Consider the following 72,089-nt stretch of genomic DNA (forward strand, 5'->3'; position numbering starts at 1 on the left):
AATAATGTGGCATGGAACATAAGAAATTATCGATACGTCGGAGACGTATCAGCATCCCCAAGCTTAGTTCTGCTCGTCCCGAGCAGGTAAAACGATAACACAGATAATTTCTGGAGTGACATGCCATCATAACCTTGATCATACTATTTGTAAAGCATATGTAGTGAATGCAGCGATCAAAACAATGTATATATCATGAGTAAACAAGTGAATCATATAGCAAAGACTTTTCATGAATAGCACTTCAAGACAAGCATCAATAAGTCTTGCATAAGAGTTAACTCATAAAGCAATAATTCAAAGTAAAAGCATTGAAGCAACACAAAGGAAGATTAAGTTTCAGCGGTTGCTTTCAACTTGTAACATGTATATCTCATGGATGTTGTCAACATAGAGTAATATAATAAGTGCAATAAGCAAGTATGTAGGAATCAATGCACAGTTCACACAAGTGTTTGCTTCTTGAGGTGGAGAGAAATAGGTGAACTGACTCAACAATGAAAGTAAAAGAATTGTCCTCCATAGAGGAAAAGCATCGATTGCTATATTTGTGCTAGAGCTTTGATTTTGAAAACATGAAACAATTTTGTCAACGGTAGTAATAAAGCATATGTATCATGTAAATTATATCTTACAAGTTGCAAGCCTCATGCATAGTATACTAATAGTGCCCGCACCTTGTCCTAATTAGCTTGGACTACCGGATCATCGCAATGCACATGTTTTAACCAAGTGTCACAAAGGGGTACCTCTATGCCGCCTGTACAAAGGTCTAAGGAGAAAGCTCGCATTGGATTTCTCGCTATTGATTATTCTCAACTTAGACATCTATACCGGGACAACATAGACAACAGATAATGGACTCCTCTTTTATGCATAAGCATGTAACAACAATTAATAATTTTCTCATATGAGATTGAGGATATATGTCCAAAACTGAAACTTCCACCATGGATCATGGCTTTAGTTAGCGGCCCAATGTTCTTCTCTAACAATATGCATGCTTAACCATAAGGTGGTAGATCGCTCTTACTTCAGACAAGACGAACATGCATAGCAACTCACATGAAATTCAACAAAGAGTAGTTGATGGCGTCCCCAGTAAACATGGTTATCGCACAACAAGCAACTTAATAAGAGATAAAGTGCATAATTACATATTCAATACCACAATACTTTTTAAGCTATTTGTCCCATGAGCTATATATTGCAAAGGTGAATGATGGAATTTTAAAGGTAGCACTCAAGCAATTTACTTTGGAATGGCGGAAAATACCATGTAGTAGGTAGGTATGGTGGACACAAATGGCATAGTGGTTGGCTCAAGTATTTTGGATGCATGAGAAGTATTCCCTCTCGATACAAGGTTTAGGCTAGCAAGGCTTATTTGAAACAAACACAAGGATGAACCGGTGCAGCAAAACTCACATAAAAGACATATTGTAAACATTATAAGACTCTACACCGTCTTCCTTGTTGTTCAAACTCAATACTAGAAATTATCTAGACCTTAGAGAAACCAAATATGCAAACCAAATTTTAGCATGCTCTATGTATTTCTTCATTAATGGGTGCAAAGCATATGATGCAAGAGCTTAAACATGAGCACAACAATTGCCAAGTATCACATTACCCAAGACATTAATAGCAATTACTACATGTATCATTTTCCAATTCCAACCATATAACAATTTAACGAAGAAGAAACTTCGCCATGAATACTATGAGTAGAAACTAAGGACATACTTGTCCATATGCTACAGCGGAGCGTGTCTCTCTCCCATAAAGTGAATGCTAGGATCCATTTTATTCAAACAAAACAAAAAACAAAAACAAACCGACGCTCCAAGAAAAGCACATAAGATGTGATGGAATAAAAATATAGTTTCAGGGGAGGAACCTGATAATGTTGTCGATGAAGAAGGGGATGCCTTGGGCATCCCCAAGCTTAGACGCTTGAGTCTTCTTAATATATGCAGGGGTGAACCACCGGGGCATCCCCAAGCTTAGAGCTTTCACTCTCCTTGATCATGTTGCATCATACTCCTCTCTTGATCCTTGAAAACTTCCTCCACACCAAACTTAGAACAACTCATTAGAGGGTTAGCGACAATAAAAATTAACATATTCAGAGGTGACACAATCATTCTTAACACTTCTGGACATTGCATAAAGCTACTGGACATTAATGTATCAAAGAAATTCATCCAACATAGCAAAAGAGGCAATGCGAAATAAAAGGCAGAATCTGTCAAAACAGAACAGTTCATATTGACGAATTTTATCGAGGCACCAGACTTGCTCAAATGAAAATGCTCAAATTGAATGAAAGTTGCGTACATATCTGAGGATCACTCACGTAAATTGGCATAATTTTCTGAGTTACCTACAGGGAAAACAGCCCAGATTCGTGACAGCAAAGAAATCTGTTTCTGCGCAGTAATCCAAATCTAGTATGAACTTTTCTATCAACGGCTTTACTTGGCACAACAAAACACTAAACTAAGATAAGGAGAGGTTGCTACAGTAGTAAACAACTTCCAAGACACAAAATAAAAACAAAGTACTGTAGGTAAAAACATGGGTTGTCTCCCATAAGCGCTTTTCTTTAACGCCTTTCAGCTATGCGCAGAAAGTGTGTATCAAGTATTATCAAGAGACGAAGTGTCAACATCATAATTTGTTCTCATAATAGAATCAAAAGGTAACTTCATTCTCTTTCTAGGGAAGTGTTCCATACATTTCTTGAGAGGAAATTGATATTTTATATCACCTTCCTTCATATCAATGATAGCACCAACAGTTCGAAGAAAAGGTCTTCCCAATATAATGGGACAAGATGCATTGCATTCAATATCCAAGACAACAAAATCAACGGGGACAAGGTTATTGTTAACGGTAATGCGAACATTATCAACTTTCCCCAAAGTTTTCTTTGTAGAATGATCAGCAAGATTAACATCCAAATAACAATTTTTCAACGGTGGCAAGTCAAGCATATTATAGATTTTCTTAGGCATAACAGAAATACTTGCACCAAGATCACATAAAGCATTACAATCAAAATCTTTAACCTTCATCTTAATGATGGGCTCCCAACCATCCTCTAGCTTTCTAGGAATAGAGGCTTCGCGCTCTAGTTTCTCTTCTCTAGCTTTTATGAGAGCATTTGTAATATGTTGTGTGAAAGCCAAATTTATAGCACTAGCATTAGGACTTTTAGCAAGTTTTTTGCAAGAACTCTATAACTTCAGAGATGTGGCAATCATCAAAATTCAAACCATTATAATCTAAAGCAATGGGATCATCATCCCCAATGTTGGAAAAAATTTCAGCAGTTTTATCACAGGCAATTTCAGCAGTTTTAGCAGTTTCAGGCAGTTTCTCGCGCTTTGCATTAGAAGTGGAAACATTGCTAACACCAATTCTTTTATTATTAATAGTAGGAGGTGCAGCAACATGTGTAGCATTAGCATTACTAGTGGTGGTAATAGTCCAAACTTTAGCTACATTCTTCTCTTTAGCTAGTTTTTCATTTTCTTCTCTATCCCACCTAGCACGCAGTTCAGCCATTAATCTTATATTCTCATTAATTCTAACTTGGATGGCATTTGCTGTAGTAGTAATTTTGTTATGATGATTTTCATTAGGCATAACTTTCGATTTCAAGAGATCAACATCAGCAGCAAGACTATCGACTTTAGAAGCAAGTATATCAATTTTCCCAAGCTTTTCTTCAACAGATTTGTTAAAAGCAGTTTGTGTACTAATAAATTCTTTAAGCATAGCTTCAAGTCCAGGGGGTGAACTCCTATTATTGTTGTAAGAATTCCCATAAGAATTACCATAGCCGTTGCCATTATTATAAGGATATGGCCTATAGTTGTTACTAGAATTGTTCCGGTAAGCATTGTTGTTGAAATTATTATTTTTAATGAAGTTTACATCAACATGTTCTTCTTGTGCAACCAATGAAGCTAACGGAACATTATTAGGATCAATATTAGTCCTATCATTCACAAGCATAGACATAATAGCATCAATCTTATCACTCAAGGAAGAGGTTTCTTCGACAGAATTTACCTTCTTACCTTGTGGAGCTCTTTCCGTGTGCCATTCAGAGTAGTTGATCATCATATTATCAAGAAGCTTTGTTGCTTCACCAAGAGTGATGGACATAAAGGTACCCCCAGCAGCTGAATCCAATAGGTTCCGCGAAGAAAAATTTAGTCCTGCATAGAAGATTTGGATGATCATCCAAGTAGTCAGTCCATGGGTTGGGCAATTTTTAACCAGAGATTTCATTCTTTCCCAAGCTTGAGCAACATGTTCAGTATCTAATTGTTTAAAATTCATTATGCTACTCCTCAAAGATATAATTTTAGCAGGGGGATAATATCTACCAATAAAAGCATCCTTGCATTTAGTCCAGGAATCAATACTATTCTTAGGCAGAGATAGCAACCAATCTTTAGCTCTTCCTCTTAATGAGAAAGGGAACAATTTTAGTTTAATAATATCACCATCTACATCTTTATATTTTTGCATTTCACATAGTTCAACAAAATTATTAAGATGGGCAGCAGCATCATCAGAACTAATACCAGAAAATTGCTCTCGCATAACAAGATTCAGTAAAGCAGGTTTAATTTCAAAGAATTCTGCTGTAGTAGCAGGTGGAGCAATAAGTGTGCATAAGAAATCATTATTATTTGTGGTTGTGAAGTCACACAACTTAGTATTTTCAGGGTTGGCCATTTTAGCAACAGTAAATAAAGCAAACTAGATAAAGTAAATGCAAGTAACTAATTTTTTTGTGTTTTTGATATAGCAAACAAGATAGCAAATAAAGTAAAACTAGCAACTAATTTTTTTGTATTTTGATTTAGTGCAGCAAACAAAGTAGTAAATAAAACTAAGCTAGACAAAAACAAAGTAAAGATATTGAGAAGTGGAGACTCCCCTTGCAGCGTGTCTTGATCTCCCCGGCAACGGCGCCAGAAAAAGAGCTTGATGGCGTGTATTTCACACGTTCGTTGGGAACCCCAAGAGGAAGGTATGATGCGCACAGCAGCAAGTTTTCCCTCAGAAAGAAACCAAGGTTTATCGAACCAGGAGGAGCCAAGAAGCACGTTGAAGGTTGATGGCGGCGGGATGTAGTGCGGCGCAACACCAGGGATTCCGGCGCCAACGTGGAACCTGCACAACACAACCAAAGTACTTTGCCCCAACGAAACTGTGAGGTTGTCAATCTCACCGGCTTGCTGTAACAAAGGATTAACCGTATTGTGTGGAAGATGATTGTTTGCAGAAAACAGTAGAACAGGTATTGCAGTAGATTGTATTTCAGTATAGAGAATTGGACCGGGGTCCACAGTTCACTAGAGGTGTCTCTCCCATAAGATAAACAGCATGTTGGGTGAACAAATTACAGTTGGGCAATTGACAAATAAAGAGGGCATGACCATGCACATACATATCATGATGAGTATAGTGAGATTTAATTGGGAATTACGACAAAGTACATAGACCGCCATCCAGCATGCATCTATGCCTAAAAAGTCCACCTTCAGGTTATCATCCGAACCCCCTCCAGTATTAAGTTGCTAACAACAGACAATTGCATTAAGTATTGCGCGTAATGTAACTAGTAACTACATCCTTGAACATAGCACTAATGTTTTATCCCTAGTGGCAACAGCACATCCACAACCTTAGAACTTTCTCACATCGTCCCAGATATCAATGGAGGCATGAACCCACTATCGAGCATAAATACTCCCTCTTGGAGTTACAAGCATCTACTTGGCCAGAGCATCTACTAGTAACGGAGAGCATGCAAGATCATAAACAACACATAGACATAACTTTGATAATCAACATAACAAGTATTCTCTATTCATCGGATCCCAACAAACGCAACATATAGAATTACAGATAGATGATCTTGATCATGTTAGGCAGCTCACAAGATCCGACAATGATAGCACAATGGGGAGAAGACAACCATCTAGCTACTGCTATGGACCCATAGTCCAGGGGTAGACTACTCACACATCACTCCGGAGGCGACCATGGCGGCGTAGAGTCCTCCGGGAGATGATTCCCCTCTCCGATAGGGTGCCGGAGGCGATCTCCTGGATCCCCCGAGATGGGATCGGCGGCGGCGGCGTCTCTGGAAGGTTTTCCGTATCGTGGCTCTCGGTACTGGGGGTTTCGCAACGGAGGCTTTAAGTAGGCGGAAGGGCAGGTCAGGAGGCGGCACGAGGGCCCCACACCATAGGGCCGCGCGGCCAAGGGGGGGCCGCGCCGCCCTAGGGTCTGGGCACCTCGTGGCCCCACTTCGTCTCCTCTTCGGACTTCTGGAAGCTTCGTGAGAAAATAGGACCCTGGGCTTTGATTTCGTCCAATTCCGAGAATATTTCCTTACTAGGATTTCTGAAACCAAAAACAGCAGAAAAACAAAGAATCGGCACTTCGGCATCTTGTTAATAGGTTAGTTCCAGAAAATGCATGAATATGACATAAAGTGTGCATAAAACATGTAGATAACATCAATAATGTGGCATGGAACATAAGAAATTATCGATACGTCGGAGACGTATCAGCATCCCCAAGCTTAGTTCTGCTCGTCCCGAGCAGGTAAAATGATAACACAGATAATTTCTGGAGTGACATGCCATCATAATCTTGATCATACTATTTGTAAAGCATATGTAGTGAATGCAGCGATCAAAACAATGTATATGACATGAGTAAACAAGTGAATCATATAGCAAAGACTTTTCATGAATAGCACTTCAAGACAAGCATCAATAAGTCTTGCATAAGAGTTAACTCATAAAGCAATAATTCATAGTAGAGATATTGAAGCAACACAAAAGAAGATTAAGTTTCAGCGGTTGCTTTCAACTTGTAACATGTATATCTCATGGATATTGTCAACATAGAGTAGTATAATAAGTGCAATAAGCAAGTATGTAGGAATCAATGCACAGTTCACACAAGTGTTTGCTTCTTGAGGTGGAGAGAAATAGGTGAACTGACTCAATATTGAAAGTAAAAGAATGGTCCTCCATAGAGGAAAAGCATCGATTGCTATATTTGTGCTAGAGCTTTGATTTTGAAAACATGAAACAATTTTTTCAACGGTAGTAATAAAGCATATGCATCATGTAAATTATATCTTATAAGTTGCAAGCCTCATGCATAGTGTACTAATAGTGCCCGCACCTTGTCCTAATTAGCTTGGACTACCGGATCATCACAATGCATTGTTTTTACCAAGTGTCACAAAGGGGTACCTCTATGCCGCCTGTACAAAGGTCTAAGGAGAAAGCTCGCATTGGATTTCTCGCTATTGATTATTCTTCAACTTAGACATCCATACCGGGACAACATAGACAACAGATAATGGACTCCTCTTTTATGCATAAGCATATAACAACAATTAATAATTTTCTCATTTGAGATTTGAGGATTGTTGTCCAAAACTGAAACTTCCACCATGGAGCATGGCTTTAGTTAGCGGCCCAATGTTCTTCTCTAACATATGCATGCTTAACCCTATGGTGGTAGATCTCTCTTACTTCAGACAAGACGGACATGCATAGCAACTCACATGAAATTCAACAATGAATAGTTGATGGCGTCCCCAGTGAACATGGTTATCGCACAACAAGCAACTTAATAAGAGATAAAGTGCATAATTACATATTCAATACCACAATAGTTTTTAAGCTATTTGTCCCATGAGCTATATATTGCAAAGGTGAATGATGGAATTTTAAAGGTAGCACTCAAGCAATTTACTTTGGAATGGCGGGAAAATACCATGTAGTAGGTAGGTATGGTGGACACAAATGGCATAGTGGTTGGCTCAAGTATTTTGGATGCATGAGAAGTATTCCCTCTCGATACAAGGTTTAGGCTAGCAAGGCTTATTTGAAACAAACACAAGGATGAACCGGTGCAGCAAAACTCACATAAAAGACATATTGAAAACATTATAAAACTCTACACCGTCTTCCTTGTTGTTCAAACTCAATACTAGAAATTATCTAGACCTTAGAGAAACCAAATATGCAAACCAAATTTTAGCATGCTCTATGTATTTCTTCATTAATGGGTGCAAAGCATATGATGCAAGAGCTTAAACATGAGCACAACAATTGCCAAGTATCACATTACCCAAGACATTAATAGCAATTACTACATGTATCATTTTCCAATTCCAACCATATAACAATTTAACGAAGGAGAAACTTCGCCATGAATACTATGAGTAGAAACCAAGGACATACTTGTCCATATGCTACAGCGGAGCGTGTCTCTCTCCCATAAAGTGAATGCTAGGATCCATTTTATTCAAACAAAACAAAAACAAAAACAAACCGACGCTCCAAGAAAAAGCACATAAGATGTGATGGAATAAAAATATAGTTTCAGGGGAGGAACCTGATAATGTTGTCGATGAAGAAGGGGATGCCTTGGGCATCCCCAAGCTTAGACGCTTGAGTCTTCTTAATATATGCAGGGGTGAACCACCGGGGCATCCCCAAGCTTAGAGCTTTCACTCTCCTTGATCATGTTGCATCATACTCCTCTCTTGATCCTTGAAAACTTCCTCCACACCAAACTCGAAACAACTCATTAGAGGGTTAGTGCACAATATAAATTGACATATTCAGAGGTGACACAATCATTCTTAACACTTCTGGATATTGCATAATGCTACTGGACATTAGTGGATCAAAGAAATTCATCCAACATAGCAAAAGAGGCAATGCGAAATAAAAGGCAGAATCTGTCAAAACAGAACAGTTCGTATTGACGAATTTTAAAATGGCACCAGACTTGCTCAGATGAAAATGCTCAAATTGAATGAAAGTTGCGTACATATCTGAGGATCATGCACGTAAATTGGCTTAATTTTCTGAGCTACCTACAGGGAGGTGGACCCAGATTCGTGACAGCAAAGAAATCTGGAACTGCGCAGTAATCCAAATCTAGTACTTACTTTTCTATCAACGGCTTAACTTGGCACAACAAAACACAAAACTAAGATAAGGAGAGGTTGCTACAGTAGTAAACAACTTCCAAGACACAAAATAAAAACAAAGTACTGTAGCAAAATAACACATGGGTTATCTCCCAAGAAGTTCTTTTCTTTATAGCCATTAAGATGGGCTCAGCAGTTTTAATGATGCACTCGCAAGATATAGTATTTGAAGCAAAAGAGAGCATCAAGAGGCAAATTCAAAACACATTTAAGTCTAACATGCTTCCTATGCATAGTAATCTTGTAAATAAACAAGTTCATGAAGAGCAAAGTAACAAGCATAGGAAGATAGAATAGGTGTAGCTTCAAAAATTTCAGCACATAGAGAGGTGTTTTAGTAACATGAAAATTTCTACAACCATATTTTCCTCTCTCATAATAACTTTCAGTAGTATCATGAGCAAACTCAACAATATAACTATCACATAAAACATTCTTATCATGAGTCTCATGCATAAAATTATTACTCTCTACATAAGCATAATCAATTTTATTAGTTATAGTGGGAGCAAATTCAACAAAGTGGCTATCATCATATATAGGAGGTATATTGCAATCATAAAAGAAAATTTTCTCCTCAATGCTTGGGGGACTAAAAAGATCATGCTCATCAGAGCCAGCTTCCCCAAGCTTAGAATTTTCCATAGCATTAGAAACAATGGTGTTCAAAGCATCCATAGTAATAACATTCCCATTAGCATGCATATAAAGTTCCATGGGTTTTTTAATTCTCTCTTCAAACACATCATGTCCTATTTCAAGATAAAGTTCATAAAGATCTCTCATATTTTTGTTGTTTTCCATTATGCTTAACTAGTGAAATAAAAACATGCATGATATTAAGTAAAGTAAAACAAGTAACTAATTTTTTTGTGTTTTTTTTTTGATATAGCAAACAAGATAGCAAATAAAGTAAAACTAGCAACTAATTTTTTTGTATTTTGATTTAGTGCAGCAAACAAAGTAGTAAATAAAACTAAGCAAGACAAAAACAAAGTAAAGAGATTGAGAAGTGGAGACTCCCCTTGCAGCGTGTCTTGATCTCCCCGGCAACGGCGCCAGAAAAAGAGCTTGATGGCGTGTATTTCACACGTTCGTTGGGCAACCCCAAGAGGAAGGTATGATGCGCACAGCAGCAAGTTTTCCCTCAGAAAGAAACCAAGGTTTATCGAACCAGGAGGAGCCAAGAAGCACGTTGAAGGTTGATGGTGGCGGGATGTAGTGCGGCGCAACACCAGTGATTCCGGAGCCAACGTGGAACCTGCACAACACAACCAAAGTACTTTGCCCCAACGAAACAGTGAGGTTGTCAATCTCACCGGCTTGCTGTAACAAAGAGTTAACCGTATTGTGTGGAAGATGATTGTTTGCAGAAAACAGTAGAACAGTATTGCAGTAGATTGTATTTCAGTAAAGAGAATTGGACCGGGGTCCACAGTTCACTAGAGGTGTCTCTCCCATAAGACGAACAGCATGTTGGGTGAACAAATTACAGTTGGGCAATTGACAAATAAAGAGAGCATGACCATGCACATACATATCATGATGAGTATAGTGAGATTTAATTGGGCATTACGACAAAGTACATAGACCGTCATCCAACTCGCATCTATGCCTAAAAAGTCCACCTTCAAAGTTATCATCCGAACCCCTTCCAGTATTAAGTTGCTAACAACAGACAATTGCATTAAGTATGGTGCGTAATGTAACTAGTGACTACATCCTTGAACATAGCACTAATGTTTTATCCCTAGTGGCAACAGCACAACACAACCTTAGAACTTTCTCACATCGTCCTGTGTCAATGCAGGCATGAACCCACTATCGAGCATAAGTACTCCCTCTTGGAGTTACAAGCATCTACTTGGCCAGAGCATCTACTAGTAACGGAGAGCATGCAAGATCATAAACAACACATAGCATAACTTTGATAATCAACATAACAAGTATTCTCTATTCATCGGATCCCAACAAACGCAACATATAGAATTACAGATAGATGATCTTGATCATGTTAGGCAGCTCACAAGATCCGACAATGATAGCACAATGGGGAGAAGACAACCATCTAGCTACTGCTATGGACCCATAGTCCAGGGGTAGACTACTCACACATCACACCGGAGGCGACCATGGCGGCGTAGAGTCCTCCGGGAGATGATTCCCCTCTCCGGCAGGGTGCCGGAGGCGATCTCCTGGATCCCCCGAGATGGGATCGGCGGCGGCGGCGTCTCGGAAGGTTTTCCGTATCGTGGCTCTCGTGCATCGGGGTTTCGTCACGGAGACTTTTTATAGGCGGAAGGGCAGGTCAAGAGGCGGCACGGGGGCCCCACACCACAGGCCGGCGCGGCCAAGGGGGGGGGGGCGCCGCCCTATGGTGTGGCCCCTCCGTGGCCCCTCTTCGTCTCTCCTTCGGACTTAGGGAAGCTTCGTGAGAAAATAGGCCCTGGGCTTTGATTTCGTCCAATTCCGAGAATATTTCCTTACTAGGATTTCTGAAACCAAAAACAGCAGAAAACAAAGAATCGGCACTTCGGCATCTTGTTAATAGGTTAGTTCCAGAAAATGCACGAATATGACATAAAGTGTGCATAAAACATGTAGATAACATCAATAATGTGGCATGGAACATAAGAAATTATCGATACGTCGGAGACGTATCAGCCGCCGCCGCCGCCACCTCTTCGAGCCGCCGCCGCCACCTCTTGGCCGCCGCCGCCATCTCCCTCCCGCCGCCGCCTCCCTGCCGCCGCCGCCTTTAGGCCGCCGTCGCCGCAGGTCTCTCTGGCCGCCGCCTCCTCCAAGCCGCCGCGCGACCTACCCCACGCGCCGCCGCCTCCCGACGCCATGTCGTCGGCCTCCTCCTACTCCAACCCCTTCGCCGGCCCCGATCCCGCCACCATCCGCCTCATCAACATCCGCGACCGCGTCCCCGTCACCCTCGACGCCACCACCTCCTCCTACCACCCATGGAAGACCTACTTCACCCTTCTCTTCCGCGAGGAGAACCTGCTGGATCACGTTGATGGCTCCATCGACTCGCGCATGATGGCGGCTGACCCCGAGTGGACCTCGATCGACGCTACGCTCATCCGATGGTTCTTCACCACCATCTCGCGCGATCTGTTCCTCACCGTCTTCAAGGAAGGTGACGACGCTGCCGCCGTGTGGACCAAACTCAATGGCTTCTTCACCGACAACAAGCTTCAGCGCCGCGTCTTCTTGCATCAAGAGTTCACCTCCTGCCACCAGGACGACCAGACAATTGACGAGTACACCCGTCGCCTCAAGCAGTTGACGGATGAGCTGCGCGACATCGGCGCCCCGATTGATGATGATTTCATCCTCAGCACCCTCATCGCCAATCTTCATGAGGACTTCGGCAATGCGGCCAGCAACCTCACCCTGATGCCCGACCCCTCCTTTTCCAAGTTTGTGTCCTACCTCAAGCTTGAAGAACGTCGGATGAAGGGCGTGAAGACTCGTGCGCAGCACCAGGCTCTCGCCGCCGGCGTCTTCCGCGGCGCGCCTCCCACCGCCCCGGTACCCGCCCCCCCTGCCGCCCCTCAACCGCAGCAGGGCGGTCGTCGCGGCAACCGGCGTAGCGGCCGCAAGCAGCCGCAGCAGCCCGCCCCTGGGGGCGGCCAGGCTCCACGCGCGATGCAGCCCTCCCCTCCCTGGACGTACGGCACCAATCCTTGGACGGGCGTGGTCCACGCATACTCCATGCCGGTGCCTCGGGCACCCGCTCCGAGCCTCTTCGGACCGGCTCCGTCGACTCACCAGGCGTACTTCGCCGGGCCAGCTGCGTCGCCCCACGGTGCCTCCTACCCGGGCTTCGGCGCTCCGCCTCCCGCCGCCGCGTACCCGAGCTACTACGCGCCTCCGCCTGTCGCCGCGCCACCCGCCGCGTACCCTCCACAGGTGCCGCCGCCATGGGACCCTGCTCTCCTCGCCGCGCTGCACTCGGCGCCCTCTCCCGCCAACTACGGCGGTGGCGGTGATTACTTCATGGACACGGGTGCTACTGCTCACATGACAAATCATCCCGGTAACCTCACTTCTTCCACTCCCGTCCATACCTCCACACGTATCACCATCGGCGACGGTTCCTCTTTTCCCATTACACATGTCGGTAGTATGTCTTTTCCATCCACGTCCACTCCCATTAAGATGTCTAATGTCCTTGTCTGTCCCAACCTAGTTAAAAGTCTAGTTTCTGTTCGCCAACTTACTTGAGAAAATCCTATTTCTGTTAAATTTGATGCCGTTGGTTTTTCTGTGAAGGACGCCCGCACTCGGACGGTTCTGCACCGATGTGATAGCCCTGCCGACGAGCTCTACCCGGTGCACCTCTCTTCCACCGCCGCCCCTCGCCCAGCCGCCCTCACCACCAGCGTCGACCTTTGGCATGCTCGTCTTGGTCATCCCAACGCCACCGTCTTGCGTCAAATTCTTCAGACTTTTTCATTCTCCTGTAATAAGGCCGAACATCATACTTGTAATGCCTGTCGTCTTGGCAAACACATCCGGCTTCCCTTTAGCGAGTCTACCACTATTTCCACTTTTCCGTTTCAGCTTTTACATAGTGACGTTTGGACATCCCCGGTTGCCAGCAACACGGGTTATTTATATTATTTAGTCATTTTGGATGATTTCTCTCATTACGTATGGACATTCCCCCTTCGTCGTAAGTCTGATGTCTTCGCCACTCTCACTACCTTCTACTCCTATGTCGCCACTCAGTTTAGTCGCCCTATTCTCACACTTCAGACTGACAACGGAAAGGAATTTGACAACGCTGCTGTCCGCCATCTCCTCGCGTCGCACGGCACTGTCTTCCGTCTCACTTGTCCTTATACGTCTCAGCAGAACGGCCGTGCCGAACGCGTCATCCGCACTCTTAATGACTGCGTCCGCACACTGCTGTTCCACTCTCACGTCCCGCCCCGCTTCTGGCCGGACGCTCTCTCCACCGCCACCCTCCTTCTTAACATCCGACCCTGTCGCCCTCGCTGGAACTATGCTCCTCATCAGCTCCTCTTCGGTGTCCCACCGTCCTACGATGGTCTTCGGACCTTCGGGTGTCTCTGTTATCCTAGCACCGCGTCCACTACCCCTCATAAACTCGCCCCACGTTCCGTTCCCTGTGTCTTCCTTGGCTATCCCCCCAACACCAAAGGTTACCGGTGCTATGATCCCGTGTCCCGTCGGGTTTACACCTCGAGACACGTTTACTTTGATGAGCTTGTGTTTCCGTTTCAGCAGGTTCCACCTCACGGCAGCGTCGGGACACTGGCCGCGCCCGCGCCTCCTGCGGCGCCGGCTGCGCCCGCGTCCCCTGCGGCGCCGGCTGCGCCCGCGCCCCCTACGGCGCCGGCTGCGCCCGCGCCCCCTGCGGCCCCGGCTGCGACTCTCGACGGTGTGCTCACCCATGCCCGGACTCGTCGTCCGAACCCGCGCTACACCGACCCTGCGTATGCGTATGCTACCTCTACGTTGGTGCCATCACCACTGCCCTCCTCCGCCCGCGCCGCCCTTCGTGATCCGCACTGGCTTGCTGCTATGCGCGAAGAGTTCGATGCTCTCCAGCGCAACCGCACATGGCAGCTTGTGCCCCGACCCCCGCATGCCAATGTCATCTCTGGCAAATGGGTCTTTCGGCACAAGACTCACCCGGATGGTTCTCTTGAGCGCCATAAGGCGCGCTGGGTGGTACGCGGCTTTCATCAGCGTGCTGGCGTGGACTTCACCGACACCTTCGCCCCGGTTGTCAAACCGGGCACGATTCGCGCCGTTCTTCAGCTTGCGGCCTCTCGAGCTTGGCCAGTTCACCAGCTCGATGTGTCCAACGCATTCTTGCATGGGCATCTCACCGAGCAAGTGTTCTGTCAGCAGCCTACTGGTTTCGTCGATCCCGCCTTCCTGGACCATGTGTGCCTGCTCTCCCGTTCTCTATATGGGCTCTAGCAGGCTCCTCGAGCTTGGTACCAGCGGATGGCTGGCTTTCTTCAGCAGCAGGGGTTCCAGTCTACACGGTCTGACGCCTCCCTGTTCGTGTACCACCAGGGCGCCGCCACCGCATACCTCCTCCTGTATGTCGACGACATCATACTGACTGCTTCCTCGACGGCTCTTCTGCAGCAGATCACAGCTCAGCTCAGCGCTGAGTTCGCCCTCAAGGACTTGGGGGCTCTCCACTACTTCCTCGGCATCGAGGTCGTCCGCACCGCCACCGGTTTCTTCTTGCATCAGCAGAAGTATGCGCATGAGCAGCTGGAGCGCGCCGGCATGCTTAACTGCAAGCCCGCTTCCACGCCTGTCGACACGAAGGCCAAGGTATCCGCCGTTGAGGGCTCTCCGGCGTCCGATGCTGCCTTCTATCGCTCCGTCGTTGGTGGTCTTCAGTACCTCACCTTGACGAGGCCGGACCTTCAGTACGCTGTTCAGCAGGTGTGCCTTCACATGCACGCTCCGCGTGACACTCATTGGGCACTGGTAAAACGGATCCTCTGCTACATCCGTGGTACTATGTCCATGAGACTCACACTGACGGCCTCTTCTGACACTAGCCTTGTTGCCTACTCCGACGCCGACTGGGCTGGGTGTCCTGACACGCGCCGCTCTACCTCCGGCTACTGCGTCTACCTTGGTCCCTCCCTGATATCGTGGTCGTCCAAGCGACAACCCACGGTTTCACGTTCGAGCGCTGAGGCTGAGTACAGGGCTGTGGCTAATGCCGTTGCTGAGTGTTCCTGGCTACGACAGCTTTTACAGGAGCTACACTGCCAGGTTCCGAAGGCCACGATTGTCTACTGCGACAATGTCTCCGCGGTGTATCTCTCGGCTAATCCCGTACATCATCGCAGGACGAAGCATATCGAGCTCGACATTCACTTCGTCCGGGAGCACGTCGCCCTTGGTCGTGTCCGTGTTCTACACGTTCCCACCGATCAGCAGTTCGCCGATGTGATGACGAAAGGCCTTCCTACCTCGACTTTCGAGAGCTTCAGGTCCAGTCTTTGCGTCACTGGCGCCGCTTCGACTGCGGGGGGTGTTGAACGAATATGTACACGTATAGGTTTGGGTTTTGTATGTTGCACCTGTAGCGTCTCTCCCACTTTGTATTCACGTGGAGACTAGACCCGGTCACACCCCTGTACCTATATATGTGCATTGTGCACGATCAATACAACTCATCGTTGCACCAAATCACTTCTACACTTGCCAGCCAGCCTGCGCAACCATGGAATGCACGGAGGCAGCAGCAGTGCGTGTATTCCGGTGGATCATGCTGAACTACCTCTGGGACTTGATCTCGCTTTGAAATTGGTAGAAAAATACATCTCATCAATCTAATTTTTGTTGGTTAATGCAGTACAGGGAGTTCACGGAGCGTAGGGTTTTACGCAGGCTTGGGAAAGATCGAAGAGTGGACATTTAGAGCAGGTGCTTGGTGAGCACCCGTATCTACACCATGTATACTGCATCAAGATCCGTGCTAAATTTTTTTATTCCCCTCTCAAACAATTTCTTATTTTTGTATCTCGCACGCTACATATTCTTTGAAGTCAAAAACTTGCAGATCACTTAAACATAACAATTAGAATGTGGGAAAAATATTTTAGATTTTTTATGTCATTATCTATATATGTATCTCAAGAATTTATTTTGAATTTTAAATAATTAAAAATTTAAATTTGCACACAAAAATTCTGAACTATTTTTCCTCCATTCTATTTGTTGTTTTTGACTGATTTGCAAAAAAATCTAATCGAAATATTGTATAATTTGTGAGATAGAAAAAAGAAAAAGACAAAAAAGGAGAAGGTGCGTGGAGCGCACCTGCTCCACCACACTTTTCGCAAAGATCCATGCACGGATCGATGCTCAAGTTGATAAAGCGGTCAATGCGCCCAGCACGAGCGGTGCGAAGGAAGCCAATCGTGCTCGGAAAGATGATGAAGCTCGTATTTGTAGGGGAAATAGCAAAGCTGGCCATGTTGAGAGGATTGCTTACCCTGCTGCCGTGTGGGCGGGCTGGTGGTAGATGTGCAGACGGCGGCTTCCGGGCGCGTCGCCTCTGCGGGCGTGCTGGCCGCGGTAGAAGTGCAGACGGCGGCTTCCGTGATGGTCGCCTCTGCGGGCGTGCTGGCCGCGGCAGGCGTGCAGACGGCAGCTTCCGTTGGCGTCACCTCCCCGGGCGTGCTGACCGTGGTAGGCGTGCAGACGGTGGCTTCTGTGGGCCTCGCCTCCGCGAGAGTGCCGGTGCCGGGCGTGTTGCCGGCGGCTTCCGGCCTGTAGGCGACAGCCGGAGGCGCCAACACGAGAGCGGCCAGGAAGAGCGCGTGGCCTGCTGGGTGAGTGGCAGGGCAAGTACCATTTTGAGCGAACTGGCCATATTTGGCCTTGGCAAAGCTCCAACGCCATTTGCCTGCTGTTTGACAGAAGGAAACATGAAATGATTTATACAGAGATGACACAATTCCCATTATTTTTATTTTTTGTATAATAAGATTGCAAATGGATGTGTACGTTTTACTACACATGTACACACACTCAGGCAATTTAAATGATGGACTCGAAGTGACGTACGAAGGCTTGGAAGGTTCTAAGCATTTCCTCATTAACCTCCATACAATTGATTTTTTTTCATATTATCACATCCCAATTGTTAAAACAAAGCTGTGAATAATGATATTGCATATACACTGACACCTACTATTCCTGAAATGGCTATCCTGGAATAGCTGCAAGATGCTTCTTTGATAGTTTGGATGATAAAGATGGGTTGGATATTCTTCTATTGTACAGATCGGTGAAGGTGTTTACTCAATTTTTAATTTCATTCACATGTGAACAATTGGATTGTGTATTCATGGGTTAGCATATGTTTTACCTTCATGCAAGAGACAATTGTAGTCTACACAAAATATTTTTGTTCTTGGTGTAACTGTGTAAGCCACACCTAATATGCTACAAAGCAGCTTCTTGGTGTACTATAGATTGATGTGTGAGATTTCAATACAAAAATGCATGTTGGACCATACTAAGTATTTCTGCTTGACAAAACAGATAAATTTTGCTGCAACAAACTGCGCGAGCCACTATCAAACCAGACATCAATCATATTAGGGAGAGTGATACCGGCGTTTTTATAACTTCCAAGTACCAGACGCAATAGTCACACATACAATCTTATGTTATACAGCGAAAGTGCAAAGCATTCATTCGGAATTGAGTCATGTTCAAAGGGGTTCATGTATTGAAAAATGAAAATTACAAACATTCGGAAAGCTTGACGATGCTAGCTTCAGAGTTACTTGTTTCCTTTAACTATCAGCAGTATCGCACAAGAATAGTGCAAAGGAACCATTTAAGGAGCAATGGATGATCTTTTTTTTTAGAAGAACAATGGGTGATCTTGAAGTAGAAACATTTGGAAAGCTTGTTTCTCTCTCCTCTGTTCATAGAGGAGGCGCATGGCAGTTTCTTTCCCGCGAGCTTCAGGATCAACTGCCCCGGGAGGACATCCACCACGGCAAGGAGACATGGCAAGGTGAAGAAAATTTCAAGAGAGAGAAGGCAATCCAATTTTAGATCTGAATATCCAAGAAAAATTCTCACAAAGAAAGGCATCATGCTAGCAAAGAATCGATCCATCCAATTTTAGATCCTATACAGTAGCACTCACGTTGAGAGAAAGTCCAGCACACACGCAGAGCGAGATGCGCACACACCAGCTCTGTGGCTCCACACTTGTGGTGGTCAGACTACAATTCTGCACCTCTGTATCTCTGAAACTGAACATGTGGAAGTTGTATCTATTTGGTCTTGTGCTACCTCATTACTGGATTTCAAACGAAAGATAGCTATGAAAATATATGTTAGTTATTAGTCAGCGTCGTATTGTCACCATTGACTCAGCAGCTGGGCAAATAACCTGCACCGGGAGGTTCTGCCTTCTCTGACCATAACTAACAATCCACAAGTGAATCAAGATGCTCCAGTACCAAACCATGCAGATAGTATTCAGCCGAACAAACAGAATTACAAACCGGAAGGAACCAGAAACCAAGAACAGACAGCACATACTGTCAAATCCAATCTGTGATTTTGATTTTGCTATCATTCATGTATCAAGAGTATATATCTGTCTCTGCCCTTTAACAGTTGCAACAGAGGCATCTTTAGCATCTAAGGTTATATATGCATGTATAATAACGAACATAGAAGAATAAATGTACAGCACTAAATCTAGTCGAATGGGTATGGGTAAAAGAGGAACTTTTAAAAAGAATGGAGCAGAGAGAGAGAGGTGTTTTCTTTGTCAGGCTTCTTTCTTCCTTTCAACTTTTACTAGACATTATTTTCAACCAGATCTTTGCAGAGCAACTTCGCATGATCCTGGACGCTGCCAAGTTCAGGAAGCCATTGCTCATACTAGCATGAGCGAACAAAAAGATGAGGCAGCAAGACAGCTATGTTATGGGCACGACAGCATCCAGGTTCTTCTGCAGCAACCAGCCAGTAGGGTAATTGAGTTGAGGAGGTTCCAAATCGAAATTCCAGGCCATAATCCGGGTGCAATTGTCTGCTAGTCCTTCCATTTGACTCTCGTCCTCCACAAGCCTCTCAATAAATCTTGACTCCTGCAATGCACAGTGTTTCAGTATATCAATGCTTTTTTTTTTAGGAACTTACAGCAGGAGAGTCTCCTACTGATATCTATTCTTTCTTGATGTGCTATAGTAAGCATTGCCTTAACAGCTCCTGTATACTACAGTAATGTAACTTCTAGTTCCTTAAGCGCAATGTATCTGGCTATTGGATCTACTTGCTCTCACAATATCCCCAATGACCACATTTGGTTCCCCCAATAAATTATACCTAACTAATATGCATATCGCAGTTCCGCAACTAGGATGGCAATTCACAAAAAATTAAATAATAGCATGCTGTGATGGATACTTTAGTAAAAATAAGGTAGCTATGCAGAAATTATGGTAAATTATCAAGTCAATTCATTTGCCTGGGTATTTTGAAATTTACTGAAGAAAGACCTCACCTGTAAGCCACCCCTGCCACCTGAATGGAGTATAATAGACTCTCTGGTGGGGCTCTTCCATCTCTTAGGATCCCAGAGTATAGTGCTGTTAAAAGCAAATCCAGAGAAACCAACTGGAAATCGACGAAGTATACCCCTCCTCTGGTTTGTATGCCATCCAGTGACCCGATCACCCTGACAAAGGGGGCCTTCTAAAGCCACTCTATATTTGGACCCATCATGCGTTGCTACTGGCCATGTACCAAAGCGCCTGCAGAAGATAGCAAAAACCTATAAGGAACATCTTAACTGCTATAATGAGAGAGAAATGATCTCAGAGAATAGGTCACATTTCAGATTACTGGGTTCAGTGATAGATGATTTGATGTAAAATTTCAAGCAGACATTTACCACCTCTCTTGGTTTCACCTGATAGCGAACAACATTTGGCATCCTCTGTACTTCTATCACCTTTTAACTGAGATTACATAACTATACGCCATGATACCTTATTAGACACGTCTCAGGGAACTAAATCATATATAAAGTAATTCCTACAATAGAGAAATTTGGCATCCTCTACACTGCTACCACCACTTAACTGAGATTACATAACGAACCATCACAATGCCAATTATCTCTAGCTAGAGTTAAGTCGTAAAAATAGCTCCTGGTAACTTGATTGGCCATCAATAAAATGGCAAAAGTATAAATTCAACTTGAGTCAGGACCAACTCCTAATGCTGGCAGATTAGAAGTTCAAAATCACTTTGCATTTTAGGGCATCTCAGCACAGCACCTCTTAAAAATGAAGTCCGAGTTTGTCAACTCTTTGTCGTATCAAGACTCACAGGCCAAAATCATTTCTCAGTATTTCAATAAAGAAGTTATTACAAAGATTTTTATTATTTCTTTAATTATTAGGTTAGTGTGCACTACTAAATTGCACCCCTACACCAGAAGTTGGTTATGACTAGACAAGAAGGACGCTTTACTGGATATCTTTAGAAAGGCTGTATAGTAGTCATCAATCAAGATGTTATTTAGAGGAGGAACCTATGTGTCCTAATACCACTACAATGATTCAAATGGTCCACTTTTTGCTGCATGGGACATCTTATAACACCATGGAGAAACACTCCAGAGAAAATAAATTGAAAGCTACCAATAAAGGATGACGAAAGTGGAAAAATAGAAGGAAAGCATGTCACAAAAAACTCCATCCAGCACAATATGATTATGTACTATTAGCTTCAAGAAAATATACTATTACCAGAGTAGGTTCTAGCATTTAACATTCTTGGGATCAACAGATTTGAGATCATGCTAAATAGCGACCAAAGGTTCACATTGTCCGCAGAAGATAATAAAATGTCAACAAGCACGTTCGCAATAGAAAGGTGAGCATAATGGTAAATAATTTATACTTTTAGTGAGTTACACAGTGTCAAAACTGTATGTGGTTTATATCATGGATTCGTGATAACATGCAGTACAAGAACTAGCACAGAACTGTCACCTGATTTTCCGCATTTCTTCAAATAGATCAACTGAGTATGCTCTCTCCTCATCGGCAAAATGCACTATACCATCTAGATGGTGCTTCTTTATATGGAAAACTGCATTATTCTTCTGGCAGACAATAATCTTCCTAATATTTGTAGCATTCCTATTGCACACAATATGTCTGTACATGATCCCAGACGACCTCAGAATTTCTACTGTTTCACGGGACTGATATGGCCACTCTGCTACTATCCACAGAAGAGGAGGTGGTACACTCTTCAGGACATGAATAAGACGATTAAGATAATATGCCTGGTGTGGTCGAACTGTTGTTGCTGTCACAATTAGTAGCAGCTTTCTCGCAACAATGTCAGAATCATTAGCAGAATGTACAATAGATGAGGCCTCAACAAAATCGGCCTCATCATCCAACATTGGAGGAACTGGAGGACTCTCCTCAGCCTGTTGCTCATCGATCACTTCAGCTTCAGCATCTGCTACAAATGGCTCCAGCTTGGTGCCCTGACGTTCTACCATTTGTCGCCTATCAATCACATCCCCCTCGAATGGAAGCATCTCCTTTTCAGAAGGCATTTTCTTTGATAAATCAGCAGAGAAGAGTGGCGTGAATCCGATGAAAACGCCAATCATGAAGAACACAAATATATTAAACATGGCCTTTTTCCAGCCCATCCCCTTTGATTTTGGCCTCTCCAAGGATCTAGCATGCTTGTTGGACGATATAGTTGCCCACGCAGATTTTAGGCTACTTGATATCATGACAAGGTCAAGCGAGACCACTGAAGTCAGCAGCCCCCTCAGTGCGACATAGGACTGGGAGTAGGCCATCTTGGGAGACGGCGAGGGGTCGAATTCTGCCCAGTCCTTAACCGACCCCTCTCGCTGCATTGCCCCAGCATTTCTTCGGGCCATTGCAGAAACTCACATCACCTATCTGACCCAAAATGCTGCTCTACAGATGAGTTTTGGCTCCAATCACTTCATTTCATAGCAGCTCAGTAATAAACCGATCAATTGCCCAACAAGAACAGGTATAGCACCACCAGGTAAAGTGGTTCGGTCTGCAGAATTCCAATTCCGCGCACAAGGAACTCCTTAAATTTTAGCGTTTTCGCCGGCTGCAGCCAAAATTGTTACATATTAGCACATGGAGATCATAGATCTACATAGCTATACCGAAAGCGATAACAACAAAAGAGCCCAATTTCACACACAAACAAAACCATAAAAGTACAATCTAAGGTCGAAAAGATCAAAATGGTACAGGAATTACAGCAGGAAACAACCAAAATAGAATCGAAAAACCAGGTGGAGACGAGTTCTTGCAACAAGCCGGGCAGAGCAAAACAGAACCAAGCAATCCCCCCCGGCCCCCGCATATGCCACCATACCACAGAGCGCTTCGGACCGTGAGAATAACACAATTTCGAAAGAAAGGAAAAACAGAATGGGTACCTCGGGATTGGGATTCGGATCCCAAACAAGGGAGCGTGTGTATCTCGGATACTTCACGAGGCAGTCCCCGTGCCTCCCTTGCTTTGCCCCCTGTTCTTGGGTTTGGCCTCGGAGGAATTCGTCTCGCGAATCGAGACAGGGGGAGTTGTTGAGGGTAGAGGGGGGATAGAGAGGACGAAGAGGAAGGAGTAATAGTTGGCGGAGGGATATGGCGGCCCAGTCGGCGGTCGCCGTCGGAAGGTGGCAGGGGAGCCCTGCTTGCATTTAAGCCCCTGGTATTTTTGGCTAATCATCATTGGTAGCCAAAGAATATGCTGTGCTAGTCAATGCGGTGTGGCAAAGGAAACGATTGAGTACTCCACATGTTTTTGAAAGGAACACTCACCAAACTATTCAAACAAACTACAGTTTGTTTCTTTCTTCTGGCAAACATGAAACATCCCCGCAGACATGACACCCCTCTCCTCCAACTCAGAGCATCCGCCCCTCGCTCCCGTCGGAGGACACCGACAGGCAAGGCCCTAGTAGCCGGTGGCAGTTGCGGGGTGTTGTTGTTGCCCGACTATGTCGGAAAACTTCACCGTATGGTCCGTGATAGCATTGTAGCAATAACTTTGTCCCTTGACCATATGATTAGATGCTACAATGGTGATGTCATACATGGAAAATCCTCGGTTTGGTGGATGGTCCTTTGAATTTTTGTGATCCTTGAAGGGGCTCCAATTAATGTGTCATGCAAACCCAAGTGGTCTCGACAAGATGCGCAAGATGATGTGTGGGCGGCCGGTGCATGTTTGGCATTCTCAACGCCGGGAGGCATGCCAATTTTGGCTTAGCAAGTGGGACGGTAAACACAAGGTTACCTCTTTTCAGGTGGTGCTCCTTAATATCGTGTCTATGTTCTTAATTGGTTGTGTTTGCCGATGGAGGTCATAACACATTGTTTTATTGCTAAAGACATTGCTATTGGAAGATTACTCGGACTTCCTCTTTTGGCTTTATTTGGAATGGAGGAACAGAAAATAAATGAATAGGAAGAATTGTAGGAATCAGGTGGAGTGTAAAGTTAAAACCTATAGGCTTCCAGAACAGAGTTTCTCTTTCCTATGAGATGTGTAGGAGAGTTTCCCTTTCCTAAGTAAATGGCGTCGTTCTTTCCATCACCTCGAAACAGCTCCAAGGGGGAAATGTAGAGAAAGAAAAACTACATAATTCCTTTATAATTTTATTGATCGGACCAAGGGCTCAAGGTGTAAACCTATGATTTGTTCTGAGTGGTTGGATCCAGCAGTGACACCACTCATACATCTTTTCTTCATTTGAGGCCTTGCTTCGAAGAACCTTTTTCTAGTATGGGTAATAGCCAACAACGGTGGTTTCTTGAGGTTTGGCTTCTGCGTGTTTTTGATTAGTTTCTCATGACTATCGTTCATGTTTATTGTTACTTTTGGTTGTTATAACTAGCACGTGTATCCTCGAAGACATGATAAGCTCTTTACATTGTGTAGTTGCAAATGCATGTTACACTTGGTACCAGCTTCATATTATTATGTTGCCTTTATCAGAAAAAATGAGTTTTATTCTAAACATTTATAGTGGGGATGGTAGTAGTGTATAAACTCGTTGTCAATAGAGAAGGGTCTCGTTCCCAATGGTATCGATCTGCTTGAAAATGAGTAATGGATCGTAGGTAGAAATGCTCACTGTTTTTTAATCTAAATGATTTTTTTTAGTTCAGACAGGTTTTTGGTCAACAATTACTCCCTTTATAGCTTCTATATGTGATGCATAATCATAAGATAGTACCTTTGAGAACAAATAAATTAGTGACATTAATTTCATCTCACATAAACTACGTACTAGAAATACAATTGTTAGTCAAAGCGTCGTCTTAAAGGGAAAAAAACATATATGTCTTGGAACATCTCCAGAGTTTTAGGTTGCTCATGTAAACACGCATTGGCCTTGCTTTTTCTACATAAGAGAGATTATATGCATTCGTGAGTGAGATGGGGCGCTAACAATTCATAGATGGGCAGGTTATGTAACGAGTCTTTCAAAAAATATGCCTTCAACCTCCACTTGGCACACCAAAATTCAAATTTTATTAGATATAAAACAATAAAATTCAAATAATTTTATGTGAATTTTTTGTGTGTTTATATATGTCTCGTTGTCTTTGATCCCACCTCAAGAAACGATATGTTTCAACTAAGCCAATTTTGAGCTGATATATGCTATGGTATAGATCTCACGTGGATCGCTGACAAGATGTTTAGTGCTTCCATTTCGACTGACAATTTTATGCCCCCCTCAACACTATACCCCCCCCCCCCCCTCCCCAAAAAGCAAATAAAGTCAGTTTTGGGAGCAACCTAATTTTCCCTAACCGGATACTTCATGTAGTGGATGGTGCGATATTGTATCAAAGAAACTCTTTTGCCACACCATCATCACTTGTTCCCAACACTCATTGATCCCAACTCACCATTAGGTCCGTTGCAAGAATGCCCCCCCCCCCCTCCCCTCCCCGACCCCGAGAACGATCTGCGGCGGGTATCCATTGTATCCTAATCAAGGTGCGAGAAGTTTGTGGGTTTTTTCCCGATAAAAGGAGATGGAATGTATTAAATTTTACTATTATCATAGAGCAATACTTGAAAGTTGGTGCACATTTATGTTTTAAAACATAAGGCATTAAGATTGACTTTAAATTATTAAAGCCCTGAACGGCCAAAAGACACAACGTTGCTGATGAACATCTTACGATGCACACTGCTGCTGAAATCAAAATATAAGAGGCTGATTTCTTATGTCCATTTCGATTTATCAATTGCTTAACACACATGACAGGACGGAATAATTCTCCATCCATGTGAGAACACAGATATTCTAGGGTATGCCATGTTGCCAAGACTATTAAACAAAATAACCAACACCACCCACTCACGTCACCTGCTACACGCGCCTAACGTGGAAATTCTACACATACCCAATTTCAGACTGTCTCTCTCACCAGTGGCGGAGCCAGGCCCCAGGCTGCACGGGCCTTGGCCTGGGGCGTGGGCTGAAAACTTAGGCTTGACTGTAGCAAAATACGCACTGTAGCGAGCACTGTAGCTACTGTAGCAAGAGGATGGCCCGGGGCGTTGCTGGATCCTGGCTCCGCAACTGTCTCTCACCACAGCCCAGAAATGTTTTTGCTTTAAGTGCTTCCTAAGAAATAACCGAAAATCTTCCTCCCAAAGTCTTAAACAATTCTTGCCGAAATAAACAGAACTACAGGGTCATCGGTGCAAAACGGTATCAGCTTTGAACCACCAGTGGTGAGGTAGCACCGCAGCAACGAGCGACGCCCCACCGGCCGTTGGTTCGCGGCGCGGAGTCCATCCGAACCACCGGTCCGCGGCCGGCCGTACGACGCGTATCCTTCAGGACTAGGTCTGCTCGATCGCCGGCCGGCCGCCGGCGTGGTGAGGCGCTGCGCCACGTTTTAGTTCTGGCCTGAAAGATCAGTGACGTAAATTGGAGCTTATCTATAGTCAGGTGTGGTTTATGTCTGTATTGATGGCCTACGTGACAGGTGGTGCGTGCAAAAACGATCGAAGGCCTGATCGACTTGTCACTCCTGGCTGTTTTGATTCTGATATTGTTCCTGGTGGCTGGTGCATCGTGCAATCTACAATGTGGTGAGCCCGCGTGCACACTACTAACCGTACGCAATTGATTTGTGCAATCTCTCTGAATCTTGATCATCATACTAATAAGTGTATTACTAATTTATGTTTTAGGAGAGAACCAAATTATGGTTGTATGGTTAGGAGGACAGTAACATCCCTAGAGTTACGTTGGTGTCTCAGGGGCGAATATTTTTCAGTGGGAGGTGACGTCCCAGTCCCACGAGGTGTCTGTGGTGACTTCGTCAATCTCAAGATCCGTCGGATTAGTGTTTTGGACTTAGACTCACGGATGTGCTCATGGGGTAGGGTGTGTGCGTATGTTCATATGGATAAGTGTATGTACGTATGTGTTAATGTCTTTGTTTGTATTGTGTTATGCAAAACAAAGATATCTTAGAACATGGTTAATTCTTGGTAATCGAGAACTAAGTTAATTCTTAGTCAGACTATGTGCAAATAAAAAATTGCAATTATACTGCTCATAGTGGGAGCAACATAGATAGTAACATCACACATTTCAAGATATTCTGGTGACATGGCATGATAATAAATGAAGAAACAAATTAAGGTGGTAACTAGCTAGTATTACTGTAACATCACACTTCTCAAGACAAGATAAGTCTACAAGCTAATAAATATGACCTTACACATGTACTCCCTTCATACCGGTTTATTGGGCTTATTAAGAAATGCACCGTGACCAAGGTAATCTCCTATAGGTGGAAAAACTCCACCGGTTGAGCCTTGAATCCCCCTTTTAACGTTGTTAATTGTGTCTAGTAATTATGGAAGGTCAAAGAATTAACATGCAAGTGCATGCATAGGGCATTGCTTGGTGCATGGAGAGTTTCAAGGGAGAAATTATAGGGAGGAGGGCCACAAAGGCTATTAAATCACTGATTTAATGCTAAACTAAAACTAATTTTTGGGGATATCTCTGATTTTATAAGAAGCCCAGTAAACCGGTATAGAGGGAGTATCTGTTACTAATCTACGTTACTCTAGTCTTAGAGCATCTTCAGCCGCGTCCCCCAAAGCGTCTCCCAAACTGCGCCGGATTGAGCGTTTGGGGGACGTGTTTTGTTCGTGCCGTCTTTAGGGGACATCGCTCCCCAGCCGCGTCCCCCAAACGCCGCCCCCAAACATTTAAAATACTTCTTTTTAACACAGAACCATTTATCAAATATAGCATATGAATAAAAATGTTTACGATGATTGTTTTCAAATTAAATTACAACAACAATAAAACAAGTAAACAAATATAATAAATAGGGGTAGATGCTACATCAAGGTGCCACAGTATTTCCTTTGATCCTCCGCAAATGCTCAACGAGATCAGCTTGAAGTTGCTCATGCACATTGCTGTCACGGATCTCTGCGTGCATGGCGAGAAAATCAGCAAAATCTGCAGGCAACTCATGATCAACCTCCGCAAGAGGGCCTTCACACTCATAGGGACCAACATGTGACCTAGCTTGATTCTTGCGGTCATCCTCGATGATCATGTTGTGCATGATCACACAAGCCTGCATCACCTCCCACATTTGGTCGTGAGACCAGCTTAGAGCAGGGTACCGGACAATGGCAAATTGTGCTTGAAGCACACCAAATGCCCGCTCGACATCCTTCCTGCAAGCCTCCTGTCACGTAGCAAAGTGAGAATTCTTCAGACCTGATGGATTCGAGATTGTTTTGACAAAAGTGGCCCATTTTGGATATATACCATCGGCTAGATAATAGCCTTTGGTATATTCGTGGCCATTAATCTCATAGTTGCATGGTGGAGCATGCCCTTCCACTAGTCTGCTGAACACCGGAGACTGCTGCAACATGTTGATGTCATTGTGTGATCCCGCCATGCCAAAGAAAGAATGCCAAATCCACAGGTCATAATCTGCCACAGCTTCAAGCACCACACTGCAATATCCATGACGACCTTTGTATATACCTTGCCAAGCAAACGGGCAGTTCTTCCATGCCCAGTGCATGCAATCGATGCTTCCAAGCATTCCAGGAAATCCTGTGGCAGCATTTTGTGCCATGATCATTGCAGTCTCTTCCTCAGTTGGCCCTCTCAAATAGTATTTGCCAAACTTTCCCACCACAGCTCGGCAAAACTTGTACATGCACTCAATGGCAGTAGACTCAGTCATGCGAAGGTAGTCGTCCTGTGTATCTGCAGGTGCTCCGTATGCAAGCATCCTCATGGCGGCGGTGCACTTCTGAATCGACGAGAACCCGAGAACGCCTACAGCGTCGAGCTTGAGCTTGAAGTAGGGGTCGAACTCTCGAACGCCGTGGAGGATATTCATGAACAACCCCTTGCTCATCCTGTACCGGCGCCGAAAATTGTCGGCATGTGTTGCGTCGTCGGCGAAATAGTCGTTGTGCAGCATGGCATGCCCCTCCATCCTCTGCCGGGGCTTCGACTTCCTTCTTCCCGGCCTTGATCCTCCGCGGCGCGGCCTCTTCCTCTTCTCCGCCTCAGCGTCAAGCATGTCCTGGAGGGACGTGATGATCAGCAAATGCTCCCGCAGGTCGTCGTCGAAGGCTTGCTCGTCCTCCAGCAGCAGGGCAACCATCTCATCATCGTTGTCCATGGCTAAAGCAAAATCAATGGTTAAAATTGCGCCGAGACAGACGACGCAACAAACAGCGGCCAATCGCGCCTACCTGGCAAGTCGTCGAGCACCTTCTGTGCGCGGAGGTGGGGCGGATTTGACGGCGCGTTCTGGGACGACCGGCGGGAGCCCCAGCCGCGACAACGGTGCCGACTCTCAGCAGAGATCAGACGCCCAAACGGCCGGGAAATCTAGCGGCGGCGGTGGGGTGGGAGACGCGGGAAGGAAGGAGCGACGAGAAAAGAGGCGCGAACCAACGGTTTATGCAAATAGTCGCCGACATGTGGGAGCCCGACTCGCTTTTCATTGTGTCCGGCGTCCCCGGTGCGTCCCCTGTGGGACGGGGACGGGCTCGGGGCGCCGGACACCGTATCGGGCCGCGCCGGACAAAAATGGGCTTTGGGGGACGCGGCTGGAACGAATTTTTTGTCCGGCGCGCCCCAAATCCCTTTGGGGGACGCGGCTGGAGATGCTCTTAGGCTGGTCATAGTGGTAGTATAGTAGTATCATGCATATGATACTTGTGTATACTATCTCTATAGTGGTTAGTATCATGAAGTAGTATCATAGTCACACTATATTTATTGTTTTTTAGAATCTCAATGCAAATTTGTGCACAAGATTTGTTTGGCATTAACTTTTCTCGTGACACGCGCTATGATACAGTATCTACCTATGTTACTCTAATCTTCTCTCTCCTCTTTAATTAGCTATCACATCAGCATTTTTGTGGGACCAATGTGCACGATACTAGTTATGATACTAACACTATGACTAGCCTTAAGGAATCATGATGCAAAACTTCAAGAAGAATCTCTCAAAATTATTTTATTGTCATAAATGCTGCTTTGTTTCCTGTTTTTTCCTTTTTTTTACTTTGTTTTTGGGCTTTAGTTCAAGTTAAACTTTGTAAAACAACCAAATGTTTAGGAAAAAATATCAAAGTACACAATACAAAATTTATCGTATTAAAATCGTTATAAAATATATTATAATAATATATGCTCTAGGTATTATGGATGTTGACATTTTTTTATATACCCGTTGTCCGACTTTACAAAATTTGAAACGACGAGAGTATAAAGTTGGTCAAATTCTATAAACTGTGACTTAATTAGGACAAACTTTAGAAGCACACCTATTCATGACCAAAGGAATTACACAAGCATTCATTTACAGCTAATCCTTCTACGCAACAGACATTACAATTACGGGAATTTTCAGAACCTAGGTTCTCGTGAATGTGATACAAGTGCATCGATCCCTGAGTTACAGACAAGTCGGGACTCGGGAGGGGAAAGTTAGTTTCCTTCAAGCCGTTCATTCGGAACTTGTCATTTTTATTATTAAGCTACCTACTTTCAATATTGATTACGAAATATGGAACGTATATACATACTTGTGTCCTCTACATGGAAAAAATTAATTGCACCTTTGAAAAGCTGAAAATACGGTTTTGAAACCGACAAGTTATCAGATTCATGAGCACTTAAGTTCCACTGTGTATTTTCGGCATTGCAAGGTTGCTTTGCTTTTGACCCATGCATCTTGCTTGCACGACCTGCATCCGGCGGCACCGACGTATTGGCAGCTCGCATATGTTCCTACGTGCACGCACGCGCGGCGGTCAACAGCCACCCAGCAGCGCGCGGTCCGTCGTCCATCGTCGTCTTCCCCCAACGCTCGCTAGACCGAGACGCGAGCTGGCAACAACCTCCAAACCCTCGACATCCCCGACACCGAAATGCTTGTTTAAGACGAGCTACCGCACGCGGCGGCCGGCCGGCCGGTTCGTTGGTGCCGCGTCTCGGTTGGAGTTTGGTGTTACTCGTACATGGCAGCGGGTCGGTCGCGTGAAGGAGATCGCGGTGTTGCTCCGTCGCTCTCAAGGATCTCCACCAGCGCCCGGCACCAAACCCCCTGCAGCTCGGGTCCATTTTTAGTTCTTGTTGTCACCTACCATCCATCCTGGGTGCTAGGCAAAGCAACAAATGTAGACCGATGTGGCGCGTCCCGCGGCAGACAGGCTTCAGGATATGCGTCACTGCTGCTGTGCACTTAATATGTGCTAGTACGTCGTACCACTCGAAATAGCCTCGCTGAATCTTCGCCGAGGCGGGAGCACCTGTGCTAGCTTCTGTAGCTTGATTCTGAAGAACAGGAGATAGCTGGTGCACGCGAGATAGTGTTGGAAATTAAGAAAATGCATGTTTCAAATGTTAAAAAAAATCATAATAATTTACATGTATATGTTCATAACGGCCATTTATTAAACCATTTTTTAAAGTCTTACTCCAGTTCCAAGTATCAGCAACAACAAAATATATAAATCTCTCATGGATCTGGAAGTGTGAAAACATGGATGAGCCAACTAAAAAACTTTAATAACACGCCGCGCCTATGCATCAACATGTTATTAATTATTCGATCGAACCGCTAACCGAGTCGGTTGTACATATCCCATGCTAAACGGTTACACCCAATATCCATGCTTTGGCTCTCATCCGGTGGCTAGAGATAAGACCACGTATAGATCCAGTGGATAGCCATGAAAATAACCACATAGATGATGAAAAGCTTGCTTTGTTAAAGATAAAACCATTTTGAACTCGCCAAATGACCCATAGCAAAGCACATACACCCACTCGTATATGAGCCTTTTCTTTCTTTTCCATCTCATTCAACCAATTGTAAAACAAATTGTTATGTTCAAGAAATCATTAATTGTTAGCTTCTCGGTGGGCCTAAAAATGGAGATTAATCGCTTATCGGCCGATTAATAGATTTTTTTTTTGATAAATCTTAATTTTTGGCACTAAATTTTCTATAATATGTTACGAAAAAATAATATTGGAGCATTGAACACCATTTTAATCAATAAAAATGGAAAATTTGATCCAATGCACAGTTCTACACGACGATAGGACGAAAATATCGACCGCCGGACCGAATTTCAGCGAAATTTCATTGAAAAACAACCAAAATATCGGCCCTCCAATTGAAAATCGGGAGAAATATTGGCTACCATACTGAAAATCGGCCAAAATATCGGTGTCGACGATAAATCAACCGGTATGCCAAAATCTTATCGGTTACCACTCGATTCACGATAAATTAGCCAATAAATCGGTATCTCGGCCGATTTTTTGAACAGTAGTTATGTTGGACGGTGGATATATGTTAAAAGCCATATGAACAATACGCCATAGCATCTTAGCAAAAGGACAAGAAATGAAAAGGTCTTGTATTATCTCATCCTGATCACAAAAACAATATTTTATGCACTCGTGCCACCAATTTCGCTTCACCAACTTATCTTTTGTTAGAATTTTTTTCTGAAAAGAAACCATGTAAAAATTTGTATCTTAAAGTTTTAGTAGACGTTCAAATTACCCTATTAATAAATGTATTACGAATGATTCTTCCCTATTGGGGGTGGGTGTGGGGGCATGGCCGGGAAGCTCTGTCACTATCACTCGCAATGAAGCTAGAACACAACCCGCCTTCTTCTTCCTCCAACCATCCACTCTCACTTTGTTGTATTTACTCACAGCTCTCTCCCAGCGTTCTTCTTTCTACTGTTCTCTCGGCACTAGGGGAGCTTGACGGAGTATGTTGATGAGGCGTTGGAATAGCTAACTATGTAAATTCTCATTGAAGTTTGAGTGACCTATGAAAAATAAGCCTAATAATAAAGGTGTTCTTAAGACAACTGGATAGTATCTTAGACTACTAAAATGCATATATTACTAATTTATATTACTACCTTCATAGTGGGTAGTAACTTATACTTCGTATGTGATTTTATTCATTATGTCATTTATTATATTGTATACGCATATTGTCTTGGGGTGCGTGATGCTATGATAACCTAGCTAGTTACCATCTAACTCACTTTCTTCATTTATTGTCATGTCATGTCATCAAAATATCATGGGATGTGTTATATTACTACATATGTTACTCCCACTATAATTAGTCTAAGTGTTCTTGTAAAGTAGGGGGCATATGTTCGGAAATTCAATTTGGCTCCCGGGTGCGTATACTCCCTCTACCAAAAAATCATATTTCAAAATGTCAAAAAAATTGGACAAAAAATTCTACATGTACATCTCTATAATATACGTGCGTTCGTCAAGTTTCACGAAAAAACCATATTTTGTGTGGTCTATATAAAAAAGAGAAATTTTATCTTGTGAAAATCATTATTTTTAGCACTGAGTTTTGTCTTTTTTACACACGTCACATGATAAGTCATTTTTTTATGAAACGACTTTGTGAGCATGTAGCACGTGAAGATGTACGCGAACTTTTAGTTTCAATTTCTTTAAAAGTTTAAAATGTATGTAAGATGCATTTTGAAATATAGGGAGCATATGCACCCATGTTCCAAAACACCGCTCCCGCGTATGTCCGTGTCTTTTGTTTGCACGTATATGTAATTGAGAAGTCGTAACCTTTATGTCAAGCGTTAACACACAACTAAAATTCTCGATTTTTTATTCTTTAAATAATTTCCTTTTAATTTCCAGGGCACAACTTTCTTATAAAACACAAAAAAAATATAGCACAAGGGAAACCTAAATATGTTTTGCATGTGTGAAGAAAATTAAAAAAAAAATGTTCTCACTTAATCTTTCGTATATTTACTAGCCATCATGGAAGCATTTCACTACCTCCATTTCTAGTGGCGGAGGTTGACGAAGATCGTTGAGGGCACCGGTGAAGTTGAGTGGGCTAAACGATAATTTGTACTTCAAGTTTGAGTAATATTTGAATGTAGGGTAATAACTAAAGCATTCTTAAAGAATTTTCCAACATAGGAAAGGTTTGCAGCAACAAAACTAGAACACACCCTGCTTTCTTAGTCCTTAAGACCTCCCCGAATTCTTGACCCTAGGGGTTCTGACGGATATTGTTGAGGGGGCTAGTTGACTTGAGGATTGAGCCACTATTGTAATCTTGCACTTGTTACCATTATAGTGAATTATATCAAGAAGTAGGAACTCGTCGCTGTCGTGGGATCTAAACCTGGGTAACTCATGTCTCTCAGTCCTAGTGGCCCCCCGTCTCATTCACCCCCTCTCTCCCAGTCATGAGGTGCCCCTCATGGCGTAAAGAGGCATGAGATTCCCATTGTTCTTCTTACCGAATTCCTGACCCTTGTGTCCCGACAAAGATTGTTGACTGTTGACGAGGTTAAGCATGTAAATTTTATTGAATTTTGAGTATCAATTTAAATTTAAGCCTAATAAAGAAATATTTTTAAGGATTATTCTAGAGTAGGGGGCCATGGTCCCCCTATGACACTAGAGTTGCTCTACAATCATCCCTTTCTTTCTGGTTATAATTCATCATGGTTTTCTCTACTCTCATAATTAACGTACGTGAATAGCCTTTGCCTTTTTTACTCGTAGTTTAAAATTTTGAAAATTTAATTATATAAGTACATTATTGCAAGCATTACTTGTATTTTTTTAATAACAAGTTTGAAATATGTTTTATATTTTTTCCCACCGTTCATGTAAATTTCTTGGTTTTGCTTGATTTACATGACCTTTAGTCGTCTTACCTATTTATAAAGTTCGGAGACAACGACGGGCTTACTCTTTTCGTCCGGAGAACAGGGTGTCACTCTGGTGGCTTGCGGTGCGGGAGCGCACGTCGCCCGCCCTTGTTCGAATCTTGTATTTGATAGGTGTGATGACGAGGTCTCATTTTTTCTTTTTTTTTTACTCTTTTCCTCCGGTCTTACTCAAATGTTGGATTATTAACCTTGTACAAACCACAAGAAAAATGCACCTATACTCATACGCGGGACAGTAACCTTGTGAAATGTGTATAAAGAAATACTACACTCTTACTCATATGTGGGACCAAAAATAGTACATAGGCAAAAGTGTTTTTAATCTTTTGGCCTTATGGGGCACCAAGTTCCCATGAAGACGTAAAACCACAATAAATATATATAAATGAAGGATAAGACTCCAACTGAAAACCATGCTATACTATAATGTTTCAGTTTTATGTCCCCAACCAGTTCTTCTTTTGTATCCGCTCCCAATTTCCAACTTTTGAATATCATTTTCAAGTTGAGGTGTGCTCTGGTGTCTTCCTCCCTTTCTTAGCGATAGAAATTGGAGAAATAAATTATCTCAGGAAAAGATATCAGGAGATTCTAGCCGTGCACGGAAGGCCAGGGAGACACGGAAGAAATAAGCTTTCCAAATTCCCCTCTTTTATCACAAGAACCATCTAACAATCCACAACCCTCATAATCTTCTACATTTTAGGACTTTATGTGCATCGTGGTAGCCGCATGAACAATCTTGTATGAGACAAACAACTGAACATGAACAACAATATTTGTTACTACCTGGTGGTTTGACTCCCACCTCGATCGCTAGACTCTTGGTCAGCTTCGGAATGATACGTGCTTTGTGATTGACACATGGAGAAAGAATGCGGAGCGAAGATTTGTCATCAGCATATTCCGTTATCAACTTGCAAGCAAAGACAAGTTTGGTCAGGTGTCCGTGGGGTGTTGCATGCTTGTGGCAATCAGTTTGGTGTGCTTTTGTCGGATTTTACACTTTTAACTCGAGACTGTTCAGTATTAGTTGTTGCATGTTATCATGTTACCAATGACAGTAGCACCGTAACGACGTAACTGAAGGCGTATGTGTCGTTTTAGTGATTGCTGGTATGCTCGGAACTTCTAGTCTAGATACAATCGTGTGTGCTCTTTTTTTTTTTGTCATTATGCCAGGATCGAGTAGCATCTCCTAACATTTCGGCCCATTTGTCGCTTAAGGCCGAATCCAAACACAAAGAACCATCCAAGTGGAATATATGAAAAAATACATGTGGTGGTGGAGCAGGCTGCTGAACATTGGTGTTTGAGAAATGTCAATCTTGGTTATGTGGGTGTCGGAGCACAATATTTGGCCCGCCAGCCTGATCCTCTCGCGTACGTACAAGCAGATAAATTTGCCTCAAAAAAGATAAATTAAAAATAATACTCCCTCTATTTGAAAATAAGTGTTTAAGGAGTATTATGAAACAGATGAAGTATATATAAAGGAACGAAAACTATTTTGAAACAAAGATAGTACTCCCTCCGTCCATAAATAGATGCCTAAGATTTGTCGAAATTTGAATGTATCTAGACACTAAATAGCATCTAGATACATCCAGATTTAGATAAATCTCAGACATCTATTTATGGACAGAGGTAGTACTATATATAAAGGCAACTTTTGGTGCACATTTTTAACATCTAAGCAAAAAACAGATCCACAAGTCACGAAAATAATCACACGGGTACATATCTGGTTGAAACTTACTTGTTTTACTTTGGGGTGCTAATCGTGCGCAAGCATGCGTGGGACACACACACTGGAAGTTTCCAGGGAATTTGGGCTTAGTTCCCGGCAATTTGCCACATGTCAGTTTTTTCCAACTGAAAATAGCAAGCCACTGTAGTTAGAAAGATACGACGGCTAGCGATGCGTTCACTTAACGGGTCTAAATTTTTTCACTTTCACTCTAATGAATTTCCCTTACTTCTTGTCAAATAATATATCCAAGTTTAGTTTACATTGTTTTATCAAAACTTTTAGGTAAGTTTTAGAAGAGTTCGGAGTGTGATGTAAGTTCGACGCACATTGCAAGAGTGCCCATCCTAACTCGGGAACTGATCTACGATATCTCAAGAACAAGAGTGGCAAGGGTCGGCAAATTTACTCATATTGATGTGTTGGACACATATATGCATGCATGCTCAGATATAAGCTATGGTATAATCGGTGCGAAATAGATTGGCTTTTGTTCACCTCTCTATGTATCTTAATATAAGACGTTTAAGCGATTCCTAGTCAGTATTTGTCATGCAAGGACCTGAGCTAGCACATGGTGGTCGAGGCAGAGCCCAACAACACCTAGGCGAGCACCTGTTGGTTGAAGGAGAGCCCAGAAGCACCTAGATGAGGAGATGGTGGTCTAGGCAAAGCTAGAAGATCGTGGGCAACGAACAGTCGAGGATGCAAAGGCGATGAAGTGGTCACGAAGCGAGGCAGAAGCTTCTAGGTGAGGAAGCGGTGCATGATCTAATTGGAAATTTCAAATCAGGGCTATTAACATCTTTATATACCCATTAGTCGGGACAATCCTAAAACGTCTTATATTTTGACATAGAGGAAATAGATTAGAAGCACATTTAAGCATTTTTGTATAAAACATGTGGGTGCGTAGGACCGCAGCCAGGTGATAGCAAGGTTTGGCAGTGGTCATACCTTAAATTATGCGCCAGTGCTAGGTATATGTATTGTTCATATATATTTTTTTGCGAATGGGAACATCTATTAAATCAAGTGATCACATTACACTCCTCACGGCAGAGAGCCATGATCTCAGCCGGCCCTGAACTAGGCCAAGTTTCGGACCTCTCACTAGAACGACCTAGGTTTGCCAACAGGTGGCTTACAGAGTTTTGATCTCTACTGACTCCTTCCAGCTCTATGGTGCTACTATTAGCTAGCAAACCTTTTATTTCCTGGATGATCCCAGTAAAAGGAGATCGATCTACCCCTACAACACTGATCAACTTCAAAGCTTCGGCACAATCTCTCTCTACCACACATGGCTGTGTCGACCACGCCAAGGATAGAACAATGCCATCTAGACAAGCTTCCAGCTCAGCTTCAAGAGGGCTTCGACAGGTTTGAAGAAAGCGACAAGCCGATACAATGATCGATCCTTTCTCATCACGAAGTACTGCACCTGTACCTCCCTGTTCAGAGCTTGCACAGAAGGATCCGTCAACATTCATCTTCATCTTGCCCTCTGAAGGTTTCCTCCATGGCTGCTTGGCCTTCACTGCCTCCACACTTGGCCTCCTCTTCCATCGTTCCTCTTTTCCCCAAGACACCACTGTTTTTTCCTTTCGCCGCGTCAGCATTTGGAAACTGCTTGATGGTGAGAAGTGATTCCAAGTAGCTACATAAGAAACGTCTTGATGCTTCAACAGTTGGTGCCGGCTTGTTGTGTACTACTTCGTTTCGACAATACCAAATCCTCCAAAGAGTCATCAGGATCATGACTCGTACGGTGTCAGACCTTCCGTCCAGCAAGTGTAGGAGCCACTCCCTACCAGTATTTGCGAGTGTGCTGACGTCCGGTAGTGGCCAAACCTCCTCCATGGCCTGCCAGAGATTCCTCGCCATAGGACACCTGCAAAATGTATGGAACGTGCACTCGCATTACACACCACATATAGTACAGATGTCAGAGATTTCCAAGTTCCTCTTCTTTTTGTTTTCCAGTGTAGCTAGAGAGTTCGTGGCGAGCTTCCAGGCGAAAACCCGTACCTTAGGGGGGCAGGGCACCCCCAAAGTTCCTTCCAAATGGCCCTCCGGCCATTCGGTGCCCTGCTCGTGGCGCCTATAGAAGGCTGATGAAGGTCATCCATGCCCAACCAGTAGGCGCTCTTGACTGTGAAGATGCCATTCGTCGCAGGGGCCCATGCCATTACGTCCTCCGTCCTACATGGGTGCAGCTTGATCTTTAGGATGGCATCAATGTCAACCTGCATAAAATGACGATGTAAAAGGTCCATGTTCCAACCACCGTGCCCATCCAGAAGGGCTGAGACCCGTCGAAGACGGCAGTCCCGTGGTCGCGACAAGGGTCTGAAAGATTGCGGTCTCGGAATCCAGGGATCACGCCATATGCAGATCTGCTCACCATTCCCTACTCGCCAAACATTCCTTTTTTCAATAGCTCAAGGCCATGTTGAACCCCCTGCCAGGATGGAGATGCGTTTGCCAAGAAAACCATGTCATTCAATTCCCCATTAGGGTAGTACTTGGCCCTCAGGACTCTAGCGCAGAGAGTAGTCGGTTTTGTCATCAACCTCCATGCTTGTCGTGCAAGTAGTGCCTGATTAAAAACTCGGAGATTCCTGAAGCCTAGGCCGCCCTGAGCTTTTGAAAGCGTGATTTTATCCCACCATATCCAATGAGTTTTGCGCTTGCCTTGCGTTGATCCCCACCAATAGTTTCTGATCATGCGAGTAAGATCATCACAGACTGACCGCGGTAATTTGAAAATACCCATAATGTATGTTGGAATGGATTGAGCTATGGACTTGATTAGAGCTTCTTTCCCCGCCTGAGATGGCACACCATCTCCCCATACCATCATCCGCTTTAGAAGTGGCTGCTGCAGATTTTGAAACCTTCCTTTATGCATACGTCCTTGAGGAGTGGGCAGGCCCAAGTACTTATCCTCAAACTCACCCCCCTGCACTTGTAGAATTTGTTTGACTTCATTGCGGAGATTTGGAGGACACCGTGGGCCAAACATGATTGAACATTTAGCACGATTAATAAGCTGCCCCGTAGCAGCGGCAAATTCATCTATTATGCCGTTAACATATTGAGCTTGGTGTAGGTCTGCTTTGAAGAATAATAATGTACCATCAGCAAATAACAAGTGAGAGACACCAGGGGTTGTGCGACTCACTTTGACAGGATCAACCAAGTTTGTTTCCTTCCCTTTTCTCAACAAAGCTGAGAGACCGTCAGCCACAAAAAGGAATAGGAACGGGGAGAGGGGGTCACCTTGCCGAAGGCCACGCGACGGTGCAAAAGATTCAAGAAGTGTTCCGTTGAATTTAACTGAGTATCTCACCGAGGTGACGCAAACCATTATCCATTGCACCCACTGGTGAGCAAAACCCAACTTGATCATCATTTGCTCCAAGAAAACCCAATCCACCCGATCATAGGCCTTTGAGAGGTCTAACTTATAAGCACAGTAACTCTTTTCCGGATCCTTTTCCTGCTGGATGTGGTGGATGCATTCAAAGGCAAGCATGGCATTATCTGTGATAAGGCGACCAGGTACAAAGGCACTTTGTTCCTCCGATATAATCTCGTCTAGCAAGGGTCGAAGCCTATTTACCAGACATTTGGAGACCACTTTGTAAATAACGTTACATAGGCTGATAGGTCGGAACTGTGCTAGTGTTTCTGGTTCATCAACTTTAGGGATTAAGACAATGGTAGTCTCATTTACTCCGTCCGGCATCACTCCTGTACAGAAGAATTCACGAACTGCTGCAATGATTTCCTCCTTGAGAATACCCCAATTCCGCTGAAAAAACCTTGCTGGAAAACCATCTGGTCTCGGAGATTTTAAAGGGCCGATCTGGAAGAGGGCATCCGAAATATCCCGATCAGAAAACTCCATACACAGCTTCTCATTCATCTCCGATGTAATATTTTCCGCAAAGATTTCTAAGAGGGGAGCAGTTTGCAAAGAGGTTTCAGCCTGAAAAAGATTCTTGAAATAGTCACTAGCCATTTGACCCATAACCGCAGAATTTGCTTGCCACTCCCCATTATCATCACGAAGCTTCTTAATTTTGTTTTTGCGTGCACGCCACACTGCTTTACTATGGAAAAACCTTGTGTTGCGGTCGCCATCTCGTAACCAGTCAATTCTAGATCTTTGCATCCACATCATCTCCTCGCGGTAGAGGAGCTCATTCATTTTGTCCTTGACCGCTCTGATTTCCATCCTATCAGTGTTCATGTTCATCAGCTCCGCTAACCTGTTACGAGCCTTTTCCATTTCACGATTAACCGCTCCAAACTTGGCTTTGCTCCACTCCTGTAGGCTGCCCATCACTCGGCCCAAACCGTGTTTGACATCAGCCAAGTTGTGTTTCGGCCCTGCATGTTCCCAAGCCATGGCAATTCGATCTGGGAGACTAGGGTTGATACGTCTCCAACGTATCGATAATTTCTTATGTTCCATACTACTTTATTGATGATACCTACATGTTTTATACATACTTTATGTCATATTTATGCATTTTCCGGCACTAACCTATTAACGAGATGCCGAAGAGCCAGTTGTTGTTTTCTGATGTTTTTGGTTTCAGAAATCCTAGTAAGGAAATATTCTCGGAATTGGACGAAATCAACGCCCAGGATCTTATTTTTCCACGAAGCTTCCAGAAGTCCGGAGAGGAAACGAAGTGGGGCGACGAGGCGGCCACACACTAGGGCGGCGCGGCCCAAGCCCTGGCCGCGCCGGCCTGTGGTGTGGGCCCCTCGTGGCGCCCCCTGACCTACCCTTCCGCCTACTTAAGCCTTCGTCGAGAATAACTCCAGTACCGAGAGCCACGATACGGAAAACCTTCCAGAGACGCCGCCGCCGCCAATCCCATCTCGGGGGATTCAGGAGATCGCCTCCGGCACCCTGCCGGAGAGGGGAATCTTCTCCCGGAGGACTCTTCACCGCCATGGTCGCCTCCGGAGTGATGTGTGAGTAGTTCACTCCTGGACTATGGGTCCATAGCAGTAGCTAGATGGTCGTCTTCTCCTAATTGTGCTATCATTGTTGGATCTTGTGAGCTGCCTAACATGATCAAGATCATCTATCTGTAATGCTACATGTTGCGTTTGTTGGGATCCGATGAATAATGAATACTATGCTATGTTGATTATCAATCTATCATCTATGTGTTGTTTATGATCTTGCATGATCTCCGTTGCTAGTAGAGGCTCTGACCAAGTTTTTGCTTGTAACTCCAAGAGGGAGTATTTATGCTCGATAGTGGGTTGATGCCTCCATTAAATCTGGGGGAGTGACAGCAACCTCTAAGGTTGTGGATGTGTTGTTGCCACTAGGAATAAAACATCAATGCTATGTCTAAGGATATATTTATTGATTACATTACGCACCATACTTAATGCAATTGTCTGTTGTTTGCAACTTAATACTGGAGGGGGTTCGGATGATAACCTGAAGGTGGACTTTTTAGGCATAGATGCATGCTGGATAGCGGTCTATGTACTTTGTCGTAATGCCCAATTAAATCTCACACTACTCATCATAACATGTATGTGCATGGTCATGCCCTCTTTATTTGTCAATTGCCCAACTGTAATTTGTTCACCCAACATGCTTATTCTTATTGGAGAGACACCACTAGTGAACTGTGGACCCCGGTCCATTCTTTTACATCGAATACAATCCCATCGCAATACTCGTTCTACTGTTCTCTGCAAACATCATCATCCACACTATACATCTAATCCTTTGTTACAGCAAGCCGGTGAGATTGACAACCTCACTGTCACGTTGGAGCAAAGTAATTTGGTTGTGTTGTGCAGGTTCCACATTGGCGCCGGAATCCCTGGTGTTGCGCCGCACTACACTCCGCCGCCATCAACCTTCAACGTGCTTCTTGGCTCCTACTGGTTCGATAAACCTTGGTTTCTTACTGAGGGAAAACTTGCCGCTGTACGCATCACACCTTCCTCTTGGGGTTCCCAACGGACGCGTGCTGTACGTGTATCAAGCTCTTTTTCTGGCGCCGTTGCCGGGGAGATCAAGACACGCTGCAAGGGGAGTCTCCACCTCCATTCTCTTTACTTTGTTTTTGTCTAGCTTTATTTTATTTACTACTTTGTTTGATGCACTGAAACAAAACACACAAAAATTAGTTACTAGTTTTACTTTATTTACTATCTTGTTCTCCATATTAAAAACACAAAAAATTAGTTACTTGCATTTACTTTATCTAGTTTATTTTATTTACTGTTGCTAAAATGGGTACTCCTGAAAATACTAAGTTGTGTGACTTCACAACCACAAATAATAATGATTTCTTATGCACACCTATTGTTCCACCCGCTACTACAGCGGAATTCTTTGAAATTAAACCTGCTCTACTAAATCTTGTTATGAGAGAGCAATTTTCTGGTGTTAGTTCTGATGATGCTGCTGCCCATGTTAATAATTTTGTTAAACTATGTAAAATGCAAAAGTATAAGGATGTAGATGGTGACATTATAAAGTTAAAATTGTTTCCTTTCTCATTAAGAGGAAGAGCTAAAGATTGGTTGCTATCTCTGCCTAAGAATAGTATTGATTCATGGACTAAATGCAAGGATGCTTTTATTGGTAGATATTATCCTCCTGCTAAAATTATATCTTTGAGAAGTAGCATAATGAATTTTAAACAATTGGATAATGAGCATGTTGCCCAAGCATGGGAAAGAATGAAATCTTTGGTTAAAAATTGCCCAACCCATGAACTGACTACTTGGATGATCATCCAAACCTTTTATGCAGGACTGAATTTTTCTTCGCAGAATTTATTGGATTCAGCTGCTGGAGGTACCTTTATGTCCATCACTCTAGGCGCCGCAACAAAGCTTCTTGATAATATGATGATTAATTACTCTGAATGGCACACGGAAAGAGCTCCATAAGGTAAGAAGGTAAATTCTGTCGAAGAAACCTCTTCCTTGAGTGATAAGATTGATGCTATTATGTCTATGCTTGTAAATGGTAGGACTAATGTTGATCCTAATAATGTTCCGTTAGCTTCATTGATTGCCCAAGAAGAACATGTTGATGTGAACTTCATTAAAAATAATAATTTCAACAACAATGCTTATCGGAACAATTCTAGTAACAACTATAGGCCATATCCTTATAATAATGGTAACGGTTATAGTAATTCTTATGGGAATTCTTACAACAATAATAGGAATACACCCCCTGGACTTGAAGCCATGCTTAAAGAATTTATTAGTACACAAACTGCTTTTAACAAATCTGTTGAAGAAAAGCTTGGGAAAATTGATATACTTGCTTCTAAAGTCGATAGTCTTGCTTCTGATGTTGATCTTTTGAAATCGAAAGTTATGCCTAATGAAAATAATGATATTAAGTCATTTGCTACTGCAAACGCCATCCAAGTTCGAATTAATGAGAATATAAGATTGATGGCCGAATTGCGTGCTAGGTGGGAAAAAGAAGAAAATGCTAAAGAAGATAATATAGCTAAAGTTTGGACTATTACCACCACTAGTAATGCTAATGCTCCACATGTTTCTGCACCTCCTACTATTAATGGTAAAATAATTGGTGTTGTCAATGTTTCTACTACTAATGCAAAGCGTGAAAAAGCTTGGAATCATTAAATCCGCTGAAATCGCTGTGATAAAACTGCTGAAATTTTTTCCAACATTGGGGACAATGATCCCATTGCTTTAGATTATAATGGTTTGGATTTTGATGATTGTTACATCTCTGAAGTTATAAAGTTCTTACAAAAACTTGCTAAAAGTCCTAATGCTAGTGCTATAAATTTGGCCTTTACAAAACATATTACAAATGTTCTCATAAAAGCTAGAGAAGAGAAATTAAATCGTGCAGCTTCTATTCCTAGGAAGTTAGAGGATGGTTGGGAGCCCATCATTAAGATGAAGGTCAATGACTTTGATTGTAATGCTTTATGTGATCTTGGTGCAAGTATTTCCGTTATGCCTAGAAAAATCTATAACATGCTTGACTTGCCACCATTGAAAAATTGTTATTTGGATGTTAATCTTGCTGATAATTATACAAAGAAACCTTTGGGGAGGGTTGATAATGTTCGCATTACGATTAACAATAACCTTGTCCCCGTTGATTTTGTTGTCTTGGATATTGAATGCAATGCATCTTGTCCCATTATATTGGGAAGACCTTTTCTTCCAACTGTTGGTGCTATTATTGATATGAAGGAAGGTAATATTAAATATCAATTTCCTCTCAAGAAAGGTATGGAACACTTCCCTAGAAAGAGAATGAAGTTACCTTTTGATTCTATCATTAGAACAAATTATGATGTTGATGCTTCATCTCTTGATAATACTTGATACACACTTTCTGCGCCTAGCTGAAAGGCGTTAAAGAAAAGCGCTTATGGGAGACAACCCATGAGTTTACTACTGCACTTTTGTTTTATATTTGAGTCTTGGAAGTTGTTACTGCTGTAGCAGCCTCTCCTTATCTTAGTTTTGTTGCATTGTTGTGCCAAGTAAAGTCTTTGATAGTAAGGTTCATACTAGATTTGGATTACTGCGCAGAAACAGATTTCTTGCTGTCACGAATCTGGGCTGAATTCTCTGTAGGTAACTCAGAAAATTCTGCCAATTTACGTGAGTGATCCCCAGATATGTACGCAACTTTAATTCAATTTGAGCATTTTCATTTGAGCAAGTCTGGTGCCTCTTAGAAATTCGTCTTTACGGACTGTTCTGTTTTGACAGATTCTGCCTTTTATTTCGCATTGCTTGTTTTGCTATGCTTGATGGATTTTTCTATTCCATTAACTTTCAGTAGCTTTGTGCAATGTCCAGAAGTGTTAAGAATGATTATGTCACCTCTGAACATGTGAATTTTGATTATGCACTAACCCTCTAATGAGTTGTTTTGAGTTTGGTGTGGAGGAAGTTTTCAAGGATCAAGAGAGGAGGGTGATACAATATGATCAAGGAGAGTGAAAGCTCTAAGCTTGGGGATGCCCCGGTGGTTCACCCCTGCATATTTCAAGAAGACTCAAGCGTCTAAGCTTGGGGATGCCCAAGGTATCCCCTTCTTTATCGACAACATTATCAGGTTCCTCTAGTGAAACTATATTTTTATTCCATCACATCTTATGTGCTTTACTTGGAGCGTCTGTATGCTTTTGTTTTTGTTTTGTTTGAACAAATTTGGATCTTAGCATTCATCGTGTGGGAGAGAGACACGCTCCGCTGTTGCATATGGACAAATATGTCCTTAGGCTTTACTCATAATATTCATGGCGAAGGTTGAAACTGCTTCGTTAAATTGTTATATGGTTGGAAACGGGAAATGCTACATATGGTAATTGGTATAATATCTTGAATAATGTGATACTTGGCAATTGTTGTGTTCATGTTTAAGCTCTTGCATCATATACTTTGCACCTATTAATGAAGAAATACATAGAGCTTGCTAAAATTTGGTTTGCATGATTGGTCTCTCTAAGGTCTAGATATTTTCTAGTAAGGGTCGAACAACAAGGAAGACGGTGTAGAGTCTTATAATACTTACAATATGTCTTTTATGTGAGTTTTGCTGTACTGGTTCATACTTGTGTTTGTTTCAAATAACCTTGCTAGCCTAAGCCTTGTATTGAGAGGGAATACTTCTCATGCATCCAAAATCCTTGAGCCAAACACTAAGCCATTTGTGTCCACCATACCTACCTACTACATGGTATTTCTCCGCCATTCCAAAGTAAATTGCTTGAGTGCTACCTTTAAAATTTCCATTCTTTATCTTTACAATATATAGCTCATGGGACAAATAGCCTAAAAACTATTGTGGTATTGAATATGTACTTATGCATCTTATCTCTTATTAAGTTGCTTGTTGAGCGACATGTTCCTGGGGACGCCATCAACTACTCTTTGTTGAATATCATGTGAGTTGCTATGCATGTTCGTCTTGTCTGAAGTAAGGGCGATTTACCATGAGTTGAATGGTTTGAGCATGCATATTGTTAGAGAAGAACATTGGGCCGCTAACTAAAGCCATGATTCATGGTGGAAGTTTCAGTTTTTGACAACAAACCTCAATCTCTTATGAGAATATTAATTGTTGTTGAATGCTTAAGCATTAAAGAGGAGTCCATTATCTGTTGTCTATGTTGTCCCGGTATGGATGTCTAAGTTGAGAATAATCAAAAGCGAGAAATCCAATGCGAGCTTTCTCCTTAGACCTTTGTACAGGCGGCATAGAGGTACCCCTTTGTGATACTTGGTTAAAACATATGTATTGCGGTGATAATCCAGGTAATCCGAGCCAATTAGGACAAGGTGCGGGCACTATTGGTATACTATGCATGAGGCTTGCAACTTGTAGGATATAATTTACATAATACATATGCTTTATTACTACCGTTGACAAAATTGTTTCTTGTTTTCAAAATAAAAGCTCTAGCACAAATATAGCAATCCATGCTTCCCTCTTCGAAGGGCCTTTCTTCTACTTTTATGTTGAGTCAGTTTACCTACTTCCTTCCATCTCAAGAAGCAAACACTTGTGTTAACTGTGCATTGATTCTCACATACTTGCATATTTGCATTCATCATATTACTTTATGTTGACAACTATCCATGAGATATACATGTTACAAGTTGAAAGCAACTGCTGAAACTTAATCTTCCTTTGTGTTGCTTCAATGCCTTTACTATGAATTTATTACTTTATGAGTTAACTCTTATGCAAGACTTATTGATGCTTGTCTTGAAAGTACTATTCATGAAAATTCTTTGCTATATGATTCAATTGTTTAACCATTGTCTTTACCATTGCTTCGGATCGCTGCATTCATTACATGTGCTTACAATAGTATTGATCAAGATTATGATGGCATGTCACTTCAGAAATTATCTTTGTTATCGTTTACCTACTCGGGACGAGTAGGAACTAAGCTTGGGGATGCTGATACGTCTCCAACGTATCGATAATTTCTTATATTCCATGCTTGTTTTATGACAATACCTACATGTTTTATACATACTTTATGTCATATTTATGCATTTTCCGGCACTAACCTATTAACGAGATGCCAAAGAGCCGATTCTTTGTTTTTTCTGCTGTTTTTGGTTTCAGAAATCCTAGTAAGGAAATATTCTCGGAATTGGACGAAATCAACGCCCAGGATCTTATTTTTCCACGAAGCTTCCAGAAGTCCGGAGAGGAAACGAAGTGGGGCGATGATGACCCACAAGTATAGGGGATCGCGATAGTCTTCGAGGGTAGTATAACCCAAATTTATTGATTCGACACAAGGGGAGGTAAAGAATACTTATAAGCCTTAACAACTGAGTTGTCAATTCAGCTGCACCTGGAAAAGCACTAGCAACAGGGGTGATGTGAAAGTAGCAGTAATATGAGAGCAGTAGTAACAAAGAATACAGCAGCAGTAATAGCAATATGGGAGCAATGGCACCGGAAAATAGTTGATACTACTTCCAATGACATAGAGAACAAGTATATTATGATGAGAGATGGACCGGGGTTCCCAGCGATCTACACTAGTGGTAACTCTCCAATAAGTGACAAGTGTTGGGTGAACAAATTACAGTTGGGCAATTGATAGGATTGATAAAGCATTAAGATAGAACATCAGGCTTATTAATCATGTAGGCATGTTTTCCAATTATAGTCGTACGTGCTCGCAATGAGAAACTTGCACAACATCTTTTGTCCTACCAGCCGGTGGCAGCCGGGCCTCAAGGGAAACTACTGGATATTAAGGTACTCCTTTTAATAGAGTACCGGAGCAAAGCATTAACACTCCGTGAAAACATGTGTCCCTCACATCACCGCCATCCCCTCCGGTTGTCCCGATTTCTGTCACTTCGGGGCCTTTGGTTCCGGACAGTGACATGTGCATACAACTTGTAGATACAATCTAAGCAATAAGTATAGAGCTCAAATCTAAGATCATGCCACTCGGGCCCTAATGACAAGCATTAAGCATAACAAGATTGCAGCAACAATAACTTCACAAACTTTATAGATAGACTAATCATAATGTATCATCCATCGGATCCCAACAAACACAACACCGATTACATCAGATGAATCTCAATCATGTAAGGCAGCTCATGAGACCATTGTATTGAAGTACATGGGGGAGAGTATACCGACATAGCTACTGCTAGAACCCGTAGTCCATGGGGGAACTACTCACGGAGCATGATGGAGGCAGTGGCGTTGATGGAGATGGCTTCCGGGGGCACTTCCCCGTCCCGGCAGGGTGCCGGGACAGAGACTTCTGTCCCCCAATTTGGAGTTTCGCGATGGCGGCGGCGCCCCTGGAGTCTTTCTGGAGTTTCGTCAATTGGTGCGGTGTTTTTAGGTCGAAAGGGATTTTATAGGCGAAGAGGCGGCGCAGGGGGGCACCTGGGGGCACCTCACCCTAGGCTGGCGCGGGCCCAGGCTTGGCCGCGCCGCCTTGTGGTGTGGTGGCCCCCTGGCCCCTCTCCGACTCTTCTTCGGTGTTCTGGAGCCTTCCGGGAAAAATAGGAGGTTTGGCGTTGATTTCGTCCAATTCCGAGAATATTGCCCGAACAGCCTTTCTGGAACCAAAAACAGCAGAAAACAGGAACTGGCACTGTGGCATCTTGTTAATAGGTTAGTTCCGGAAAACGCATAAAAAACATTATAAAGTGCAAGCAAAACATGTAAGTGTTGTCATAAAACAAGCATGGAACGACAGAAATTATGGATACGTCGGGGACGTATCAGCATCCCCAAGCTTAGTTCCTGCTCGTCCCGAGCAGGTAAACGATAAAAAGAATAATTTCTGTAGTGACATGCTACTTACATAACCTTGATCATACTATTACAAAGCATATGAAATGAATGAAGTGACTCAAGGCAATGATCTATAGTTGCTAACAAATAGATAACATATAGCAAAACTTTTCATGAATAATACTTTCAAGACAAGCATCAAAAGTCTTGCACAAGAGTTAACTCATAAAGCAATAAATTCAAAGTAAAGGCATCGAAGCAACACAAAGGAAGATATAAGTTTCAGCGGTTGCTTTCAACTTTCAACATGCTTATCTCATGGATATTGTCAACATAAAGTAATATGATGAATGCAAATAAGCAAGTATGTAAGAATCAATGCACAGTTAACACAAGTGTTTGCTTCTAAGGTGGAAGGAAGTAGGTAAACTGACTCAACATAAAGTAAAAGAATGGCCCTTCGCAGAGGGAAGCATTGATTGCTATATTTGTGCTAGAGCTTTGGTTTTGAAAACATCAAGAGAGTATAAAAGTAAAATTTTGAGAGGTGTTTGTTGTTGTCAACGAATGGTAGTAGGCACTCTAACCCCCTTGCCAGACAAACCTTCAAAGAGCGGCTCCCATTTTATTTTATTTTTGGGTGGCACTCCTTCCAACCTTTCTTTCACAAACCATGGCTAACCGAATCCTCGGGTGCCTGCCAACAATCTCATACCATGAAGGAGTGCCTTTTTATTTTAGTTTTATTATGATGACACTCCTCCCATCCTTTGCTTACACAAGCCATGGCTAACCGAATCCTTCAGGTGCCGTCCAACAATCACATACCATGGAGGAGTGTCTATTTAGTTTAATTAATTTGGGACTGGGAATCCCATTGCCAGCTCTTTTTGCAAAATTATTGGATAAGCGGATGAAGCCACTAGTCCATTGGTGAAAGTTTCCCAACAAGAATGAAAGATAAACACCACATACTTCCTCATGAGCTATAAAACATTGACACAAATCAGAGGTGCATTTTGAATTGTTTAAAGGTAGCACTCAAGCAATTTACTTTGGAATGGCAGGAAATACCATATAGTAGGTAGGTATGGTGGACACAAATGGCATAGTGGTTGGCTCAAGTATTTTGGATGCATGAGAAGTATACCCTCTCGATACAAGGTTTAGGCTAGCAAGGTTGTTTGAAGCAAACACAAGTATGAACCGGTACAACAAAACTTACATAAGAACATATCGCAAGCATTATAATACTCTATACTGTCTTCCTTGTTGCTCAAATACTTTTACCAGAAAATATCTAGACCTTAAGAGAGATCAATTATGCAAACCAATTTTAACAAGCTTTACGGTAGTTCTCCACTAATAGGTTTAAACTACATGCAAAAACTTATGATCTACTTGAGAGCTCAAAACAATTGCCAAGTATCAAATTATCCAAGACATATGAGGCATTTTCTGCTTCCAACCAAATAAAGATAAGTATTGTAGCTTCCAACTTTTATCATTGAACATTAAAAGTAAAACGAAGAACAAGTGTTCATATGAAAAAGCGGAGCGTGTATCTCTCCCAAACAAGGATTGCTAGGATCCGAATTTATTCAAACACAAACAAAATGAAAATAAAAGCAAACAGACGCTCCAAGTAAAACACATATGATGTGACCGAATAAAAATATAGTTTCAGGGGAGGAACCTGATAAGTTGATGAAGAAGGGGATGCCTTGGGCATCCCCAAGCTTAGACGCTTGAGTCTTCTTGAAATATGCAGGGATGAACCACGGGGGCATCCCCAAGCTTAGACTTTTCACTCTTCTTGATCATATATCATCCTCCTCTCTTGACCCTTGAAAACTTCCTTCACAACAAACTTCTCATAAACTTCATTAGAGGGGTTAGTACTCAAAAATTTTGAATCCACCTTGGTCCTGTAGTGGCACATTGCAAGAACTCAATAAAACATTAGCTACAGCCCTCTACGTCTAGAAAAGCTCGCTTAAAGTCCACAAGAGACAATGCAAAAAACAGAGACAGAATCTGCCAAAACAGAACAGCCAGTAAAGACGAATTTTAATAAAATACTTCCGTTGCTCAAATCAGAAAACTCAAAACTAATGAAAGTTGCGTACATATCTGAGGAACACGCACGTAAATTGGCATATTTTTCTGATTTTCCTACAGAGAAAACAGCCCAGATTCGTGACAGATAGAAATCTGTTTCTGCACAGAAATCCAAATCTAGTATCAACCTTCGATTAGAGGCTTCACTTGGCACAACAAAACACAAAACTAAGATAAGTAGAGGTTGCTACAGTAGTAAACAACTTCCAAGACACAAATATAAAATAAAGTACTGTAGCAAAATAACACATGGGTTATCTCCCAAGAAGTTGCTTTCTTTATAGCCATTAAGATGGGCTCAGCAGTTTTAATGATGCACTCGCAAGAAATAGTATTTGATGCAAAAGAGAGCATCAAGAGGCAAATCCAAAACACATTTAAGTCTAACATGCTTCCTATGCAAAGGAATCTTGTACACAAATAAATTCATGAAGAACAAAGTGACAAGCATAAGAAGATAAAACAGGAATAACTTCGAGATTTTAAGCATATAGAGAGGTGTTTTAGTACCATGCAAATTTCTACAACCATATTTTCCTCTCTCATAATAATTTTCAGTAGCTTCATGAACAAACTCAACAATATAACTATCACATGCAGCATACTTTTCATGATCCACAAACATATAATTTTTATCAAGTTCAAGAATAGTGGAATTAAAACTTTCAAACTTTCTTTTATTAATAATATAACAAGGTAGTTGATCAATCTCAAGAGATATGGGACACATAGATAAAGTCAAGAACTCTCCAATCCCATTTTTATTAGTAGTACAATTAATATTATCAAGTACCCGGGGTTTACTGAAGGCCCACTACCCGAAGAATAAGAAGATTCGGGAGCCCAAGATATATCAAGGAAAGTCAAGAGTTGTAATAGGAAGTGTTATTTGTAATCTGGCGGGATGAGTTAGAAACCGTTCCGGACTATGTAACTTGTATAGCACGAATCCCTCGGCTCCACCTCCTATATAAAGGGGGAGTCGAGGGACGAAGAGGGAATCGAATCATTATCTGCAAACCCTAATTTTCATAATCGTCGAGTACTTTTCGGCTGAAACCTTCGAGATCTACTTGCCCTCTACTTCTAACTAAACCCTAGCCTACAATCCATAGGCATTGACAAGTTGACACCTTGTCAATTGGCGCCGTCTGTGGGAATTAGAGGCGTAAGGATCTGATCTCGATGGCACGTTCAAGATCTTCGACATCATCAACTGCAAGCAACACAATGGATCGAGGTAAACAGATCGCTGCTGGTCTTGTCGATTTTGTTCCTCACCCACCCTCCCGTTTGGATGCATATGCGTATCTGGCGGAGCCCATGGAGATGACGTTCGGAAGGTTTCACTTTCGCGTCGAGAAGGAAGGATCGTATCGTGTCGAGGTTCCGATTTCGTCGGGATCGTCGAAGGTCGATTCCGATTTTTCAAGCTATGCGTCGTCAACCGAGTCAGGAGAAGAAGAAACTTCGGCGACACGCTACATCAGCACCAGAACAAGAGAGAAACTCGCCAAGATCTTCAACGACATGTCGTTTGAGTCATCTGCGGACTCATATATAAGCGATGGCTCAAACGATGTCGACAGCTATGACTTCATCGACAAATCTATCACAGTGGGCAAGGTCTTCATCAATCTAAACGATGATGCCACCAAACCCAATATAGATCTGAGTACAAAGTATCATCAGATTTATGCCATCGAAGATCAAGAGGAAACATCTGAGGCTTTCGACGATCTGGGAAATCCATACGTCGATCCCTCCAATCTGCGACAAGGCCTGGGCAATAAATACGTCGGGCCAGAGCCGCGAGATAGAGTCCAACTTTCACAAACAGCGTGGGACAGCCGCGAGAGCTATGAACGGTACATGTAACCAATGGCTACCACGGCCACACCGTAGGAATTGCAAGCATATCAATATAGGCTCGCACGAGCTGCGAGGAATTGGAAAAACAGACGACTGAATTGAACAGAGAAAGGAAGCAGCTTCTCGCATCCAAACAGAGAAGGGCAGATCTGAGTCGACAATCTAGAACTTCGGGTGATAGCCACAGGGAGGCTCGGAACAGAGGAAGATCAAGGTTACAACACATACCCGAAGCAGAAAGAGAGCACTTGGTTCAAAACCTCGACATGTCCTTTATGTCGATAGACACAAGAGGAAACATTATCCCTAAGACACCAGAAGCTGGGTATATGGCGACACAAGCTTTTATCCTCGCGTCTAAACCACCTCCAGGTGATCCAAGGGAAACACTATACAATATGGCGATAGCAGGAGTTGGAGCTATGGGGACAGCGTTCGTTTCAACGCCTCCCGAAGGAACGACAAGGCAAAATAGTCCACGACCTGCAGATAGCGGCAGCTCTGAAGGACCAAGTGGAGCAAGAGATAGGACAGCACAAGCAAGAGTCGACAGAGCACGACAAAGCGAAGGGATCATCGGCAATCTCGAGCTTAACGACGAAGATATGTGCGGCTTGCCATGCTTCACGAGGAGAGTCCGAAAAACTCGAGTCCCTTCAGGATTCAAGCTACCCGACAATTTCAAAAGTTCGACGGCCTTCAAGATCCAGAGGATTGGCTAGTCGACTATCTGGAGACAGTGAAGCTCACGGGAGGAACCAGGGCAACAGCCATGCAAAGCATTCAGGTGCATTTGAGTGGAGCCGCACGATCGTGGATAAAGAAACTCACTCCAGGATCTATCGACAGCTGGGAAAGTTTCGAGGACGTGTTCGTCAAGAACTTCAGATCCACGTGCAAAAAACCTGCGTCGTTAGAGGAGTTGAGAGCATGTCGACAAAAGCCAGATGAGTCAATGAGAAAATACATTCAAAGATGGAATATCATCAAAAACTCGGCAGAAAATATATCCGACGAGAGAGCAATAGATGCGTTTGTTGCAGGAATCAGGCGTGGAGATTTTGTCGAGGACTTGGGGAGAACCAATCCAAGAACAGTATCTGCGTTAATGGAGATAGCAAACAAATGGGCAGATGGAGAAGATGCTGTCTATAACAAACGACACAGGTCGCCAGAAGAGGACCGGGGGCGAAACTATCAACCAAGGCGACGGTTTCCTCGGCAGTACCAGAATATTACGACGCTCCAGGACAAATCTCGGCAGGTTTTCGAACAAATACAGGAGGAAACAACAGAGATGATTATCAGAGAAGCAGTGAGCAGCGAAGCGACAACAGGGACGATTCTCGCAACAACAGACAAAATAGCGGGCCCAGGTTCCCAAGGCCTTTCATGTCCCCTGAAGAGATGATGAACGGGCCGTGTCAGATGCACTTTTTCATTGACAACAACGGTAAAAGACAGTCAGGGCACTTGCAGAAGATCTGCCGAAATTTTCGTGCAATGCTAAGGCATGCGAGCACGCTAATGCTCGAGCAAAGACAGAGAAATCCTCGGGAACCCAGGAGCGAGATCCACTTGCCGCCTCCTCCCGCGATTACAGACGACAATCGGCATCAGCTCAGAATAGCGGCAGCACCTGCACCACCACCTTATGTTGATCCTAACTCCAATGGAGCAGTGTCGATGATTCAGAAGGGAAGGCCGTCCAATAGAGCTCAGAAAGTAATCTCACGACAGGTGTTTATGGCAGAGAAAATGCCTCCACCAACAGTTGAGTACCTTAATTGGTCAGGACAAGATATCGGCTTCACAATAGCAGATCATCCGCAGCAAGTTCCTCGACCAGGGCAGTCAGCACTTATTCTGCCAGCAGTTATCGCGGGATTTGATGTCTCTCGAGTGTTCATAGACGGCGGCAGCAGCTTGAACCTTATGTATGCAGATACATTGAGGAAGATGAACATATCCTTAGCAAACTTGAAACCAACAGACACAAGGTTCCACGGCATCACATCGGAGAAACCAAGTTATCCATTGGGAAAGATCAATCTCGACGTTCAGTTTGGGACCCGAGAAAATTATAGAATCGAGAGGCTCGAATTTGAAGTCGTGGATTTTCCGTCGCAGTACCACGCTCTGTTGGGACGACCAGCATATGCTAGATTTATGGCGGTGCCACACTATACGTACCTGTTGTGGAGGATGCCTGGACCAAAGGGACCAATCACAGTAAAAGGAAGCTTTGCCTTAGCCGATAAGTGCGACAAGGATTTCCACCAGTTGTCAGAAACTTTCTGGATGCAATCTGAGTACTTGGCGTCAAAAAGCATGATCGATTACGACGCATCGCTACGTTGGAAGGCCAAACAAAGAATCAACTTTCAAGATCGAGAAAAATTCAAAAGAGGTGCAGATTCACCCGACAGACCCGAAAAAGACGACATCTATCGCAAAAACGACATGGATATCGCATAGGAAAGCGCGCTCGTCGAGTTCCTCCGTGAGCACCGAAAATCTTCGCATGGTGTCCAAAGTGACATGCCAGGAGCACCCAGGGAACTTGCCGAGCACCACCTAAACTTGGATCCACTAGCGAGACCAATCAAACAACCTTTGCGGCGTTTTTCGGAACCAAACCGCAAAGCCATGCTGTCAGAAATCAATCGACTACAAGAAGCTGGTTTTATCAAAGAGATATTCACGAAGCCACATGGGTAGCAAATCCTGTCGGTGCCGAAGAAAAACACTAAGGTCCTTCGCATGTGCGTTGACTTTACGTGTCTCAATAAACATTGTCCAAAGGATCACTTTCCCCTCCCGAGGATCGATGAAATTATCGACTCCACGGCTGGATGTGAACGTCTTTCCTTCCTGGATGCATATTCTGGTTATAACCAGATCAGATTGAAAGAAGAAGATGAAGTAAAGACGCGTTTATTACACCTTACGGCGTGTTTTGCTACAGAACAATGCCCTTTGGTTTAAAAAATGCGGGAGCAACATATCGTAGGATGATGCGAAGTGTTTGGCGACACGAGATCGGGAAGAACGTGCAAGTATACATTGATGATGTCGCCATAACATCAAAAAGGGGGCAACGCTGATCGAGGATCTCAAGGAAACCTTCGACAACCTTGATAAGTTCTGCCTCAAACCGAACCCGACGAAGTGTTCTTTCGGCGTCCCAGCAGAGAACTTCCGGGTTTCTAGTTTCAGCAAGAGGGATCGAAGCAAATCCCGATAAAATACAAGCTATCGTAACAATGAGGAAGCCAACAAAGTTGAAAGAAATACAACAGCTAATCAAGCGAGTCGCAGCTTTGAGCAGATTCGCCGCTAGGCTGGGTGAAAAAGCGTTACCATTTTACGCTTTGATAAAGCAAGGAGATAAATTCCAGTGGAACGAAGAAGCCGACAGAGCTTTCGAGGATTTGAAGCGCACAATCTCGACACCACCAATTTTGGTGGCGCCAAAAGAAAGGGAACCTCTCCGCTGTATATCGCAGCCACGCCCCAAGTGGTGAGCACGGTGCTAGTTGTTGAAAGGGAAGAACAAGGAAAACTCCACGGCGCGTGCAGGCCGCGATACTTCGTTAGCGAAGTTTTATCGCCCTCAAAACAAAGGTATCCTCGTACCAAAAGATAGCATATGGAGTGTTCACGACAGCACGAAAATTGCGCCACTATTTTTCAAGACATCCGATCATAGTGGTCAATGAAGCTCCCTTGTCAAATATCTTGAACAACCTGAAGCTACGGGTCGTGTCTCCCTTTGGGGAATAGAACTTTCCTCGGGACATCACGTATGAAAAAGAAAAGCAATAAAGTCGCAAATACTGCCGGACTTCATCGCAGAGTGGATGGAGTTGCAAAATACAGGACCTCCAGATTTGTCGAGAACCTGGACCATGAACTTTGACGGGTCCAAAAGACTAGAAGGAGCTGGCGCAGGAGTAGTACTCATATCACCTGAAGGCGACAAGTTAAAGTACATCCTTCGGATGACGTTCCCTAACGCATCTAACAATGAAGCAGAATATGAGGCTCTCATACACGGGATGAAGATGGCGAAAGCCTGCGGTGCAACTCGACTAAAAATCTTTGGCGACTCACAGTTGGTGGCTCAGCAAGTTATGAACCAATGTGACGCAGTCAATGATAGCATGATGGCATACAAGGAGGTGTACAACGAGCTCGAGAAGTTGTTCGATGGATGCGAAGTAAATCATATTAGTAGATTGAGCAACGACGAAGCCGCGTTCTTGCAAACATCGGGTCGCAATGCCTTGCAGTCCCGCCAGGTGTATTCTGGGAAGAGATAACAGAGAGATCCACCAAGTCGACAAAATCAAAAAAGAAGGAGAAGAAACCCTCGGGGGCTACCAAGGAAAAGCAAGAGGAAGAAGAAGAAGATCAGGACCTGGTCATGGTGATACAGATACCGTGGATGCAGCCGTACATATCATACAATTCTCCTTTGACCACCGTGAAAGCTTTGGAGCGTCGAATTACTCGTCTTGCCTCAACTGGATCATCGGGTATTTCTTTCCTGAGGATGTATGATATGTACGGCGCCATCCACGGTATCTGTATCACCATGACCAGGTCCCGATCTTCTTCTTCTTCCTCTTGCTTTTCCTTGGTAGCCCCCGAGGGTTTCTTCTCCTTCTTTTTTGATTTTGTCGACTTGGTGGATCTCTCTCGTTATCTCTTCCCAGAATACACCTGGCGGGACTGCAAGGCATTGCGACCCGATGTTTGCAAGAACGTCGGCTTCGTCGTTGCTCAATCTACTAATATGATTTACTTCGCATCCATCGAACAACTTCTCGAGCTCGTTGTACACCTCCTTGTATGCCATCATGCTATCATTGACTGCGCCACATTGGTTCATAACTTGCTGAGCCACCAACCGTGAGTCGCCAAAGATTTTTAGTCGAGTTGCACCGCAGGCTTTCGCCATCTTCATCCCGTGTATGAGAGCCTCATATTCTCGCTTCATTGTTAGATGCGTTAGGGAACGTCATCCGAAGGATGTACTTTAACTTGTCGCCTTCAGGTGATATGAGTACTACTCTCGCGTCGCCTCCTTCTAGTCTTTTGGACCCGTCAAAGTTCATGGTCCAGGTTCTCAACAAATCTGAGGTCCCGTATTTTGCAACTCCATCCACTCGCGATGAAGTCCGGCAGTATTTGCGACTTTATTGCTTTTCTTTTCATACGTGATGTCCCGAGGGGAAAGTTCTATTCCCCAAAGGGAGACACGACCCGTAGCTTCGGGTTGTTCAAGATATTTGACAAGGGAGCTTCATTGACCACTATGATCGGATGTGCCGAAAAATAGTGGCGCAATTTTCGTGCCGTCGTGAACACTCCATATGCTATCTTTTGGTACCGAGGATACCTTTGTTTTGAGGGCGATAAAACTTCGCTAACGAAGTATACCGGCCTCTCGCACGCCGTGGAGTTTTCCTTGTTCTTCCCTTTCAACAACTAGCACCGTGCTCACCACTTGGGGCGTGGCTGCGATATACAGCAGAGAGGTTCCCTTTCTTTTGGCGCCACCAAAATTGGTGGTGTCGAGATTGTGCGCTTTCAAATCCTCGAAAGCTCTGTCGGCTTCTTCGCTCCACTCGGAATTTATCTCCTTGCTTTATCAAAGCGTAAAATGGTAACGCTTTTTCACCCAGCCTAGCGACGAATCTGCTCAAAGCTGCGACTCGCCCAGTTAGCTGTTGTATTTCTTTCAACTTTGTTGGCTTCCTCATTGTTACGATAGCTTGTATTTTATCGGGATTTGCTTCGATCCCTCTTGCTGAAACTAGAAACCCCGTGTTCTCTCATTGGGACGCCGAAAGAACACTTCGTCGGGTTCAGCTTTGAGGCAGAACTTATCAAGGTTGTCGAAGGTTTCCTTGAGATCCTCGATCAGCGTTGCCCCCTTTTTTGATGTTATGACGACATCATCAATGTATACTTGCACGTTCTTCCCGATCTGTGTCGCCAAACACTTCGCATCATCCTACGATATGTTGCTCCCGCATTTTTTAAACCAAAGGGCATTGTTCTCAGAGCAAAACACGCCGTAAGGTGTAATAAACGCGGTCTTTACTTCATCTTCTTCTTTCAATCTGATCTGGTTATAACCAGAATATGCATCCAGGAAGGAAAGACGTTCACATCCAGCCGTGGAGTCGATAATTTCATCGATCCTCGGGAGGGGAAAGTGATCCTTTGGACAATGTTTATTGAGACACGTAAAGTCGACGCACATGCGAAGGACCTTAGTGTTTTTCTTCGGCACCAGCACAGGATTTGCTATCCATGTGGCTTCTGTGAATATCTCTTTGATAAAACCAGCTTCTTGTAGTCGATTGATTTACGACAAAGCATGGCTTTGCGGTTTGGTTCCGAAAAACGCCGCAAAGGTTGTTTGATTGGTCTCGCTAGTGGATCCAAGTTTAGGTGGTGCTCGGCAAGTTCCCTGGGTGCTCCTGGCATGTCAGCTGGACACCATGCGAAGATTTTCCAGTGCTCACGGAGGAACTCGACGAGCGCGCTTTCCTATGCGATATCCATGTCGTTTGCGATAGATGTCGTCTTTTTCGGGTCTGTCGGGTGAATCTGCACCTCTTTTGAATTTTTCTCAGTACTGAAAGTTGATTCTTTGTTTGGCCTTCCAACGTCTGGCAGTACGTCGTAATCAGTCATGCTTTTTGACGCCAAGTACTCAGCTTGCATCCCGAAAGTTTCTGACAACCGGTGGAAATCCTTGTCGCACTTATCGGCTAAGGCAAAGCTTCCTTTTACTGTGATTGGTCCCTTTGGTCCAGGCATCCTCCACAACAGGTACGTATAGTGTGGCACCGCCATAAATCTAGCATATGCTGGTCGTCCCAACAGAGCGTGGTACTGCGACGGAAAATCCACGACTTCAAATTCGAGCCTCTCGATTCTATAATTTTCTCGGGTCCCAAACTGAACGTCGAGATTGATCTTTCCCAATGGATAACTTAGTTTCTCCGGTGTGATGCCGTGGAACCTTGTGTCTGTTGGTTTCAAGTTTGCTAAGGATATGTTCATCTTCCTCAATGTATCTGCATACATAAGGTTCAAGCTGCTGCCGCCGTCTATGAACACTCGAGAGACATCAAATCCCGCGATAACTGCTGGCAGAATAAGTGCTCACTGCCCTGGTCGAGGAACTTGCTGCGGATGATCTGCTATTGTGAAGCCGATATCTTGTCCCGACCAATTAAGGTACTCAACTGTTGGTGGAGGTATTTTCTCTGCCATAAACACCTGTCGTGAGATTACTTTCTGAGCTCTATTGGACGGCCTTCCCTTCTGAATCATCGACACTGCTCCATTGGAGTTAGGATCAACATAAGGTGGTGGTGCAGGTGCTGCCGCTATTCTGAGCTGATGCCGATTGTCGTCTGTAATCGCGGGAGGAGGCGGCAAGTGGATCTCGCTCCTGGGTTCCCGAGGATTTCTCTGTGCTGCTCGAGCATTAGCGTGCTCTGCATGCCTTAGCATTGCCTGAAAATTTCGACAGTCTTTCTGCAAGTGCCCTGACTGTCTTTTACCGTTGTTGTCAATGAAAAAGTGCATCTGACACGACCCGTTCATCATCTCTTCAGGGGACATGAAAGGCCTTGGGAACCTGGGCCCGCTATTTTGTCTGTTGTTGCGAGAATCGTCCCTGTTGTCGCTTCGCTGCTCACTGCTTCTCTGATAATCATCTCTGTTGTTTCCTCCTGTATTTGTTCGAAAACCTGCCGAGATTTGTCCTGGAGCGTCGTAATTCTGGTACTGCCGAGGAAACCGTCGCCTTGGTTGATAGTTTCGCCCCCGGTCCTCTTCTGGCGACCTGTGTCGTTTGTTATAGACAGCATCTTCTCCATCTGCCCATTTGTTTGCTATCTCCATTAACGCAGAATCGTTTCTTGGATTGGTTCTCCCCAAGTCCTCGACAAAATCTCCACGCCTGATTCCTGCAACAAACGCATCTATTGCTCTCTCGTCGGATATATTTTCTGCCGAGTTTTTGATGATATTCCATCTTTGAATGTATTTTCTCATTGACTCATCTGGCTTTTGTCGACATGCTCTCAACTCCTCTAACGACGCAGGTTTTTTGCACGTGGATCTGAAGTTCTTGACGAACACGTCCTCGAAACTTTCCCAGCTGTCGATAGATCCTGGAGTGAGTTTCTTTATCCACGATCGTGCGGCTCCACTCAAATGCACCTGAATGCTTTGCATGGCTGTTGCCCTGGTTCCTCCCGTGAGCTTCACTGTCTCCAGATAGTCGACTAGCCAATCCTCTGGATCTTGAAGGCCGTCGAACTTTTTGAAATTGTCGGGTAGCTTGAATCCTGAAGGGACTCGAGTTTTTCGGACTCTCCTCGTGAAGCATGGCAAGCCGCACATATCTTCGTCGTTAAGCTCCGGAGATTGCCGATGATCCCTTCTGCTTTGTCGTGCTCTGTCGACTCTTGCTTGTGCTGCCGTATCTCTTGCTCCACTTGGTCCTTCAGGAGCTACCGCCGTTACTGCTGCAGGTCGTGGACTATTTTGCCTTGCTGTTCCTTCGGGAGGCGTTGAAACGAACGCTGTCCCCATAGCTCCAACTCCTGCTATCGCCATATTGTATAGTGTTTCCCTTGGATCACCTGGAGGTGGTTTAGACGCGAGGATAAAAGCTTGTGTCGCCATATACCCAGCTTCGGGTGTCTTAGGGAAAATGTTTCCTCTTGTGTCTATCGACATAAAGGACATGTCGAGGTTTTGAACCAAGTGCTCTCTTTCTCGCTTCGGGTATGTGTTGTAACCTTGATCTTCCTCTGCTCCGAGCCTCCCCGTGGCTATCACCCGAAGTTCTAGATTGTCGACTCAGATCTGCCCTTCTCCTCGCTGGATGCGTGTCGCTTCCTTTCTCCCGTTCAATTCAGTTGTCTGCTTTTCCAATTCCCTCGCAGCTCGTGCGAGCCTATATTGATATGCTTGCAATTCCTCTGGTGTGGCCGTGGTAGCCATTGGTTCTGTACCGTTCATAGCTCTCGCGGCTCTGTCCCACGCTGTTTGTGAAAGTTGGACTCTATCTCGCGGCTCTGGCCCGACGTATTTATTGCCCAGGCCTTGTCGCAGATTGGAGGGATCGACGTATGGATTTCCCAGATCGTCGAAAGCCTCAGATGTTTCCTCTTGATCTTCGATGGCATAAATCTGATGATACTTTGTACTCAGATCTATATTGGGTTTGGTGGCATCATCGTTTAGATTGATGAAGACCTTGCCCACTGTGATAGATTTGTCGATGAAGTCATAGCTGTCGACATCGTTTGAGCCATCGCTTATATATGAGTCCGCAGATGACTCAAACGACATGTCGTTGAAGATCTTGGCGAGTTTCTCTCTTGTTCTGGTGCTGATGTAGCGTGTCGCCGAAGTTTCTTCTTCTCCTGACTCGGTTGACGACGCATAGCTTGAAAAATCGGAATCGACCTTCGACGATCCCGACGAAATCGGAACCTCGACACGATACGATCCTTCCTTCTCGACGCGAAAGTGAAACCTTCCGAACGTCATCTCCATGGGCTCCGCCAGATATGCATATGCATCCAAACGGGAGGGTGGGTGAGGAACAAAATCGACAAGACCAGCAGCGATCTGTTTACCTCGATCCATTGTGTTGCTTGCAGTTGATGATGTCGAAGATCTTGAACGTGCCATCGAGATCAGATCCTTACGCCTCTAATTCCCACAGACGGCGCCAATTGACAAGGTGTCAACTTGTCAATGCCTATGGATTGTAGGCTAGGGTTTAGTTAGAAGTAGAGGGCAAGTAGATCTCGAAGGTTTCAGCCGAAAAGTACTCGACGATTATGAAAATTAGGGTTTGCAGATAATGATTCGATTCCCTCTTCGTCCCTCGACTCCCCCTTTATATAGGAGGTGGAGCCGAGGGATTCGTGCTATACAAGTTACATAGTCCGGAACGGTTTCTAACTCATCCCGCCAGATTACAAATAACACTTCCTATTACAACTCTTGACTTTCCTTGATATATCTTGGGCTCCCGAATCTTCTTATTCTTCGGGTAGTGGGCCTTCAGTAAACCCCGGGTACTTGATAATATTAATTGTACTACTAATAAAAATGGGATTGGAGAGTTCTTGACTTTATCTATGTGTCCCATATCTCTTGAGATTGATCAACTACCTTGTTATATTATTAATAAAAGAAAGTTTGAAAGTTTTAATTCCACTATTCTTGAACTTGATAAAAAATTATATGTTTGTGGATCATGAAAAGTATGCTGCATGTGATAGTTATATTGTTGAGTTTGTTCATGAAGCTACTGAAAATTATTATGAGAGAGGAAAATATGGTTGTAGAAATTTGCATGGTACTAAAACACCTCTCTATATGCTTAAAATCTCGAAGTTATTCCTGTTTTATCTTCTTATGCTTGTCACTTTGTTCTTCATGAATTTATTTGTGTACAAGATTCCTTTGCATAGGAAGCATGTTAGACTTAAATGTGTTTTGGATTTGCCTCTTGATGCTCTCTTTTGCATCAAATACTATTTCTTGCGAGTGCATCATTAAAACTGCTGAGCCCATCTTAATGGCTATAAAGAAAGCAACTTCTTGGGAGATAACCCATGTGTTATTTTGCTACAGTACTTTATTTTATATTTGTGTCTTGGAAGTTGTTTACTACTGTAGCAACCTCTACTTATCTTAGTTTTGTGTTTTGTTGTGCCAAGTGAAGCCTCTAACCTTAGGTACTATTTCAAGAGAATCCACAGGAACATAACATTCAACCTCTTTCGGTAAGCATGGAGGATAATCAAATAATGTAAGAGATAAAGAGTTACTCTCATTAGGAGGTTGGCATGGGTAGCTAATCCATTCTTCCTCCTTTTGTTCGTCGCTCTCCTCTTCTTTTTCATCCAATGAGCTTTCAGGTTCATCAATTTCCTCCTCTTTTTCATCCAATGAGCTTTCAGGTTCATCAGTTTCTTCTTCCACCGGTTCCTGCAAATTGTGAGTGCATTATTGTGCATTAATGTGTCTCTCTTTATAATCAAGGATATAAGGATTCCGACTGTAGCATTCTATGCAAGAATTAAGGATAGTAGAGACATAATCTTTAAGGTCCTTACAAATAACACAAGTTTTATAATTCTCAACCATGAAGGATTCTATCTCAGAGGCTCCCATAAATAAGACAAATTGTTCTACCTCTTCGAACCCATAATGAATATAGCAATTCCGATTATAGCTCTTAATAAAATATTCCTCACTAAAGCCACATTGAAATTTAAGATGTTTAGTATCCTGTTGAGAGCAACAGTTTATATCATGGCGTCTAAGCAAGATTCTAGCCATTGTATTCAATTTTTCTATCATAGCACTCATTATTTTACCAGTTCTTGATTCTCTATAACAATTATAACATTCCATAAGCTCCAAGTAGGTTGTTGGTTCTCCCATAACAGCAGTTTTTAATTTTTCGGTTTTTCAAATTTTTATGGATTTTTGGGTATATGAGGAAAATAAAACAAAACTGAAATAAACTAGACAAAAGTAAACTAAGCAAAGTAATACTAGACAGAAATAAACTAAGCACAAGTAAACTAGGAAAAAGTAAACTAAGCAAAACAAAATAAAATAAAACAGAGAGAGAGGTAGAGTGTACTCCCCAGGTGAACTTATGAGTAGAGCTATGCCTCCCCGGCAACGGCGCTAGAAAACAGTCTTGATGACCCACAAGTATAGGGGATCGCGATAGTCTTCGAGGGTAGTATAACCCAAATTTATTGATTCGACACAAGGGGAGGTAAAGAATACTTATAAGCCTTAACAACTGAGTTGTCAATTCAGCTGCACCTGGAAAAGCACTAGCAACAGGGGTGATGTGAAAGTAGCAGTAATATGAGAGCAGTAGTAACAGTAACACAGCAGTAGTAATAGCAATATGGGAGCAATGGCACCGGAAAATAGTTGATACTACTTCCAATGACATAGAGAACAAGTATATTATGATGAGAGATGAACCGGGGTTCCCAGCGATCTACACTAGTGGTAACTCTCCAATAAGTGACAAGTGTTGGGTGAACAAATTACAGTTGGGCAATTGATAGGATTGATAAAGCATTAAGATAGAACATCAGGCTTATTAATCATGTAGGCATGTTTTCCAATTATAGTCGTACGTGCTCGCAATGAGAAACTTGCACAACATCTTTTGTCCTACCAGCCGGTGGCAGCCGGGCCTCAAGGGAAACTACTGGATATTAAGGTACTCCTTTTAATAGAGTACCGGAGCAAAGCATTAACACTCCGTGAAAACATGTGTCCCTCACATCACCGCCATCCCCTCCGGTTGTCCCGATTTCTGTCACTTCGGGGCCTTTGGTTCCGGACAGTGACATGTGCATACAACTTGTAGATACAATCTAAGCAATAAGTATAGAGCTCAAATCTAAGATCATGCCACTCGGGCCCTAATGACAAGCATTAAGCATAACAAGATTGCAGCAACAATAACTTCACAAACTGTCAACACCCGGATTTTTAAGTCCGAATGCCTATTATGTCATACATCGCAATCCCAGGAATATTGTTGTTGCGAGGCATAATAGTTAAGTATCACAGTCATCATTCATTACAAACCATAAGTCTTACAAATTGGAATCACATGATCCATATTACACGAATAGTTGATCTATGGATCAACGAACAAACACAAATTCATAGTTCAACATAGCGGAAGCGTAAGATACAAGGACTCTCTAGTCCACAGGCCAACGCTTGACGTCGGAAGGCGCTTAGTTGTCGTAGGCGTCCTGCTGGTCATCTCCTTGATCATCTTCATACTCTGGCCATTTGAATAGCCAGGGACAAAGCCGTGAGTACGTTGAGTACTCGCAAACTAATACTAATGTAAGTGCTAGACATTCTAGTATGGTTTGCTAAGCTCTAGTTTATTTGCATAAAGCTAGTTTTAGTTCACAAAGTTTGAGAAAAAGCTTATTCAAGTGCCAACTAACTCAAGTGGGAACATTAGTGTCATTCCCACCATTCAAGTGGTGATTTTAATTCAATTCACCACAAGTCATTTCACCATCATCTTTCAACATCGTTTTCAAAGATATGACATCGGAAACTGTATGGCCTTTCCAACCGTCCGTAACCGTGGACGCGGCTATTCGAATAGGTTTACACTCTGCAGAGGTTGCACACTTGTGCCACAACATTTGATTTCATCCGTCGGGATTTCCCCGAATCATCGTAACACAGTACGCGGATCATCAACCATAACCTTTCACTTACGAATCCTAGTATGAGCACCTCTCCCCATGAGCTTGGCCTCCCAGTGAAGACAGATACCACTGGGAACTGCACAGGGCTTGGGCCGGACATTCACCTCATTTCGCATCATATCTTATCGTTTCTTTTGTTGTAGAGGCAGCTTTCGGCATAACCCCGATGACGCTTGTTTAGAGGGAACCCATACTAAGACGCATAAACTTCCAGTTAAGCCCTACCCATAATCAGGTATTGTGGGGGTACTTAATAATTGGAACGGTATCGCATTCAAACCAACATCATTGTTTTATCAAAAATCACCATCTTCTCTTGGTCATATTCACCTTCAAAAATCATTCAATGGAATGCATCTTCATTCCAAGGTTTCAAAAAATCATTTCAAATTCACATTGTTCCCATCTAAAGTAGTCAAGTTTTAATTCATTAGCACTAGCTCTAATTCATGAGGGGGGGGGGGCTAACTTGCTTTGCTTGGAGAAGACTAACTCACTACTCTAGTAACCAACTTGTACTTCTGACCAAAGTTAACTATAAAAGTAACTCATTTAGAAAACAAGTAAAAACTTGTAAAGTAAAAACTTGGGATGGGTTCATATAAGAAAAGGTAAGAAACATGGTGCCTTGCCCCAAGGGGCTTTGCACCTTGCAAGAATATTAGCTTGCATTGATAGTAGCTTGCCTTGGTAGTTCTCAAACTGTTCCTCCTCCTCCTCCTGGTAGCAACCTTCTTCCTCGGCGTACTCTCCGATGCTACCGTCTAAATTTGAATACGAGTATAATTACTCACTAATTCAATGGCTATTCCATACATCACATATAACACACAAACTACTCTATGCACACAAATAAATTAACTAGAGTACATGGGTTGTGGGGTTTACATAGAATTCACTTCTTTGCATTCCATATGTAAATGATAGTTTCCATAGGATTCTTGAGAAATAATTTCCTCTCATTGAAATCTTCTTAAGATTTAATTTCTCAAACAATCATGGATGAACTCATATTGACCTAAGTCCAATGTTCATCATCATCATTTGAGAAAATGATTTAAATGAGGTGGATCACCTCATACTATTTAAATAACACTACATTTGATTTAAATCTCAAGTAATTCATATAAGAGAGTTTGGGACCAGGGGTCCAAACATCACATGAATCCATGTGAGACAAGTTTAAATGAAGTGTAATACTCCACATAATTTAACTTTAATAGTTTTGGACAATATCAACTAGTTAAACTAGCCATATCATCCATTCATTAAACCATGGCATGATCATGCAAGGTGACCACACCATTTTATTGCATAAACAATTAGTGTAAGTCAAATGTGAGCTATTAGAGTTGGAATTAACTTAATATCTATTTTGGTTGATTTTTAAGAATTATTTGAATAGGGAAAAGTCCCTGTCTTGTTATTTTTATCATAATTATTCTACAAAGAAACTGACCATGGGGCCAGTGGCATGTTGTAGAGAATTTCAGTGGCTTTCCAACAAGATCAAATTCACCAAATTTGGTTTAGCCAATTTGAAAATATTGAAATTCCAAGTTTGGGCAGTATTGAAATGGATTTGTAATAATTAAACTGGATTTGAATTTAACAGGCCGGCGGGAAAACTAGTTGGGCTAAACAATTTGAAAACGGCCCAAACCAACCCAGTCCAGCCCAGCCACGGTCTACAGACGCGCGGGCTGCCTGACAGGGTGGGGTCTGCCTGTCAGCGGCTCTTAACGCCCGAAGCGGTACCGATCAACGAGAGGCGTTGGATTAGAAGAGGATCGGAGGGCCGTGGTTCGTCGTCGTCTCCGACGAGAACCCGACGATGCGGCGGCGAGCCTAGGGGGTGGGAGAGCTTACGGCGGCTCCAGCGAGGGATGGCAGTGTGCGCGAGGTAGATGTGGACGACGGCGAAGCAGCTGGTAGTAGTGGCGGAGCTCAAGGCGGCCTGGATCAATGGCGATTGCTCCAGGGCTTCCGCGGCTTCGATCTTGCAATTGGCCTTGCTCCGGCGACGATCGAGGTGGCTAACGGTGCTAGGCGAAGTGGTGAAGGGTGGGGAGTGAGGTGGTGTGCTCAGTTGCTTCCAGGGAACGCTCTATTTATAGGATTGAGCAAGGGTTGCGGGGCAGTGGCAAGGTCGACCATGGCGCGGCTTCTCCGGCGGCTGGTCGAGCTAGGCGTGGTCATGGAGATGCTCTACGTGTCCAGGCGAGGCGAACGGTGGCGACGGCTTGGTCGGGGAGGGCCTGGTTGGGTCGCATTGCTTCCGGGCATGTCGCGGCAGTGGCGGGATCTTCTTCCCCGTCTACGGCGGCGGCGGTCCAGGGTCGGGTCGTGGCCATGTCTGGCGGTGTCGTGGTGGCGTGGTGATGCTCAACGGCTAACCAGCAGGGCCAGAGCGAACGCGAGATGGTGGCGCGGCGCGTGGCCAGTACGTGTCCGCGGCGTGCACACGCGCGACGTGAGCGGCGTCCAGGGCGCGTTCTGGGCGCGCTGTCTCCGGCGAGCTCACGGCGTCTACGGCGACAGGGCCATGCTAGGCGAGGTAGAGAGGTGAGGTGGCGAGTGTGGGCGCCAGGGCCAGGGCTGAGGGAGAAGGGAGAAGAGAGGGGCTCGACATGGCCGGCATGTGGCCGGCATGGCTATGCCATGCTTGCTATGCCTCTCCTCCTAGGGTTCCTATGTGGTATTAAGTGAGAGAGGGGACCAGGGGACCATTTAGTGTAGGTTGGGGTAGATTAGATGGGGTAGAATCACTATAGCAAATAGTGTCCAATAGTGTTCAATTTTGGAATTTACAAAATTGTCCAAATTTGAAATAATTAAAAAGGTGAATGTGTTTGAAAAGTGAGTGTTGATATTAGTTGTAATTGACCAGAGGTGAATTGAGGTGGTGGAGGAAAAATTAGAATTCAAAGATTGGCCAAAATGGCTAAGTGGAGATTGTTGCACTTGTTAAAATGTTGCAACTTTGGATGAGCATAGTTATTGATCAAGAAAGAATTTGGCATGGTGATCTTTACAAAAAGTGTTCACCTTGATGTTGTCTTGGATGAGGTGCAAAGAGTTAGCAAGGTTTGGTTTGAGAACTTTGAATTGCAGGGGCTCAAAGTAGTGATCAGACTAAATTTGGCAGATTTGACCATTATCATATGTGAGTGGGAATTGTGTTTGAAATTCCTTTGAATTGTGAAACTTTGATTCCTAAAGTTGTAATAAGTGTTTAATAACATTATTCAACTAATGGTGAAGACCAAATTGGTCTAGGGTCAAAATTTATAAAAATGCCATAGGGCATATGTGAGGGTTTTTAGGGTTTTGCAATTTATGGAATTTCTTCCTTTTTGATTTATTTGATTGGTGATCTTACTATGATCACACTAGGGTTTTAGAGCATAGCCATTACAAGTAATAACAATCATCATGGCATATCACTCAAATGCACAAGTCCTATGCATGGTACTATATGCAAATAGAAAAGTTTTTGTTGGTTTGAAATTTTGCTTTCTGGAATTCTCTAACTTTCTTTTTATTGAAATTTGGGGTGTTACAAACCCTTCCCCCTTACAAAAGATCTCGTCCCGAGATCGAAAAGAACGTTAGGTACTAAAGAGATCTGGGTACTCCTTCTTCATGAAGTCTTCGCGTTCCCAAGTGGCTTCATCCTCGGTATGATTGCTCCATTGGATCTTCAGAAACTTGATGCTTCGGGTGCGGGTGGTTCGGTAAGCTTCTTCCAGGATGCGAATCGGCACTTCGCGGTAAGTCAGATCCTTGTTGATATCCACCGATCGGTGATCGATGTTCTTGAACACTTCGGTCTTCTCCGGGACTTCAAGACATTTCCGGAGAAGTGAGATGTGAAACACGTCGTGCACAGCCGATATTTCTTCAGGCAACTCCAGTTGATAAGATACTTCACCTCGGCGGCTAAGGACTTGGAAAGGTCCGACATAGCGGGGTGCAAGCTTTCCTTTCAGTTGGAACGTTTGCATTCCTTTCAAGGGGGATACTTTGAGATAGACGAAATCTCCGATCTCAAAGGTCATCTCCCGACGTCTTTTGTCGGCGTAGCTCTTCTGTCGGGATTGCGCAGTCTTGAGGTACTCTTGGATCTTGTGGACTTTCTCTTCGGCTTCACGAAGAACGTCAGGGCCGAAAACTTGGCTCTCTCCGACTTCTGACCAGTTCAGGGGGGTACGGCACTTCCTTCTGTACAAGGCTTCAAAGGGGGCCATCTGTAGGCTGGCTTGATAACTATTGTTGTAAGAGAATTCTGCGTAAGGTAGGCAGTCTTCCCACTTGGATCCGTATTCCAGTACGCATGCTCTAAGCATGTCTTCCAAAGATCTGGTTTACTCTCTCGATCTGTCCGTCGGTCTCGAGGGTGATAGGCGATGCTGAAATTTAGGCGAGTGCCTAGTCCTTCATGCACTTTCTCGCGAACCTTGAGGTGAACTGTGATCCTCTATCTGACACTATCGATTTGGGGGTTCCGTGCAGAGCGACTATTCTGGAGATGTAAAGTTCAGCTAACTTTGGGCCTTGATAGGTGGTTTTGACGGCGATGAAATGGGCGACTTTGGTCAATCTATCGACCACTACCCATATTGAATCATTGCCTTTGCTAGATTTGGGCAGTCCGGTGATAAAGTCCATTCCTACGGAGTCCCATTTCCATTCCGGAATCTGGAGGGGTTGTAACAGTCCGGCGGGTCGTTGGTGTTCTGCCTTGACTCTCTGACAGATGTCACACTTAGCGAGATAGCTACCGATCTCTCTCTTCATTCCGTGCCACCAAAATTGTTCTTTTAGGTCCTGGTACATCTTGGTACCTCCGGGGTGGATTGAATAAAGGGTGTCATGGGCTTCTTGCAGGATGACTTGTTTCAAGTCAGAGTCCGATGGTACGCAGAGACGTTCTTTGTACCAAAGAACTCCGGCTTCGTCTACGGTGAATCCGGGGGCTTTTCCTGCGGCTATCTGTTTCTTGATTCCGTCAATGCTAGCGTTGTCCTTCTGGGCTTCCTTGATCTGACCAACCAAGGTGGGTTGCAATTCTATGCTGGCTAGGAATCCTTCACTAACAAGTTCAAGTCTGAACTGTTCAAACTCTTGGTGCAAGCTGGGCTGTTCGGTTGCGAGCATGGAGTTCAACTGACACGGCAGTCGACTCAAAGCATCCGCTACCACATTGGCCTT

General features: G+C 43.6%; 3 protein-coding genes across 3 annotated transcripts; 2 read left to right on the forward strand and 1 right to left on the reverse strand.

Moving 5' to 3' along the window:
• The first annotated feature begins 11,908 nt into the window (after positions 1–11,908).
• Positions 11,909–15,031, forward strand: LOC139838092 (uncharacterized). Its single transcript, XM_071827444.1, has 3 exons — positions 11,909–13,135; positions 13,349–13,546; positions 13,835–15,031. The coding sequence occupies exons 1-3, from the start codon at positions 11,909–11,911 to the stop codon at positions 15,029–15,031; spliced, it is 2,622 nt and encodes an 873-aa protein (XP_071683545.1).
• Positions 15,032–15,058: 27 nt separating this feature from the next.
• On the forward strand, positions 15,059–16,505 carry LOC127339797 (uncharacterized mitochondrial protein AtMg00810-like). Its single transcript, XM_051365609.1, has 2 exons — positions 15,059–16,030; positions 16,440–16,505. The coding sequence occupies exons 1-2, from the start codon at positions 15,059–15,061 to the stop codon at positions 16,503–16,505; spliced, it is 1,038 nt and encodes a 345-aa protein (XP_051221569.1).
• A 2,651-nt stretch (positions 16,506–19,156) lies between these two features.
• On the reverse strand, positions 19,157–23,327 carry LOC127343314 (probable beta-1,4-xylosyltransferase IRX9L). The gene is made up of 4 exons (XM_051369430.2): positions 23,091–23,327; positions 21,628–22,753; positions 20,130–20,379; positions 19,157–19,713 (listed from the first exon to the last, which is right to left on the reverse strand). The coding sequence occupies exons 2-4, from the start codon at positions 22,545–22,547 to the stop codon at positions 19,543–19,545; spliced, it is 1,341 nt and encodes a 446-aa protein (XP_051225390.1). The 5' UTR covers positions 22,548–22,753; positions 23,091–23,327; the 3' UTR covers positions 19,157–19,542.
• Between the last annotated feature and the right edge of the window lie 48,762 nt (positions 23,328–72,089).

Source organism: Lolium perenne, chromosome 3, assembly GCF_019359855.2.
Source record: "Lolium perenne isolate Kyuss_39 chromosome 3, Kyuss_2.0, whole genome shotgun sequence".
Classification (NCBI taxonomy): Eukaryota; Viridiplantae; Streptophyta; class Magnoliopsida; order Poales; family Poaceae; genus Lolium; species Lolium perenne.

Bases quoted from the DNA above. Each gene is read 5' to 3' on its own strand.
- LOC139838092 (XM_071827444.1), top strand. From the start codon at position 11,909: ATGTCGTCGGCCTCCTCCTACTCCAACCCCTTCGCCGGCCCCGATCCC. The intron at 13,136-13,348 runs GTCCATACCTCC...TTTTCTGTGAAG, and splicing joins ACCTCACTTCTTCCACTCCC to GACGCCCGCACTCGGACGGT. The intron at 13,547-13,834 runs GCCGAACATCAT...CTCACACTTCAG, and splicing joins TTTCATTCTCCTGTAATAAG to ACTGACAACGGAAAGGAATT.
- LOC127339797 (XM_051365609.1), top strand. From the start codon at position 15,059: ATGGCTGGCTTTCTTCAGCAGCAGGGGTTCCAGTCTACACGGTCTGAC. The intron at 16,031-16,439 runs GTGATGACGAAA...TGGTTAATGCAG, and splicing joins CCGATCAGCAGTTCGCCGAT to TACAGGGAGTTCACGGAGCG.
- LOC127343314 (XM_051369430.2), bottom strand. From the start codon at position 22,547: ATGGCCCGAAGAAATGCTGGGGCAATGCAGCGAGAGGGGTCGGTTAAG. The intron at 20,380-21,627 runs GTGACAGTTCTG...TATCTTCTGCAG, and splicing joins GAAGAAATGCGGAAAATCAG to GCGCTTTGGTACATGGCCAG. The intron at 19,714-20,129 runs GTGAGGTCTTTC...TGTGCATTGCAG, and splicing joins GTGGCAGGGGTGGCTTACAG to GAGTCAAGATTTATTGAGAG.